The sequence below is a fragment of the Cylas formicarius genome, unplaced genomic scaffold, assembly GCF_029955315.1.
Source record: "Cylas formicarius isolate icCylForm1 unplaced genomic scaffold, icCylForm1.1 PGA_scaffold_6__28_contigs__length_40554024, whole genome shotgun sequence".
NCBI classification, from domain to species: domain Eukaryota; kingdom Metazoa; phylum Arthropoda; class Insecta; order Coleoptera; family Brentidae; genus Cylas; species Cylas formicarius.
In genome coordinates, this window is record NW_026844347.1 from 15,959,490 (window position 1) to 16,031,578 (window position 72,089).

General features: G+C 34.1%; 3 protein-coding genes across 6 annotated transcripts in view; 1 reads left to right on the forward strand and 2 right to left on the reverse strand.

Moving 5' to 3' along the window:
* The first annotated feature begins 12,075 nt into the window (after positions 1-12,075).
* Positions 12,076-25,921, forward strand: LOC132703227 (general transcription factor II-I repeat domain-containing protein 2-like). 3 transcript variants are annotated; one of them, XM_060672355.1, is made up of 4 exons: positions 12,076-12,791; positions 15,539-15,740; positions 15,798-16,319; positions 16,471-25,921. In XM_060672355.1, the coding sequence occupies exon 4, from the start codon at positions 22,455-22,457 to the stop codon at positions 23,520-23,522; it is 1,068 nt and encodes a 355-aa protein (XP_060528338.1). In that variant the 5' UTR covers positions 12,076-12,791; positions 15,539-15,740; positions 15,798-16,319; positions 16,471-22,454; the 3' UTR covers positions 23,523-25,921. The 3 variants fall into 3 exon arrangements, with proteins under 3 accessions (XP_060528338.1, XP_060528336.1, XP_060528337.1); XM_060672354.1 differs by having other exon boundaries at positions 12,080-12,791; positions 15,798-17,234; positions 19,299-25,921; XM_060672353.1 differs by having other exon boundaries at positions 15,798-25,921.
* Positions 25,922-26,941: 1,020 nt separating this feature from the next.
* Positions 26,942-51,442, reverse strand: LOC132702841 (UDP-glycosyltransferase UGT5-like). Of its 2 annotated transcripts, none has more exons than XM_060671660.1 (4): positions 46,623-51,442; positions 38,795-39,607; positions 36,888-37,107; positions 26,942-27,550 (listed from the first exon to the last, which is right to left on the reverse strand). In XM_060671660.1, the coding sequence occupies exons 1-4, from the start codon at positions 46,858-46,860 to the stop codon at positions 27,283-27,285; spliced, it is 1,539 nt and encodes a 512-aa protein (XP_060527643.1). In that variant the 5' UTR covers positions 46,861-51,442; the 3' UTR covers positions 26,942-27,282. The 2 variants fall into 2 exon arrangements, with proteins under 2 accessions (XP_060527643.1, XP_060527644.1); XM_060671661.1 differs by lacking the exon at positions 46,623-51,442 and adding an exon at positions 42,760-46,027.
* A 4,566-nt stretch (positions 51,443-56,008) lies between these two features.
* Positions 56,009-72,089, reverse strand: part of LOC132702842 (UDP-glycosyltransferase UGT5-like) — a 36,496-nt gene continuing 20,415 nt past the window's right edge. The window contains exons 2-4 of the mRNA XM_060671663.1: positions 65,369-66,181; positions 62,410-62,629; positions 56,009-56,780 (exon numbers count right to left, since the gene is read on the reverse strand). Coding sequence (XP_060527646.1) covers positions 56,513-56,780; positions 62,410-62,629; positions 65,369-66,181 — 1,301 coding nt within the window. The 3' untranslated portion in view covers positions 56,009-56,512. The remainder of the gene's footprint in view (positions 56,781-62,409; positions 62,630-65,368; positions 66,182-72,089) is intronic.

Here is a 72,089-nt window from a genome sequence, read left to right on the forward strand (position 1 = left end):
ACACTTGTCGCCTGTCGGACGAAAGCTAGAGCGATAATCAAGGTCAGTCCTTTCCAGTACCTATCACTTAGCCGAGATATTTTGCCTGCGCACGTAATTCAAAAAATATGAATCTTAGACATTTGTCTCTCGTTCTGAATTGCAATCGCATTAAGTGGATTTACACGATGTCATTAGCTTTGTAGGCAAAAGTTTGAGGGTCTCGAATATAAAATCATAATAAAAAAAAACTCGTAAACTTCCTATAATAAAGACACGTAATTTCAATTAATCACCGACACAAAAACAAACCTCGAGCAAAAACCTCTTCGTATTAGAATATCTATTTCACGCCGGCACGATGTCAGATGTAGGTGATAACGACTTACATGATTCAGAATTTGATTTAAACCGTTTAAAGCACAGCAGAGCCCAAATCAAGGGAGAATTAACTCGCTTTAAAACTTTTTTAGCAAAAAGTAATATCGATCAACATATCGAACAATTACAATTAAGATTTGAATCAATAAAACCCACTTTACAAAAATTTAAATCAATTCAAACTCAATTTGAAGAATTATTATTAAGCGATTTTCCGGATAATTATGACGAAAATGACGGCATAATCGATCGCGAAGAATTTGAAACCCGCTATTTCGACGCCATAGCTAAAGCCAAAAAAATATTAGATCAACATCATTTCCAAGAAGTTCTAGGGGAATCACACATTCTGATGCCTTCGTCCCCCTCACCGGAGACGGATCCGTGGACGGCTTCGAGTCGAGACTCGTCTGACGCGAGGTTGTCAAATGTCGCAAAATTACCGCAAATAACTTTACCCGAATTCAGTGGTTCGTACAGCGATTGGCAAAGGTTTCGCGACATGTTTCGGGCCATCGTTCATAATAACAGCACCCTAACGAACGTACATAGATTTTATTATTTAGAAGCCTCCCTTAAAGGCGAGCCAAAAAATATAGTTGGTTCTTTAACTCCAACAGACTCAAATTATGAAACGGCATGGGCCCTTTTAGAAAGACGGTATGAAAATAAGAAGATTATAATAAATTCGCACTTGAAAGAAATGATGGATTTAACTGCATTAAATAAAGAATCTCACACGGCTTTAAGATATTTTTCCAATACCTTCTTTAAAAATTACAGGTCTTTAGAATCGTTAGGGGAAAATGTAGGTCAATGGAACACTATTTTAATATATATTTTAGTATCCAAGCTCGATTTAAATACTAAACGTGAATTGGAAATTTTTTGCAAATCCATAACCTCTCCCAAAATTCATGATTTTAACGAATTCCTATCACAAAGATGTCAAATGCTAGAAACTTTAGATAGGTACAAAGGCATGTACAACTATTAAAAAACCTTACGAATCGCGATCGTTTGTTTCTTCTGGAGCCAACTATATCCGAAAATGCAATTATTGCAAAAATGAACACCCTTTATACTTATGCGAAAAATTCAAACAATTGTCAGTCTCGGATCGATTCGATATGGTAAAGAAAATGAATTTATGTTCAAATTGTTTAAGGTATGGGCATAAAAATTCAGAATGTCGATCTTCTGCATGTAAAATTTGTCAACGAAAACATTCAACTTTATTACATCGATCAAAAGAAAATTCAAAGGACAACTTGCGCGACATTTCAGAAAATTCTAAAGAAAAAACGACTTGCAATGTTAGCATTGACAATTCGAATACTTGTCAAAATACCACCAATTCTTATATTTTACTGTCTACGGCAGTCGTACAATTGTACGACAAGGATAAAAATATCATAACTTGTAGAGCATTACTCGATTCAGCCTCGCAATCAAATTTTGTAACATCTTCTATGGTCAAAAAATTAAATTTGCAAACTTCAAAAATTAATATGCCTGTTATAGGAATAAATCAAGTAAAAACAAATATATCTGAGCGCATTGAAATAAAATTTTCTTCCCAACACACCGGCTATAAGAATAAATTAAACTTTCTTGTTTTGCCGATAATAGCGGAACTGTCTCCACAAAACTACATTGACATAACAAAACTTAACATTCCTTCCGAATTACCATTAGCAGACCCTGAATTTAATGTTCCCGCAGAGATCGATTTGCTAATAGGTTGTGAAGTCTTTTTTGAGTTACTTTGCAAAACTCGGCAAAAATTTACCGATTTTACAAAAAACATTACTCGGTTGGATTGTAACTGGTCAAATACCTTGCGGCAAGGGAAAAAGCGGAAAATCAGATGTCATGTTATCCAAGTGTTATTTCATACGAGAATCACTTCACGAAAATTTAGAGAGATTTTGGTCTATTGAAGAAATTAATTCAAGTACTCGCGCTAAAATGTCATCAGAAGAAATCGAATGCGAAAATCATTTTAAGCAAAATACTACACGCGATCAATCAGGCAGATTTATCGTAAAACTTCCCCTAAAACCCATTTTCATCAAGTTGGGTGAATCTGAACAAACCGCCATTAGCCGGTTGTATAGTATTGAACGACGATTAGCCAAAAATCCCGAACTCGAAAAATCATATCGAGAATTTATGCAGGAATATCATAATCTAGGTCACATGACCGAAATACCGCGCGATTATCCTTCAAAAACACCAATCTATTATATTCCTCACCATAGTGTTGAAAAACCCCATAGTACAACAACTAAAGTAAGAGTAGTCTTCGACGCTGCATCCAAATCTTCAACGAATTTATCGCTAAATAATGTATTAAAAACCGGACCTACTATTCAAAATGATTTGTTTACAATATTAACTCGTTTTAGAAAACATAATTATGTCTTTATAGTCGACTTGACTAAAATGTACCGTCAAATCCTAATAGATAAAGATGAAAGAAATTTATAACGCATCGTATGGCGCAATTCTCCCGAGCAAGCAATAAAACATTTTCAGCTAAATACTGTCACGTATGGCACGGCGCCGGCTTCATTTCTTTCAACGCGTTGTTTATTTGAAATTTCTTTGAATATTGCCGAAAAATGGCCCGATGAAAGTGAAATAAAAAGCTCAGACTTTAACGTTGACGACATTCTCACTGGAGCCTCAACAATCGATTCGCTTATTCAATTAAGAAAAAATATTTCGGAAATTTTATCTCAATACGGATTTGAATTAAGAAAATTTCAGTCAAATGATAATAAATTTCTCAACGAAATAAATGATTCGAATCACTGAAAGAGTAAACATTGCATTTCGGACGATTCATGCGTTAAAACTCTGGGGGTTTCTTGGATACCACATCTTGACAAATTCCAATACAAGTCTCAAGATTTATTAACACACAATGACAATGTTACGAAAAGGTCAATACTTTCATTTATAGCAAAAATTTTTGATCCGCTCGGTATATTAGGTCCTTTATCAATTCGAGCTTAATTAATAATACAAAAACTTTGGCAATTAACGATTGACTGGGATGAAAGCATACCAAGTCAGCTCTTCTCCGAATGGTCAGACTTAAAAGAGGAAGTATCACAAGTAGGTTTAATGCGTATACCACGCCACGTAATTGTAAAACAGCCGAAATTAATAGAACTTCACGGATTTTCGGACGCAAGCGTCCGCGCCTATGCGTGTTGCATTTATGTACGTTCAGTAAACATCGATGACACAATCGAGAGTCATTTATTATGTGCCAAATCACGCGTCAGTCCTCTAAAATCTTTATCATTACCGCGTTTAGAATTACTTGGTGCAGCATTACTCGCCAAATTAACAAAAAAATGTGTCGAAGCTTTGAAACTTAATTTCGACCCATTATTTTTGTGGACAGACTCGATGATTGTGTTGTCTTGGATAGCCAAGAAACCTAAATGTTGGAAAAACAGTTGACAAAAAAGGAAAATTGGAATCATATTCCTTCAGAACATTATCCAGCCGATATAATTTCTCGCGGAGCTAATATTAAATTTTTAATAAATTCAAAATTATTGTTAAATGGACCACACTTCTTTACGAAAATCGACGATTGCCCTAAGAATTCAAATAAGTTTATTCCCATTGAGAATATACCGGAATCAAAGGCTAACTCTAAGATAATTTTAACCACATCAATCAGTCAAGACTTGAAATTATTTAACAAATACTCAAACCTAAACAAATTAATTCGCATCACCGCCTATTGTCTAAGATTTATAAAGAACCTGAAGGTGTCTAGAATTTTAAGACAATTTAGTCAATTGAGTTCCGATGAAATTAAACAGAGTGAAATTGCCCTATTAAAATTAGTTCAAATGAAAGGTTTTTCCCAAGAAATTCATGACTTAAAGTAGAAAAAACGAGTTTCATCGAAAAGTAAATTAAAATGTTTATCGCCATTTATCGACCAGAATGGTCTAATAAGACTCGGTGGTACTCAAAATTTAACTACGATGTAAAATATCCTATAATCCTCCCTCCAAAACATGACTTTACACGTCTTTTAATCGATCGTGAACATAAGCGTACATTACACTTTGGTGTACAAGGCACTCTAGCTCACATACGACAACAGTTTTGGCCGCTTAACGGTAAACAAGTCGTGAAATCTTAGGTGCGTAAGTGCATTACGTGTTTTAAAACAAATCCGCCTATAATAAATCCAAAAATGGGTGAATTACCTAAATTTCGTGTTGAGCCGACTCGTCCATTTCTATCTGTCGCTGTAGATTATGCAGGGCCTTTCGAATTAAAATATGGAAAAACTCGATCCAATAAAATTATTACGGGTTATGTTTGCATATTTGTTTGCTTGGCAATCAAAGCCGTACATATTGAGCTTATCACTGATCTGACTAGTGACTAAGTTTATTGAAATGATTTGTCTCGAGAAGAGGTTTTTGCTCACACATTTACAGTGACAATGCAACAAATTTTGTTGGATCTAATAACAAGCTTATTTCGATTAAAAAAATTATAGATTCAACAGATATTCAAAATTATGTCTTACATTCTAATATAAAATGGCACTTCATGCCAGCAAAATCTCCACATTTTGGTAGTATTCACGAAGCGGCTGTGAAATCGTGTAAACGTCACTTAAAGCGCGTTTTAAACGACATTCGCTTAAATTATGAGGAATTTTATACTTTGACTACCCAAATCGAGGCTATATTAAACTCCAGACCTCTTTTACCAATGTCATCCGATCCAAATGACCTCGACGTGATCACACCAGCACATTTCTTAATTGGGCAGCAGCTAACAGCTATTCCCGAAGAATATCTTCTAAATGACAAGGTCAATTGATGGGGCAACACTACCGGTCACGTTGGAGAATGGAGTATATCCATCAATTGCAGCAAAGAAGCAAATGGTATTTCAACGATAATCGAAAAGCATATGTGGGCGATCTTGTCCTACTAAAAGAAGACAACGTTCCCTCCCTTTGCTGGCCTCTCGGAAGGATAGTGGATCTACATCCAGGGAAGGACAATATTGTGCGTGTGATCAGTGTAAAAACCCAAAACGGTGTGTTTAAAAGGGCACTGACGAAGGTAGCATTGCTACCCGTGAATTGAAATGTGATAAACATATCGCGTTAATTCTTCATGTTAGAAATATTCCTTGCTTGTATAATATTTTGAAAACAAAGCCTAGCCTTTCAAGGGGGCGAATTATGTTCAGTTTTTATGTACTTTATGAATGTGAGCTAATAGTGGCAACGCCGCACGACACCACGAAAAAGGGAAGAGTGAAAAACCGCGTGGATAGTGGCGAATAAACTGTTAGAGAATTAGGTCGCAAAACGGAGGGATTGACCACATGTAATTTTTATTTAAATTGGTAGTGTAGAAGTCTATCTCTGTTCCTTTTGAAAATCAGTAAAAGCATGAGAAGTTCGCGTGAGTGTTATATCAACAACCAAGCAAGTGATAAAATCCCAACAGGGGGTTTGATTTGAATGTCCGATAAAATTGTAATTTTTTGTTCTTCCGGTTTAAACAAAATTTTATCCAAGGTTAAGTCGTCTAGATTTGACAATGCGTCGTTATCATGTAATAAAAAGTCGCCTATCATTTCATCCGCGTCTCCTAAGTTGTTAAATATCGAGTCAGTTTCAATAGCGTTCATATCTATCTATTGGATATCGTGATAAAGCGTCCCGTGCTTGATTGTTTTTACCTTTTTTGTATTTAATTTCGTACTCATACTCAAGTTTAAGTCTCCATCTAACGAGTCGTGGCTGGTTGGCTCTTTTAATGACATTAGCCACTGTATAAATCCGTATAAATAATGAATTTTTGTCCGAATAAATATGGTCTATAATATTTATAGCTCCAAACCATTACTAGTAGTTCCTTTTCAATTGTTGAGTAGTTTATCTCTGCCGGGTTCAGCGTTCTTGATGCGTAGCATATTGGGTGTCTGTCGTGGGATAGAATTCCTAACCTAACTAAACCTAAGAATGATTTAATGTCTCGTTGGGTTTTCGTTAAAGGATATTTTTTAATCGCTTCAATATTCTTTTGATTTGGTTTTATTTTTGGTTAATTTTTGGAATATTAATCTCAGATTTTGAATATGTTCTGTTAGTCCTGTACTTATACCGATTACGTCATCTATAAAGGCCATTCATATTTTATTTTGGACGTCTTTCAAAATTTCATCTATGACACGTTGGAAGGTTGATGGTGCGTTCTTAAGTCCGAATGGCATTCTTGTGTATTCAAAATGTCCGTTTTCTACGCTAAAAGCTGTCTTTTCGATAGAGTCCTTTTTTATTTTAATCTGATGAAAGCCGTTTTCAAGGTCCAGTGTAGAAAACTACTGTGCGCGTCCCAATTTATCTAGAATATCCGTCATGATCGGGATTGGATATCTATCAGAAATAGTTTTTAATTAATCTTCCGATAGTCTACGACTATTTTCCATTTTTGGTTTCCAGATGAGTCTAATTTCTTCTTGATTTTCTTATTATTTTATTTTATTTTATTATTTTCTTATTATTCCTTTTCCGAGCATATCATCTATTTGTCGTCTTACTTTTTCTTTGTGGACGAATGGATATATATATGAATTCGTATGCACTGGTATTTCATTCGTTGTCCTAATCTCGTGCTAGATTTTCGAGGTAGAGTGTTAAACTTATTGCCTGGATTATAGAAAATATCCGAGAGTTCTTGACACAATTTTGTGATTAGAGCTTTTTCTTCCGAGTATATGTGTTGGGTACGGATTACTCCTTTTATGTCCTTATTTTGAGATTTCGTACGTATTTTTACATTGTCAGACGTATTGGTCAGCCTTAAATCGATCAACTGGTAAAGGTTGTGTTAACGTAACTGAAATTGTCTCGTCCGTGGGAGTTTGAATTTCAATTAGAGCGAAATTATTTTTGCGTATGAAATAGCAGATGGTATTTCTAGATTTTGTAGTTTTTGATTTCTTTTAAAGATGTTTCATGGGGATTTACAGTTAGAGTGAAGTTTGCGTTTGATTGTTTTCTATATTTGAATGGAATTTCGAAATCGATATTCAGATTCATATTAATTAAATCAGTTAAGCCTACATCAAAAAAGTCATAAAAATCAAATAAGATAAACTCTATTCGATAATCGATGTTAAATTCAGAAAATGCTTATATGCTAGCTTGAAATCTAGTATTTTGACAACCTACTGCTGTCTTTATTTCATTATATTTATGATAAATGCAATTTGGAAAATATTTTTCAGCGATAGTTGGACGTAATATCGAGCGTGAACTACCTGTGTCTATTAGTAGTTAAATATTTGGTTTACGTATTTGAATATATGGTAAGCGTTGTTGTTTTTAGTCATTTGGATTTTGTGTTTCGACGTTTTGGTCGATATGCGATGTATTTTCATACTCATTTTGTTCATAATTTTACTCAAATTCGTCGTAATCATTATACTCATTTTGATTAACAAAATAATCAAGTTTTTATTGCATTCTTGCTTAAACAATTCTTCCGCTATAAAATTCGGGGGCTGATTGTTGTTAGTAAAATAATTTTGTTTTATCGGTCGTCTTGTGAATGGATTATTTGCTTGTCTCGATATACTTGACATTGGTGTCGGTTCAGGAAGTTGGTTGGGTTATATTTGATTGGGTTTGAAGACATTCCGTGGGGGTGCGAAAACTTCCCGATTTGTTGGAAATCATCTTTGAGGTATCTGCCTCGGTTGAATATTTATTGGTTGAGATGGAAATTGTGGTTTTTTTAATTGATTTTGATATTGGTTTCAATTTTAAAATTTATTAAAATTGTTTGGCATGAAATTTGTGTTGGGATTTATTCTAGGCTGAAATCTGTTTAGATTCGGCTGATTTTGGAATTGTTGAAATGGTAGAAAATGTTGTTTCTTGTTGAATTGTTGAAAATTTGGTGTTTCGAATTGTTTTGCATTGTTTTGTTGGAAGTTGTGTATTTGGAATTGTTTTGAATTACTTTGTTGAAAATTGGGCATTTGAAATTGTTTTGTTGTATTGCTTAGATTCCCGTAGAGGTTTCCGAAATTTTCCAATTCAGAAACATAAGCAATGGCTTCCTCTAAAGAATCTGGTTGTTTTAAATGCATGTTGTTTTTGAGCGTCCCGGTGCATCCTGCTATGAATATATTAGGCGCGATTTTGTTGTAATAATTTACATGGAAAAGTTTTTCATTTTGATCTAAATCTTCTGAATTACTAATTCGCTGTATTACACTACTCTTTGTAGCATACCGTATACATATTATGTTATTTTGTTATTATTTGTTTCTTATTTAAGTTTAAGTTCTCTAAAGTGCGCGAGTGGCGGTAAATATAAAGCGGTGCGAATCACGAAGGGACGGCCGTGGGGATGCGAGGGGAAGTACTGGACGACGGCGAAGTTAAGGTGGACTGAGGTAAGCAGTGGGTAGCAGGAAGGCAAGAGAAGCGGTTGCGCTGCAGTGTTGACGACGTCCGATCAATTGACGTAAGGTGGAAGTCCACCTTACGTTCGAATATTTCTGGGTCCTGAGAACATCGTCGCCGAACAACCGTTGGGTGGTGGCAGCCTGCTACCGCCTCAAGATCCTTCAAGGGAACGTCGACCGCTCCCACGTAAGTCCGTTCCACTCGGAGTGGTGAATACCGCAGACTTGTGTGCGTTTCGGTTCGAACCTTGTTTATTATCAATGTACTTTCGGCACATATTGTTTATTGTTCATTTAACAATCGCCTCCCATTCACTTAGAGTGGTAATTATTGGTTTATTCTATCAATAAATATCTTCAATCAAGCGACCAAGAACCTCATTTCCCTTGTTATAATTGTAACGAAACATTACATCTTGAAAAGTTGAAGCCTACCACCGAAATCAACTAAATGTTCGTTTTTGAACGGTCTTCTTCTAGTTATTTCCTGAATTAGACAATTTAAATTTCTCCTATCTGCAAAGCATTGAATGAGCGCATCTTTTATGCTTAACGAATCCGTCAATTCAGATCGGTTGCCTACCATTAACTCTGCTTTCTCTACTAGGTTGTCTATGACACAATCGAAGATATGGCTATGTAGTTCCGGATCTCCTAGACTAACGTAGGAATTTATTAATCGTTCGCACTTAGCAATAAACTTATTTAGCGTGGCGCTATTTCCGTCGAAAGGTTTTATATTATCTAGGTTCTGCACTACTCATACTACCTGAGCCTCCTTGTTGGGTAATTGTTTTGACTCCTCTTTGTGTTTTGTTCCCTAATTTTAAAATTGAATTGAATTCCTTTTCGAGATTTTCGATTTCAGAATCGCTCATTTACGATTTGATTTAATTTTTTTTCTCTTTTTCGTAACCTAATCGCGTGCAATGCGAGCCCTAAACTATCCCTTCAAGTGACCGTATACAGAGGTATCGGAGGGGCAAAACGAAATGGCACTTACGGTTTCGTATTTCTCCGTCTCCTTTCCGGCTCAATTTGCCAACTCGTCACATGCTGGTTGTACCTTGGTAGACCGTCGTTCTGCTTCCCTTGCTGCTGATTTTGTGTGCTGAAGAATTTGAGAATCCACGTAGCGAGTGTCCAAAAGTTTCGAACTTTCCACAATTGGCGATTTCACAGAAATTTCCAGAAGATTCTGGTTAATTGTTCACCACTTAGAAAATCCTACCGACTGCGTCACTTAAATGTTCAGAATTCGGGAGAGCGTTTTTAAAAACATTTATTACCCAGAAAGCGAAATAAAGTTTTATTTGGACTAGCCGATAGGGTCTGCAGTTTCGGGCATATAACTTATTTGATAGTTTTTCTGTAGGATAAATCAACGGTTTTTTATATATAACTTCATAATCGGGAGAAACTATATAGTTAGTTTCAACATGTCGTTAATGTACAAAACAAAGAGAATTGGAATGTTTAGTTAATATGCACAATATTAACCACCTCTTAGGAGGAATGTTAAATTCAGGACGTAGCAGAGTGATTCCGAATAGAATTTTTGGAATGATGTAGCATAATGACCGATTTTATTTTTGGAATAAACTATATGAGATTTAATGGCCATATTCAAAGCCGTTGGACATGAAACTATCTGCTTAAAAATATGTTTAAATTTTCTTGATTCTAGATTTTCTAGATCATCGAAGTAAAAAGATCATTTTAAGATTATTGTAAATAAATTAAAACTAATCGCAGAACCAGAACATATTCTACTTTTATGTATATGTATAAAAGTTGGGTTAATCTCTCTACATTTCGGACTTTTATCTATAGTTTTGCCATAATATAGAGAAAGGTCACAATCGGTGTAAATTAAATTTAGTCTAATTAGGAAATTTTTTGAGAAATAAGTCAGAATTGATGAAAAACAAGTCGCATTGTGAAACAAGTGAGAAAGTTTGACTTAAGTAAGAATTTTTTGAACATAAGTCAGAATTTCTGAAAAACAAGTTAGATAATTCATTCAATCTCTACACTCTAGGTATTAGAAACCAAAATATTGTGAATGAAAAAATCGGAAAACATGCCTTACACTTTTTAAATGCAAAATGGTCAAAAATTTTATTTTTTTATAAATATTATAAATAAATAAAAAATTATCTATAAACATATTAGTAATTGCCATGTCAGAAAACCTAAAACTTTTAATTTTTATTATTATACTATAAAAATTTTCTCCATTAAGAAAAAGAATTTCCAGAAATTAAAACTCCGAACGCCCTTTAACTTCTTTATATTATTTTTCTTATGGATGTTTTAATTTTCTAGATAATGATCATCACAAATTTTTAAATTCGATACCTTGATTCTAAATTGAATTTTTGTTGAATGTTTATTTACTACTTTATAATTAATAATTAAAATTTTGCAAACTACGATTTTAGAATTATAAGGCACTAGTTGTACACATTTTTTTATAAAAAAAATAGATGTGGAGGTTTATACAGGTTTAAAAAGAGATGCATGAAAGAGTCATTAAAAATATAGGTTTTAGGTCAATTAGGAAGATTTTTGAGAAATAAGTCAGAATTTCTGAAAAACAAGTCAAAATTTTAGAGAATCAAAACAGAATTTCTGACTTATTTTTTGAAATACAACTAAGTACAAAATATTTTCTAACCTTCGTAAACATGTAGCCTGGTTTCAATTTCCTCGTCTTACTTTTACAAGATATCCATGGACAGAAAATAACTAAGAAAAAGAAACAATAATAATACCCAATTTTAGTTTTTCAGTATAAAAAGACACATTTTTAAAAAAGCCAGTTTTTCCCCAAAAAATTACCATAAATAGAATATATATTTATGTCAAACACTTTTTGTATTTCACTTTTTTGCCTCAGTGTCGTTCTTACTGAGATGAGGTATAGCAGCATCTTAAATGTCTCCAAATCCGGCGGCATTTGTATGAGGCATGATGAGGTAATAATAAGATTTTGGAAGCTAGTTTAGAGATGGCACATTCTTTATGAAATACCCTGTATAACCTGATGCTTCGATGTCCTTTACGAAGAGACTTATGACAGAAATTAAACTAAAACCTATATTTTATTTTTGATGGTGGTGGTGGACTGAAATACCACGACTCAGTACGTAGATCAAAATTGGTCATTTTATCTGAAATTTTCTAAAAATATATAATAATTAGCCTAAAAATAAGTTGTGATTCCTCAAATTCTATAAAAAACGTCATTGTTTTTTTTTCATCTGAGTGTAAAATATTAGTTTGATTTATTTAACAAGCCAAGCTAGCCTTTATTGTTGTTACGTGTTTATCAGTGTTCTCAAACAGATACACATTTGTATAACATAAGTAAATAACTCAGCAAGATTAGCGCGGTTGGCCAAAAACAAATTTTAACGATTGAATCCTCGCAATTGACTGAATTACCAGAAAATTAAATACTCTATGTGTAAGCAAAGTTTCATCATGCGATCGAATTTCCCACTTTAACCTCACTTTCAATCCACTTTTTTTTTTAATAAAACTGTGGGAAAATGAAAAGTTGAAAATATTTAATAAACGCTCTCGCCAAGTAAATAGCAGTGCGGACTTGTGACATGTTAACATTATAATAACATTGGCGATAATTAAATAATGACAGCTATCCGCCAAAATTATTCTCGGAAAGTTTTTAGTGGCAAATTAGATATGCGTTTAGTTAAATTCCTCTTGGTGTTTCATTTCGTGTTTGGAGTGAAGTGTCATCGGCTATTGGTCCTCTTTGCCGACACGGAGTCACGATATTTTAGGGATAGCGTTGGCAAAAGGGCTTGCCGAACATGGGTTCGATGTCACCTACGTGGGACTTTTTAGAGATAAAACTCCTCCGACGAACTATCGAAAAATCGTACTCAACGGATTTTTGGAAGAGTATCAACGTAAGTATACCATACATTTCATACCGTACCATAAAGCAATTATGGGCAAACTCCGACTGTTGGAAGATTTGCTTTGAGATATAGGGTAGCAGAGTTTTCAAAAATAAAATATATTTTTTCAATATGTTTAATACCGCTTTAGAAATTCTAATGAAATTTGACATACGTGTACTATGTATCAAAAGGCATTATTTAGTGTACCACAATTTTTTTAAACTACACCATTTCTCTTAAAATAAAAATTCCTACTTCTGCAATCATTTTAAAAGAAACTTGATTTTTTCAATCCAATGTACGGTTTTCCGAACGACGCATAAAGAAAAATCAAGAGATCAAATCTGTTCATAATTGAATATAAATGTCTATTTTTTTAAAGGAAATCAGTGTCGTGCGTAATCAAATAATATTTTGGTTAATTAGGTCCATTGCATTGGATAAATCGAAAACTTTTTTCTGAACAATAATATTGCTATCTGAAACAAACTAGTATCTTTCAGAAAAAAATTAGAAGACTGTTCCCTTTACTTTTGCATTTCTAGTGAAATTGCATTCTCACAACAAGATAAATAATAAATGATTCTTATTTTTAAAAAAGTACTACCTACTATTAATATTTTTTACAAAATCGTCTGTCAATTAAGTTAATAACGATCTTTTTGAAAAAAAGTAGAACATAGAAACTAGATAAGTTGTTCAATGTGTACTTTATCTTGAAATAAGGAAATAATAATGAAAATAATTCTATGCATGCGCCCCCTTAATTATGTGCATTCAATTAGAAAACAAACTGTATATTACACTACGTACTCATAATCACGGAATTAATTTAGCGAGCAACGCGACTGGCGGTGCAACCAAGCATCGTTGCTTATCAGTTGTTCTACTCAAGATGATCCTAGATCCTATAACATAGGAAATCCCATGTAAATTTGTAGGTGCCCAAATATTGGCTCCCCTGTACATTTTATAGCAAAGTTGTAATATAACTAACTTCAGTTATTGAATTAAATACAATGGCAAAATTAGAAAATTTTTAAAGTTAAGGTAATAAAACATCCGTAAAATTCATTTTGACGAAAACACGATATTTTTATTTGTGTTTGTTGTACTTTATTAAACGCGCTTTAATTAAAGCTTAGTTTGCATTCTTTAATTGAAGAAAAAGTAACCATAGTAGTTTTATGCAGGGAACAGTGTTATAACAGTGTCTAAAATATTTTCACTTTATTTTCCTGCTAAAACTGTACCTCGGATTACAACAATGAAATTCGGGTCCAAATAAATAACTGCAAATATTCAGCTGAAAATGTCGATAATAAAGCAGACGAAAGCAAGAATAGAGGTTTTTATTAGTACGAGGATTCTTGGACAAGCTGTAACCAAACATCAAACAACAGTGTTGCGCACATTAAAAAACCATAAATGTTTTTCTTATTAATACGAAAAGCACCAAGAGCTCCGGGAAGGCGATGAACAGAGAAGAGTAGCATTTTGTTTTGAAATGATGGAAAAAGCAAATAACGATAGGGATTTTTAAAAAAATACTTGTTTCACTGATGGATTCACACCCAAGAACGAACCAAATGTTTAAAACTATCGCAATTGGAGCTAAATCAATGAATATTGTTTTGTTCATACTCTAAGTCAATATCCTCAAAAAATAAATGTTATGCTATTCGCGAAGTTCAGATTTGGTACTAGATGGATGGTTGTAACGCCCATAATTCTCGTATGGTTAGGGAGTATTCTATTCTAGAATTGATCTCAGGACTACAGACTTTTGCATTGTTCGATTGGTTGACTCGAGAATATCAATGTGTTTGAGAGAAGTGTTCAGTTTCTTTAGATTGAAGCCCATACATGACAAAACAACCGGAATGATGTTGACTTCTTTTAGATTCCACAGCTTTTTTAATTCTCTCCTTAGGTCAGCATATTTGTTCAGTTTTTCATTGTTAGAGTTATGTCAATTTCCGGCATGTTGTGTCTTACTGTTACGTCTATCATGATAGTTCTATCCCAATAGATCTTAACAGCCTAATTTTCTATAACTGGAGATGGTTTATACAAGTAGTATGGCTAGTTGTTTTCAAGTTCAAACTTCAATTTTTGAGTGTTTCTAAGTAAAGCATTGTAGCAACTTTGTTGTGCCGTTCTAGATATTTATTTCTCGCCAGGTTTTCACAGCTCGATAATGTATGTTCTACGGTTTTTTGTTTTTTGTTGCACTTTCTGCACCTATCTGTTGGTATTTCTTCTTTAAGGATATACTTTTGACAGTTTCTTGTTTTAATAATCTAATCTTGAATACCAATCATAAACGCTTCAGTTTTTGGAAAAAGTGTTTCAGTCTTTAAACATTCCACGGATTTACTTTGATCTACTGTATCTTTCTGTAAGTCGTTAACAAATCTACCATGCAGTTCTTTTGAACCTCAGTTTTGAACTCTGTCTTAAATGGCTTAAAATTTTCCACCCAAGTTTAGAGGTGTCTATTCTGTTTCTGCTCTCACCAGAGTTTGATGAAGTTCACGGAAATGTTGACTTTTAAGCACCATCGAGAGTGTTTATCATGGGGTACCTATTCTTGCATTGCCAGCAATGGGAGATCAAAAATTAAACGCAGCGCATGCGGAAACCTTTGGGTTGGGGAGGAAGCTGTAGAAATTACCGAGGGGAGTTTTAAGGATGCTTTGAATGACGTTCTTGACAATCCCAAGTAATTCAGTATTCTTGCATCTTAACAGGCACGTCCGTCCTCCAAATGAACTTCCCAAAGACTTGAAGGAATTTATGGATAATGCCTACCGGATTCCACTCTCAAAACAATTTCAAAAGTTTTGGGATCCAGACAGAAAAAAATCCTTTGGAAGTGGCCACTCGATACTTTGCCAGAGCAGCCGAAGAACGTTCATGTATCAAACTGGTTTCCTCAACAAGATATTCTGGGTACTTGCAACTGGCACATGCGTTAACGCATTTTACATACCTTCGCTTGATTTTTAGCTCATCCGAATTTGAAACTCTTTATCATGAAATGTGGACTTTTAAGCACCATCGAGAGTGTTTATCATGGGGTGCCTATTCTTGCATTGCCAGCAATGGGAGATCAAAAATTAAACGCAGCGCATGCGGAAACCCTTGGGTTGGGGAGGAAGCTGTAGAAATTACCGAGGGGAGTTTTAAGGACGCTTTGAATGACGTTCTTGACAATCCCAAGTAATTCAGTATTCTTGCATATTAACAGGCACGTCCGCAATGCTGGAATGAAATTTTGTATGTAAATTTGTTTTTTTTTGTTGTTAGATATCGAGATATCGGTCAAGTGTTCTTCATGATCGTCCGATGAACATCAGTCAACTGGCAGCTTATTGGGTGGAGTATGTGATTAAGCACAAGGGTGCGCCACATCTTCGTGTTGCTGGTGCCCGGATGCCTGACTTTTAATTTTCACGCTGTTTTCCGTATCTTTTGCAATCACTAAAATTGTTGGAAGAATATTGAGGAGGAAAATCAAACTTAAAAAGAGTTAGCTATAATATATATAAATTATAAATTTTAACATGCTAGTGGTTAGTCAATAAAAAAAAAGAATAAAGCAACATTTTAAGATTGTGAATTTTTCTTATCAACAAATAAACGTATTGATTTATATTCCTGATTTTAACATTTATTCTAGGAAATCTTCAACAAAAGCCTCTAAAATGTTGCCGGTGGAATAAGAGTTAATGAATTGAATTGAATAATCACATCATCATCAAAGTTATGATGAGAGAATATGGTCCGACACTCAATGTTAAAAAGACCAGGTATATGATTGTTACCAAAACCGAAGCGCTCAATGAACACATGTGGAAGGTGAAGCCGCTGCGTCCTTTATGAAGATCAAAAAGCTGCTCTGTAGCCGCGATCTGAGCCTGAACGTAGGAACACGGATGCGCTAATGCTTTATTTCCCCAGTCCTTTTATAAGGTGTAGAAACTTGGACTCTCAACGCATACTGCGAGCGAAGACTAGAAGCTTTCTAGCTGTGGGTCTACCAAAGGATGTTGAGAATACCGTCGGCAGAGCATGTGACCAATGTGGAGGTTCTGAGAAGAATGGAGAAAGATGTAGAAATCCTGCAGGAAATGAAAACGAAAAACTTGCAATATCTCCGCCACATCATAAAAGGTCCTCAATATGATATCCTGCAACCCACAATCCATAGAAACATGTTAGGAAAAAGATCTGTTGGAAGGAGAAGAATATTTTGGCTCAGAAATCTGAGAAAATATTTTAATGTCTCGTCATCTGATTTATTTAAGGCCGTAGCTTTTTAAAGTAAGAATAGCGATTACGATAGTCAACCTGCGAAATGGAGACGGTACATGAAGAAGAAGAAACACGAGAGTTGGGAACCAATTATTTTTGGGCCGGATGGCGATGTGGCGATCCATTAAGGTATCCATTAAGACATGTGTGTAGGTTTCCGTAAACAGAATTACCAAATGTTTAAAATAAAAATGGCAAATTCTCAATATCTTAAGTTTCTTTTAACAAAGTGAAATGCTTCCAATTTTTTAAACAAAAATGTAGGTAATTCAAACTAAATATTCATCCCTTCATTTTAAAATTTTAGATATAGGAAATTGAATTGAGCATATACCGGTTCGTTTTAAACATATATAATTCCTCTATTTAAATGAGCATAATTTTATAATGAATTTTTGCTAGTTTTTAATTAATTAGATATTTACTTAAAAATATTCATATATTTCTTTCAATCAAGCATTCCATCCAAGAAGTTATACCAATTTTATATTGAAATGGTAATTTTACCATAAAAATGGAGATATTTTTTAATATAATTTCATAATTTTGTTTAGACCATTCTACAAATTGAAACTGATATTCTGGGAGATAGGAAAATATATGCAAAAAATATAAATAGTTTTACGACTTATCTTTATCGACCTATAGAATAAAGGTAGTTAAGAAATATATAAAAATGGGCTTTTTCAGAGGTATTACATTAATAATTACGACAAAAATAAATTTCTACCAAGTTTAACTTTTTTTTGTCCAGCTTAAGAAGTGCATGAACATGTTAATTGCTGCTACCTAAAATTAAAAACTATACTTAACCTAAACAAAATTATAGCACATATTTTTTTCCTACCCTACCCTAGAATACAATAATAGCATAAACAAAAGTACTTCAACACTTATGATATTTCTTGGTCTGTATTTAGTTTTGTAAAAAAAGAAGGATCCAAAAACCACACTCGAAATTTTGGTACTGTATCCAATAACCCGCATATATTATTACGTATAAATAATTTTCATTATTATTGATCACCTCCCTGGCTTTCAGCCTGCACGAGAACTTGCCACTAGCCGGTGCATATTTCATCAAATTTGGATGTTCACCAGAACATTGTTAAACAGATAGCTACATTCAGATGTATTTGGAAAAAATCTCTACTGCGTATAATGTACTTAAAAGATATAGGTAGTAAATGTAGTAGTAATAGTGTTCTAGATATATACCTTTCAAAACTTTTATAACGGACTCTGGAGTTTCCAATTTGATTGTTTTACAACCCTTACACCTTACACCGGTAAAAACGGAAACTGCACTGAAAGTTCGTATGAACATTCGTTACATTTCGTTGTGTACCCCCATATGCGATCAACTCAAACCAAACAGTACTGAACTATTATATACTATAATGGAAAGTATATTTTAAAAGAATTTTCAAATTGACGATTTTAAACTTATTGCATCAACGATATCATAATTTTGAGACATTTATTTTGTAAACTTACTTAGAATACGGCACCCTTAAAACAAAAGTAGTACATTTTGAAAATAGATATATTGTTTCTCCCACTAAAATTATATATCACCATTTTAAGGAGTCAACACTTTCTAAATAAAAAGATGATGCAATCCCAGAAGGAGAATTGGCAATTTAGAAATAAAAATTTGAAACATATTAAAAAACAAAATTATTTGTTACAATGAAAAATATATCTTGAAAATATCATATTCATTTTTCAAGCATATTGAAATTCTGAATTTGTCTATGCATAAATTTATTTGCGATGACATGTGTCAATTCGTTACTTGAAAATTATGTTCCAGTTAAGCATTTTTCAATTAAGATGAGGAGGTCTGACTCCAGAATAGGGAGTCTATTAATGAGGAACTCTACGTCAAAACTAACAAGGATATGCTTTGCATCTAAAGTAATGGCTTATAATTGTTCAATGAAAGTATTAGCTTTCCCTGTAAAGGGTTTTAATATACAAGATAGAAGATGGTTGAAACGCTTTTTAGATTTTGTTTCGCTACTTCATGCTTATGATATCAGGCGGGTTCACAAGTCCTGCTCGTAATATCGAAGTAACTGATTTGGCACGAAAAAATAATGTTCGCTTACTCTCAGTACCGCAGCACTCTAACCATAAAATCCAGCTTTTGGACAAACTGTTTATCGTTCATTCGAAATCTACTTTCAGGTCCTTCAATTGCTCCCGCTTTTATAACAGCAGAAAATGTTAGTTGTCCAATACCGCGTTTAAATAAAACAACAAGCAACATGGGAAGAAAAGCTAGCAAGGCTGCTCTATTGACGACTTCCCCATACAAACTTTAATTAACTTATCATTTAAGGGAAAAAAATAAATAAATCCCAAGACAAATAAAAGAGTACAAGAAATTTTAGGAATAAAGTCACCTAAGAAGAGAAAACAACTCACTGATGTAACAGATGAAAATCTGATCCTATAGCCCAAGAAAATTCAGCATGTTTTTATCGTGGTGGCTTGTTTTCGAAGGATGCTTGTGGTGAATTATTAGTATAAATTTTTATATGCGAGTTTTGTAGTAGCCGTTGAGTTTTGATGTATTTGATTATTATGACTACACTAGTTTTTATAGAAACAGAATGTAAGAATGTAAAAATCATTTTAGTTCATATTAAATACTAGTGGTCCGTATTATAAGACCTTTTTTAAAATTTTAAATGTTTTAATATTTTTCAGAAGCTTAGTTTTTGTTCATTTCGTTTTTTAAAAGAAAAACTATTAGTAATACACTGTCGCATGTGTGCTTGACTGACTGGAATAAAAAACTAACTCTTGGACATTTTTTCTTTAATTTTATTTAAAAAAATCTTTACAGTAGTCCACATTTAGAAAACCGAATCTACAAAAACATCAAAGAAATAACGGGAGAAAATAATAAAAAAACAGCAACTAAAGGATGGGGGTGGAACACTTGGAATATAGACTGAATATAAAACGGCTTAAATGCATATGCAGAAGAGGGACCAGTACTATTAAGGGAAGAAATCGAATATGCATATAAAAACATCAAAAATGGTATAGTATGGACAGTGGACCCGATTATATCCCAGTAGAACCGCTTATGCTTATGGCCGATGAATCTATTGCGTCACTTCTAGAACTCTTTAATACCTATCCACAACTACCAAAGAAATGGCTTTAAGTCCATAGTTATAGCAATTCCGAAGAAAGAAAATGCAAACGACTGCAATAGCTCTGATGTGTAAAGTTGTTTTTAGATAATCCATAACAGTATCCACAAGCATTGACTCGGCTTAAACATTTTGACTTCGAAATGACATTTGATATGATAAAGATTTTAGGGTTTAAGAATAGAGATAGAAATATTAGAATAATCAGACAGTTAAAGTTGAGAATGAGTTTACAGAGGAGATCAGGCGCCAGAGTATTCCAAAGGAGGCCAATTGCTAGGGAAAAGAGGGGTCACACGCACACATCCATCATGGCATTTAAAAATTATCAAGGCCAAGTGATACTCAATGATTGAACAATGACTGAATAGTGGAAAGAGTACTTCAACGAACTTCTGAATGTAAAGCAGAAGGAATCATACTAAGAAGAAATATATTCTACAGTGAACCTGGCACTAAAAGGACCCTAATTGAGGGTTTTAATTAAACTAAAGAACTGTAAGGCACCTGGTTTGGACAACACTGTCACAGAATTCCTAAAATATGGAATAGACACACTCCATTGTCAGACTCAGTAGTAGAAGAAGTGTAGGTCGACGAAAGATATTTTGGCTGCGGTATTTGAGTGAGTGGTACCACTGCAGGTCCAGTGTATTATTCACAAAAGTAGCCAAGAGAATGAGGCTAGGCATGACGATATCTAACCTCTGCTAGGAGTGGTTTCAGAAGAAGGAAAAAAAGGAAGGCAAATTATTTTGTAGCAATATTTTTTAACTCTTTGTAAAATGTTTCTCTATTTATAAGCATGCTCGCACTACAGTTTGTGGAATTTCTAAATTTTACAGTATCTGGTTACATCGGAAGTATATCTTTTCAAGTAAATAGGCTTCTCCTTCAATCATACAGGTAATCCAAACTTAAAAATATATATTTTTCCTAAACAACTAACCCACACATGGCCAACATACGGCCCGCGGGCCACATCCGGCCCGCGTAATGAATTTATTCGGCCCGCGAGTAATTTTTCAATATTTACGTTTGCCTGACACTTACATAGTATTAATCAAGTAAATTAAAAATATTTCTGGTTTTTCATATGAATTAACATTTTCGTGCTTATTTGTTATCTGTAAACACACTACAAACTCTATAATCTATGTATTTGAAGTTGAACAGTACGCCAGTTCATTCGATGCTTTCCGTAAGTAGCAAACTTGTTAATAATAACTTGGTCGCTTGGAAGTTCGTGCTTGCCTGGCAGACACTTGGTGTAACCCTGGCAGACGCGTGCGCGGCCCGGGGTAAGCCTTATTTCTACTAGAAATAAGGTCCACCGAACCTGCGCGTCCCCCCACTAGGGTTATAAATATCTTAAAATATCTCTAGTAGCCGGTTGTTTTCAGGCTTTAGTGCTCGCTACCACCCAGTGCAGTTTACATCATCGGCTCTGCGTTATTTGTATTATATTATATATATTAACTTTTTAATTTATTTATTAATTAATAAGGTATGTTACATAATTTCTGTTTATAAAAAAAATTTTATATTAAGAAATATTTTCATCCCTAGGATGGCTTCTAAAAAACGAAAGGTTGATACAGAGTGTCGAAATTTTAATGATGATTGGAAATGGAAATATTTTTTTACGGTAGTTAAAGAGAAAGCTGTGCGTCTCATTTATAACTCTAGTGTGGCAGTTTTTAAAGAATACAATTTAAAAAGACATTTTGAAACGAAACATGAGAATTATGCAAACCATTTAAACGAAGAAGACCGAAAAAAACAACAAAATATATTTGTAAAACAAAATCGCTTGCAAGATTCGGTGACGGAAGCAAGTTTTTTAATAGCCAAACGTATTGCTGAATGCGGAAAACCTTTTTCTGAAGGAGAATTTTTAAAGAAATGCATGTTGGATGTTTGTAACGTGTTATGTCCAGAACTTAAAAATAAATTCGAAAATATAAGCCTATCTAGGTAAACTATTGCCAGAAGAGTAGAAGATTTAAATGTGGATATAACTAACCAATTATTATATAATATAGAGTCAGCCAATTTTTATGCAATAGCTCTTCACGAAAGTTGCGATGTAAAAGATACTGCACAATTGTTAATTTTTATCAGAGCTATAAATGATGATTTCAAAATCTTGGAAGAAGTTTTAGAAATTGTTCCAATGAAAGATACAACAGGCGAAGATCTGTTCCAGGAAATTGAAAAGTGTTTTTTAAAGTACCATATTGACTGGAAAAAATTGGTGAATGTTACAACAGACGGAGCACCAAACATGACAGGAAAAAATATTGGAGTAATTAAACGCATTGAAGATAAAATTTTCGAAATCGATCCCGATCATAAAATTAGACCAATACACTGCATTATTCATCAACATGTCCTATGTAAAAATGTTTTAAAAATCGATCATGTTACCAAAATAGTTGTAAAATTAGTAAATTTCTTAAGAGCCAAAGGATTAAATCATAGGCAATTCATTGATTTCCTTGAAGAACTTAATACCACATATTCCGATGTAATATACTACAATAAAATCCGTTGGTTGAGCTTGGGAAAAGTATTAAAGCGTGTGTGGGAGCTTCAAGAGGAAATACGAATTTTTTTAGTGCTCAAAGAAAATGAGGAGTTTCCTGAATTAACGGATCCAGATTGGCTTGGTGATTTTGCTTTCTCTCTAGACATCCTCACATATTTAAACGAATTCAACACAAGTTTACAAGGAAAAAAAATATTTGCTTATGATTTAATGTGGAAATTAAAAGCTTTTAAAATGAAACTTCTACTTTTTTCCACAAATCTTGCTGAAAGCAAATTTGATCATTTCCCATCCTTAAAGACCATTTCCGCAATAATTTTAAAAGAAAAAGCTCAAATGTATACTGAAAATATTCTGGCATTACGACTTGATTTTGAAAACAGATTCGAATGTTTTAACAGAATAGATAAAATATTGTCGATTGTTAGAAATCCATTTACTGCAAATATTGAAGAAGCTTCTCCAGATATTCAATTAGAATTAATTGCATTACAGTGTGATCAATTATTGCATGATAAATATCGAGAAGAGGAAGATAATTTGTGTAATTTTTATAAGCAATTGGATAGTAAAAAATACGTAAATCTAAAAAATCTTGCCAAAAAATATTTAATAATATTTAGTTCAACTTATATTTGTGAACAGACATTTTCTTTAATGAATCACAATAAAAGTCCTACAAGATCGAGATAAAATGATTTACATTTGGAGGCTGTATTAAGATTAGCCACCACAGAAATTAAACCTGACATTAAAAAGATTATAAACGAGGCAAACCGCCTCAATATTTCTCATTAATTATTATAGTATATTTGTTATTATTAAAATGTTTATTTTGTATTATTCTATATAGATATTTGCTGTAAGTTACCTATGATTTATATGTATTCATACATAGAAGCGTATATATATATATATATATATATATATATATATATATATATATATATATATATATATATATATATATATATATATATATATATATAAAGCGAAGGACAGTAACGGGGCTACTGGTAACACACAAACAAACTGTTAATTATTGGGACCACCCCAACTTCGATGGATCGCGGTAAAGGGAGCAATAAAAGATGTTGAAGCTCAAAGCAAAGTGGCAATTTATTGTAATATCTAGCTTTCGCCCATGGATACAGGCTTCATCAGGACACTAAGTCATATAGAGAACAAAAAAAAACACTTCATCAGAGTTAACAATCTAACCAAAAAATAGTTAAAAAACTTACACAACACGCCTCTTTCAACCTCTACATATAGAGAGATGACATTGGTATATAAAATAAAGTGTTTCGCCCGTTATAACTATCAACATAACACTCGATGGATGAGATTTATGGAAAAAATTTACAATTGTAAAAAATATTAACCTCCACCACAACGTTACAAAACAATCCCACTAACATAAAACGTTAAGGTCAATAAAATATCCGGATTGATAAAATATTAAAAGATGAAAAAAAAACAGCCGATTTGTTACAAATGACACTCCGTATTGTCGAGAAGGAAAACTAAATGTGCGGGAACTTATTAACAATTCGCAATAACCTAAAAAAGCCACAACCAAAAATCAGTCAATGATACCAACTGTACAGTCAACCATAACACATGTAAAACACCAAACAAGGGAGGGAATTTTAAACAGAATTCTTTCAAATATGCACCCATTGTACACTATTTATATAACTATGTTTACATTATTGAAGTTAACGTTAAGGGTAATTAGAAACAATCCTTTAGGACGGGGAGAAAGAAACAAAGAAAGGAAACTGTTTTTAAACATTAATAGCTATCTTTAACCCTAAACTTATTGAAGCTACTAAAAGACTTATAAAGAATTTGACTGATAAATTTAGCTAAGGGTTGCGTCGACGCACCTACACATGAAACAATAGGGCGTAAAGGGTAACCATCTTTATGTATCTTCGGCAACCCATAATATTTGGGGCAGACACCATTGTAGGTTTTGAAGTTACGAGCCGTGGTATCATCAATATAGCCAAGGTTGTTAATTTTCTTGATAATATTATTGCTTTGCGTTTCTATTGAATGTGTAGGGTCCCTTATTACAGGTAGGTAAGTGTTAGCATCATTTAATAATAAGAGAGATTTTTCTATGTAATCTTCTTTAGTCATAGCCACCGTGACATTACCCTTATCAGATTTAGTGATAACCAAGTTAGGATTAGCTTTTAAAAATCGTTTCGTACGACGCTCTATATCATATGTAGGTGGGGCGACACTAGCAACAACACTAGAATTAATGTAATTAGTGATGAGATTAGTGGCCCTCGTTCGCAGGAGGTGTCGTTTTTGTTCATCTGAGTTCTGGATAATGATTTCTACCTCAGAGAGTAGTTTAAAAATATCTATATGTTGAGGTGACACAGGAAGGCTAAATTTAGGACCAAGCGAAAGAAAACCCCTAACATCATCAGGAATCTCAATATTGGACACATTCTTGAACTAATTAGAATTGTCAGTGGTATATAAATCACTACTATTAGCTTTTCTTGATTTTAACTTTCGAAGGTTAGACTTTTTTATCTTGTTTAATTTACATTGGTCATACTTCACAGAAGTTAAAAAAACGGCTAACACTTCATAAAAGTGATTGTAAGTTAAAACCAAATATTATTAGTTTAAGTGCTCATGTCAATGATACCGGACATAGTGTCATGTACGATGAAGCGGTAGTATTAAAGAGTGAAAAGAACCTCTTCAAACGTAAGTTTTTAGAGATGTATTATATTAACTGTTGTAGTAATAGCCTCAACAGAAAGAAGGATGTTGAGGGTCTTAGTAGCATCTACACCTATCTTCTTAATCAGAGTCGTACTGCGAAGCATAAGCTACCAGAGTTTTTTGATACGGTCAGGTTGTAGTGGGTTGCTAAATTTGTTGCTATTAATGTTTAAAAACAGTTTCCTTTCTTTGTTTCTTTCTCCCCGTCCTAAAGGATTGTTTCTAATTACCCTTAACGTTAACTTCAATAATGTAAACATAGTTATATAAATAGTGTACAATGGGTGCATATTTGAAAGAATTCTGTTTAAAATTCCCTCCCTTGTTTGGTGTTTTACATATGTTATGGTGGGCTGTACAGTTGGTATCATTGACTGGTTTTTGGTTGTGGCCTTTTTAGGTTATTGCGAACTGTTAATAAGTTCCCGCACATTTAGTTTTCCTTCTCGACAATACGGAGTGTCATTTGTAACAAATCGGCTGTTTTTTTTTTCATCTTTTAATATTTTATCAATCCGGATATTTTATTGACCTTAACGTTTTATGTTAGTGGGATTGTTTTGTAACGTTGTGGTGGAGGTGAATATTTTTTACAATTGTAAATTTTTTCCATAAATTTCATCCATCGAGTGTTATGTTGATAGTTATAACGGGCGAAACACTTTATTTTATATACCAATGTCATCTCTCTATATGTAGAGGTTGAAAGACGCGTGTTGTGTAAGTTTTTCACTATTTTTTGGTTAGATTGTTAACTCTGATGAAATGTTTTTTTTGTTCTCTATATGACTTAGTGTCCTGATGAAGCCTGTATCCATGGGCGAAAGCTAGATCCCAATAATTAACAGTTTGTTTGTATATATATATATATATATATATATATATATATATATATATATATATATATATATATATATATATATATATATATATATATATATATATATATATATATATATATATATATATATATATATATATATATATATATATATATATATATATATATATATATATATATATATATACTTCTATGTATTTGTTATATCATTTATAGTCTCATAATGAAAATTTGTTCATTTTTTGTTTAAAATTTTTGTACTTTTTATTATAATGTTAATTTTATAATTATTATATATTATATATAGGTATTTGTTACATTATTTATATTTTTATAATATAATTTTTTTCATTTTTTGATTAAAATTTTTGTATTTATTGCGCCTGGCCCGCGAAAAAAATTTTTTCAATCCGGCCCGTGACAAAAAACTGTTAGCCATGCCTGAACTAACCTAACACCTTAGCCAATTAGCTCGTTGACACACACGAGGTACACGAAAAAAACCAATGTATAATATTAAAACAAAAACAATTTAATGTGATGTTGAACACAACCATATAGAAGTTAGAAACTATAAATTGACTTAAAATCTCAATTGCATGCTTTGTTCAAATTGCGACCCTAAATTTACGAAGTTGTTAAAGTTCTTTGGAATAAAGGGCTACTAGTACTGCAAATACCTTCTTCTAAAATTTAGATATTAAAAAAAAATCTTACAAGCTACTTGAGTTTTTCCGTTGTTCAATGTTTTTACACGCCATTAAATTCATTTCGCGCCTTTGCATGACCTAATATTAAACCTACGTATATCACAAAACAAGCCTGTAAGATATTCGCTATATTCCGAAGCAACTAATTTTGCTTTTCTTTTAATTTTGGAGCCCTACAGTACTTCACAATTCTGTAAACTGAGTAGAAAAGCGCGAATAACGTGGCAAATATTGCTGCGAGAACGTCGAGCATCAAATACTTGTACAACGGCAACTTAACTCCAGCAACTTGCAGATGTGGTGCCCCCTTGTGTCTTATAACATAGTCGACCCAGTATGCGGCTAAATTCATCGGTTTAACTGGACGGTCGTGCATTAGCTGGGACCTATATTTCGCATTCTGTAAGTACCTGCAAAGAAACGTTAATAAGTCAGGTCAGGTTCATTTAAAGTAAAAATAATAGTTTTTTACTGCAGAATTTGTCCACAGGTCATCTTAAATCTTTATTCTTTGGTAATGATTCACTAGAAAGCAAGGAACGATGTGACAAAGGCATATTGGAAGATTGGGAATCGTGCGCAGTGGATTCGCAGGAAGTGTATGCGATTTATGAGAATATTGGTGGAATGGTTAACTCAGAAGAAGAAGAAGAAGATTAAGACCCGTGCACCAACAACCGAGAATAATGCTGTAGCCCAAAGTGTTGAAGAAAACCCAGGTTAGGTTTGTAAATTCTTCTTCGTGGTTTTTTGAAACTGGGCATTCCACAAACGTCATTACATCGTATTTTGCATAAAGACTTATAGAGACATGTAAAGTTCAAGCCGGTCGGCCATCAACAACGTCGTGTTTTTGCTGATTCGGATGAGGCCCTATTCCGCCTCGAGACTTCTTCCTTTGGGGCCACGTGAAAGATAACGTCTACGTCAATAGCCCAACCTTCAAATATTCTTGAAGCTATGGAATTTGTTGATGGAAAACATCATGAAAAAGATACGGTTATAGTTTTCCAAATCAAATCAAAATAACACCTCTTATTGAGAAACCCAATATATATTTAGAAATTGAACTGAACATTTGATAAAGACACGGTGTTGTCGAAACAATTGTCATGTCATAATATATAATTTCGTGAAAATCTTTTAGTTCTTATTTATTTTTATATTATTTAGACTAGACTTGGTTCGACACCCATGACACTATAAAAGAAAGGTGTCAAAATTCTGCATCCTGCATACCTGCACCTAGAGGGAATGTGATTTGAGGGAAGTTTGGGTGCGTTGAGAGCTTTCAGAAAAAAGCATTAAGTATGGCTCATTAGACTATCTTCAGGACATGACAAGTGAACTTTTTAAAAATTGCTTAAAAAATTCTCTACTTCCAAATATCCCACCAGCGTAATAGCTTATAACAATGCTGCAGAACATTATTATAAGCAAAGCAACGGTCAGCAGCAAAAAAGAGGTATTGCAAGAGTTCCTTAGTCAGCATGACCTTTATTTTGAAGTTATTTATATAAAAAACCAAGTAATTGAAAAACGAGGTCATAAAAAAATCCGGTAATATGCCCCCATCGTACATATACTATTCTATATCATATATGTATAAATGAAATAAGCTGAATTAAAAAACAAAGTTCGACGCAATAACATAATCCCAAAGACGTCCGACCAAGAAATTGATGTTATTAAAACTCAATGTGAGTTAATACCAGAGAGCAATTGTAAAGCAGGTGTTATTAATCATGCACTTTAAGTGGACAATATTTATAGAAAAACTTGGGTCAACTTAAAACCATTAATTATATTCTCGGATGATAGTGAATGATTTGAACTACTCTGACGACTAATTTTATTTAATATGTGTTTGTTATGGATAAAATCATAATTATACAGTGCACAATTCAACAGAATGTAATCGAATATTTTGTTTTTAAATTTCCTTTCGTTTCCTTTTTCGATTTTCTGAACATTCTGAACATTCTCGGTAATAAATCTCAAACAAACAACAAACAAAAGTTAGCTCAAACTCAATATCATTAAAATGTTTAAAAATATGAGAAAAATTCAAGAGACGAAAAACTAGTAATTACAGTTGTTTTATCTCAGAGATTTTTATCAATAAATTTTGTAAAGTTGACCCCCACCCCCCGAGTTCCATGGTTTGATTTTTATTTAGTTAGTTCAAATCAGCCCTTTGTCACTAGAAACAACTCTGTATCTTGATAACAATTTCCGGACCTTTTTTTATCAGAACTTTTTTCATAAATGATTCTCAGAAAGCACCGCTCTTTAAATATTTCCGTGCCTTTTTTAACCACCTTGTATAGGGTAATGGTTAGAAAAAATACAGTCGGAATATATAAAAGCACCTAAAAGTTATTTTTAAAATTACGTGCAAGGTTGATTGATCACACATATAAAAATATTTCTGAAATAGCCTATAACCATTTTTTGCTTTATAATAGATATTGCGATAAAAATTATCTTCGAATACATAAATAAATTCGAAATCATGACTAAATAGGAAAATATTGTACTGTCATGACAATATATGTAAAAGTGTTTAGTAAATAATGAAAAATTAATTTCAAATTAACTGATAATAAGAATGAATGTAACTCAAATTTGATTTTGTTTCCAAAAATTTTATTGAGAACTACGCATTAGAACATTTATAACGATTACATTATTAAAATTAATATTTTAAATAAAAAGCGTTCTTTTAAAGGAGACAGATTGGTATGGGCTCCTATTCAAAGATACCTTTATTTTTTTGGAACAACCGAAATCGCTTGTGATATGCAGAGTGCTTCATTAAAAAAAATCTGCTTGGAGTATTTTTCAAAGAAACTTTTTATAAAACTTCTGGATTCCTCCTACGTCGGTTTTTGTTGACTCGAACTAGCTAACGTTTCGCCAATCATCCTGCTGGCTTCTTCAGAGTTTGACTGAAACTGGCTCGCATTTTAGTCTGTACCTGCTTTTATATTGTTTGAGAGGGAGCTAAATTAGGGGCATAAATACGGTCTCGGATGACTGATGCCCATATTGGTGACAGGTAGAGACCTGAGTCGCGGTTAAGATTATTAGGTTGTTTATAGATTTCTATAGACTCTCGGATAAAAAGTATATTTTGAAATGGAAATACCATTTTGACAAAATATTTACCGTTTTAGGTTGTTTTCTGTTGTCGTTAGTGGACAAATGTTTAGCAAACAAGGCCATCCTTATTTTTTAGGAGGAATCGATTCACAAAATAAAATATAAATTTAGTTTTGCAATTTGATTCCATAAAAAACATTAGGACCATTTAGAAAGCAAAATTTATTGAATTTAACTTTTATACGAAAATCAAATGACTTCCGAGGAACATCTTGTGTGTGACACTCCTTAGAGGGATATTTTTATATTCGCATACTCACCTACAGGGGTTAAAGAAAGACACCGAGAAAAACGTTTAATACAAAAGTTGTAGTTGGATACGCAAATATAAAAAATAACCCTGTACATTGAAGGCAACGAAATTTTCAATAAATCAACATTTTCACCAAACTTGGTGCTAGTTAAACCATACGAGATTGTCATCAGTTTATTCTTTAGGGGCTTCCCTGGTCATCGAGGTGCAAATTACATTACTTGGAAATGCTACCGATCACTGTTTGCGAATAATTTGAGATCCACTTAACTCTGTTAATAACACGCCCATGTCAAGGTTGCTTGTATAGAAGCAAATTGCGAGGTTTAAAGTCCGATTTAGATAAAACGTTTAGGTTACCTACACCGTAAACTCAAAATACATATAGCAATCTGTTTTATATAATTATGGCCGAACTAAATAACTCAAAGGATATATTACGGTATATCATCTATGTTTTTTACCAGATTTAATGAATTGTATAATTATATAATAATTAATACAACAAATATCAAAGCACATAAAGTTGAGCTTAATTTTATGAAGAATCCATATCCAAAATGAAAAACAGTGTGCTCCACTAAATTTTTTAAGGTTTTTGTGGCATTATGCACAATTTCAAATGATTTTAAAGTATACGGGGAGACAAAAAGACGTGCAATATATATTTTTTAAAAGAAACTATTTTTAAATTATGATTTGAATTCGCTTTGAAATGTTTTAACTTTTTTCATTAATAATAATAGATACGTAATAGCTTTTCCAATATTTTTTTGTAAAAAAATATTAGTGCCAAAAAATTACGATAGATTTTTTTATATAAGCGTCAAACAAAAACCTACAACTTGTTATATACCTATTTTTAATAGTTTGCGATTTAGTTTATCTTATCCAATATTTACAAATAACATTGTCAAATGTTTACCTGACAAATGACTAAATAAATTCATGTCGTGTTTATGTGAATCTCCTACAACACCAGAAGATACGGAAAAAAGGATTCGGTAAGGAGAATAACATCGTTTATGATAAGAAACGTTCAAGAAAATATACGCAAAAGGTTAAACAGTTGTCGATATGTTTGAATATCTATTGCAAATTAAGTAAATTTGTAGTAATAGGTATTTGATTATTATTTACTTTTTCTGTGAATTTATAATTTGGCTGTTATTTTCAACAAAATTACTAATAAATGTCTGTTGCTTTATCTACGGGTCCAACAAAATTCTCTCTCCTGCTCCTCTTTTAATGTTAACAGAGACCTGTTGATTAATAATTTTATCATAGCCAACTAATACAGTAATACTCTTAGACAGAAAGAAGAGTGAATATTGGAAAAGTTAAAATAAATCGCAAAGCATTAACAATAGGTATATGACATTCATAATATCAATTTTTGCAAGGTTTTTCCGAAAAGGTAATAATATATATGGTGTGCCATTTAAGAAAACCGAAATATTAAAATTTACAATGATCCAAATATATTCGTTTATTTTGAACACCATGTAGTATCTATTTCAAATTCCATCTTTTAAGGAGACTTCGAGTTAAAGTTAATATCAAATATGATTAACGTTCGAAAATAATGGCGATATCGTTTTTTTTGTGTGAAAAGTTTCATAAAAAAGGTTCAGTTTAAAAGCGGCCTTTGTTAAACTTCTTGCTTCTTAGATAATAAAGAACAAAAAAATAAAGATTTCTTCTTTGGCTTTGTTTAAATGGCAACACATTTTCGGAACCGTTGTAGTGACAGCGACTAGCTTAGTTGTTGAATTTCAATTTCAAGTTTCAATTTTCCGCAATTTTAAAAAAGGCATTTCTTTTAAAACGGTCAAAGCTAAATGGAATAACTTTATATGCTTAATTTTCAAAATATATTGTCACTAAAATAGTATATTCAACAAGTTTGATGTTCTTGTGAGCAAATGCTCGATAAAAATAAATAAGAACTAAAAGTTCAGATTTTCACGAAATTATATATTATGACATGACAATTGTTTCGACAACACCGTGTCTTTATCAAATGTAATATTTACAAACTACCTGCTACTATATATACCGAAAAATGATAATAAAACCTTAATTAATGTTGGTTCGAGAATTTAAGTTCCATAAAGGAGAGGTATTTAAATCTAATTGATCGTTAAGCAATACATTTGAATGTCTCATTTTGTTAATCTCCATGGCTTCCAATAAATTCAATTTTCTACTTTTTGTGGCTGTATGTAATATATCAAATATTATCAAATATATCAAAATTTATTGGAAACCATTGAGATTAACAAAATGAGACGTTTAAATGTATTGCTTAACGATCAATTAGATTTAAATACCTCTCCTTTATTTAACTTAAATTCTCGCAACAACATTAATTAAGGTTTTATAGTCATTTTTCGGTATATATAGTAACAGGTAGTTTGTAAATATTACATTTGATAAAGACATGGTGTTGTCGAAACAATTGTCATGTCATAATAAATAATTACGTTAAAATCTGAACTTTTAGTTCTTATTTATTTTGATAAATGGATTTTCATCAAGTAAAAGCCATCTCAGTTCAAATGCTCAATAAACGAGTGAATGAAGGAGTCTTGGTTGAAATAAACGCGTGGGTTTATTATAATAAATATGCAAATATTCCAAAAAAAAAGAGGCCTTGAAACTAATAAAATGATTTTTACAAAAGATGAAGCTGCACAGTTGTGCAGACAACTATTTTTTTCTTCGACTTTTCAATTTTTTTATAATATAGGTGAATTTTTTAATATATAAGTAGTATGGTGCTACTTAAGATTTGTAGTAATTTTTACAAATATTTTTGTACTCAGTTGTCTTCTCTCTGGGTAAAATAAAATAAATCGCCCATCTTCAAAGAGAGTTGGTTTCAAAAAACTATAATGATTCAATTAAACTCGGAAGTCGATATCTCAAAAATTATTATTTATTATTACGTAAAAAAAAATTTTGAATGTTTTTTTTTTGTAAAGAATAATATAGATATGAATCAACACCGATTTCACAAGAATCGTTCAGTACTTACAAACCTTATTCCTTTAATCCATAATATTTAATCTTTCTATGCACAATGGCTTTGAGACCTGTGCTGTGTACACCCGTGTACATTGATTTTTCTAAGCCTTTTGACAAAGTTCATCGCGACGCAGTGTTGCAAAGTTACCTAACCGACAGAACTCAGTTTCTGGTTGTGAAAGCTGAAAAGTGAAAGTGAAAAGAAATCCATTCCCAATCGGATCTCCAGATTTTCGACGGGTTTACTATGTGCTGTAAAAATCACAGACTTTTTAAAATGTCCATAAATGCCAAATAATATATTATTCAACAAAGAAGAGGAAAACTGACTTAGAATTAGACAATAGAAAACTTAACATTTGAAACACATGTAGAAACTATTGTAAACAAGGACTTGAAAAATTTTGCTTTTCAATTAAGTAACAAGTAAGTAAGTAAGTAAGTAAGTAAGCTTTTAGCAACCACAAATCAGTCATTTTAATTTATAATAGGGTCATCAGATCAATCTTGGAAGACTGCGATTAGATAGAGAGTGTTTAAAAAAAGCTTTTTTGAAACTGTAATTTCATATATAATAGAGACAGACACTATTTTTCGTATGAAAATAACCTACAGACTTATAACCTAAGGTCGCTTGAAATACAGAAATTGTTCCGATGTAATTATTCTTTACAAATTTGTCAACAATCTTATTGATTCGCCTCTCTAACTTTTCTATAGAAAGAATCAGAGCTTTTTCCGAACAACGAAGATACGGACTTATTCAACTTAAGCCTAAATTTGTTTAGAAGAGACAAAATTACTATCTATTAGCTTAGGAAATATCTAGATAAGTTTCTTTTTTATTCCTGACCATGTAATCTTGTGTTTAATGTGCGCTATCCTGTAATTGAGCAGCCTCGCCTACCAGTTGGTTATACTTTGGGTTTGTAAATGCATAAATAACTACATGGCGTAGTTTTTTCACGGAATATATGAAACAATAAAGTTGACGATGATTTCGCCCAAAACGAAACGTTGCACTTAAAATCTCTATCTTGTAAAGCTCAAAAAGTGGCAAAAAGAAAGTGACCCTTATTGTTTATGTCCCTTTAAATAACACCAGAAAAAAATGAAAACAAAATAGGAAAATTTCGTTTTTTTTTGGCGTATCTTCGGAAGTGATGCGAATTTTTTAGTTTTTCTTTTTTTATATTTTAAGCACTTTGTACCTCTTATGGTTTCCAATATCCCCATAATAGATATCCTTACCTTGAACATGCCGTTTTATATCGGGCGATGTATTGGCGAACGAAAGATAGGAAATCCCAGGTAAATTGTAATATAATATTTTGAAGAGGAAGGTATAGTTAACACATGTGCCAAGTTTGAATAGATTTTAATAAGCCAATCTTCAGTTATTGAATTAAACATGATGGCAAAATTGCAAAAGGTCAATACAACGAACAACAGCGAAAGATATGAACATTTGGTTCATCATTGTTTTTTTTCAGGATCAAACTCATACTCAGTTCTTAAATCCTCCTTGTCCCTTAAAGTCTTCTTGGAATGAATTTTATTTAAAGGAAGGTTTAAGCAACAAGGAAGCTTCAAGGACTGACTATAAATTTGACAGCCAAGTCTTTTATTAAAAATAATTAATAATTATAATAAAAATACAGCTATAAAACATTGCTAAAATTTTCAAACAACCCTCCACTAACAGATAAACAATTCCAAATACTGACACATTCTAAAGAAAGAGCGTTTTGTGACTTGGTCAGATTTTCAAATTTAACATTTTATTGATAACACTTTTTAAGTGAGCCCACATAAAGAAGTCGTTGGGTGAGAGGTTAGATGATCTGGGGGCCAAAGGATTTGGCACCTTGGGCCAATAATATTCCGGGTAAAAGTATTTCCAAATACTTTCTAACCATATTATTATGGGCGGGGCAACCATCCATTTGGTACCACATCTCCTAATCTTCGCGAACAACTTTTTCTAGTGGGGAATTAATTTGAGGTTGTAGTTTATAAAATATGGCCCAATAATATGGTGTTCGCAAATTCCCACCATAACGTTTATTTTTTGAGGATATTGGCTTCGAGAGTGAACAAAACAATATTCATTGTCTTGGCTCCAATAGTGACAATTTTGAATATTTAGTTCGTTGTTGAGTGTGAGTGTACATTCATCAGTAAAATAAATATAAAAAAAACTATCATTATTTACTTTTTCTATTTTTATTAATTATATGTCTTCATCGCCTTCCCGGAGCTCTTGGTGTTTTCCTCCAAATGCATTAAAATGCTCAAATCTCTATTATCTCTATTTTTATTCTGATCTATTATCTACATTTTTAGCTAACATTTGCAGTTATTTATTATGGTGCCTTTGGAGCCGAATTGGGTAGTGAAACGTTTAACTGTTGAAATATAAGGTATAAGTTTAACAGGAAAATAAACTAAAATCATTTCAGACACTACTCGAAGACTGCTGACTGCATAGTACGGCTTAATTATGGTCACTTCTTCAATTGAATAACCCATATTTAGCTTTAATATTGTTACTGTCACGCATTCTCGTGCAGTCATTGTCAAAATGTATTTTACTAGTATTTGATTTATTACCTATACTATAAAAATTTTATAATTTTGCTAACATATTTAATTCAATAACTGAAGATTGGTTTTTCAAAGAAACTTCCACAGGCTACTGTAATACTTTTTACAAAACTTCTGGATTTCTCCAGGAGGAATCCAGAAGTTTTGTAAAAAGTAACTGAAGATTGGCTTATAAAAATTTATTCAAACGCTGCACATTTGTTAATCATACCCGCCCATTCAAAAAGTTATATTACAATTTACCTGGGATTTCCTATGGGAGCCAATATTTGGGCGCCTAAAAATTTACATGGAATTTGGTTAGTTTTGGTTAGTTAGTAATTTCAAGTGTGCAAAAAGTAAATGGCGCATTTTCGAGTAATGTATCTTCTCTTTTTGCGTTCAGATAGATCTTCTTAATCTAATATACAATTGAATCAAAAAAAATTTATGGGATTTTCTACTCTCTATTTAATGTTGGATTGCATGCGCAAACAGATAGCATAATGTGATTATCAACCCGACCGATTATTTATTTACAAACTTATCAAGACGACCCACAATTTTTTTTAAATGTCAGTTAACGCGATCGCCCGCCATTTTCTAGACCTGTTATCAAAATACGCACTGATCTTGAATTCCGCGATTTATTTTATCAACTCGAAAATTTCGCCAAGATGGAAAATCAAAAAGAAAAAAAATAGAAAACTTACTTTGGATTATCCAGTATTTCGTCAATAGCTTGTTCCAAATTATTTTCGTTTATCTTAGAGAAATCGATAAATTTTCCCACTCCGAGAGTGGTTGCCCGCGCAGCATTCAATTGTTGGTCGCCAAAAATGGGAAAACCAAGAATGGGTACTCCATGGTAAACTGTCTCCGTGGTGCTCAGTAGTCCACAATGTGTGATGAATAGTTTAATATTCGGATGGGCTGAAACAAACTCAGTTTCACGAATTGCATACTTAAATTTGAGATTCCTTGTTACTTTCGGTATATGCATGTCAGGTGAGGTTTCCTTACCATGATCAGTATGGGGAAAACATTGGGAGAAAAAGAGGTTGATGAAATTTGTTGGGTTTATATGAGGCCCGTTATTATGATGACTCATTTTTAGAAGTTTTGAGACTGGAGAGACTGGCAATAACAGCTACGAGAACCTTGTAGAACGTTCCCAGTGTAGCAATTGTTAAACAAAACTTTATGAGCAGCTTAGCTCAAGTGTTTGCCAATACTATGGTTAAAACTGTCGATAAAATTAGGAGAGGTGAGTATTGTTGTTTTACTTTCATTGTACTTGTGATGCAACAAAGATCTCCAAAGTACCTTACCTTTATAGTTTACATTTCTTTCAATGGAACCACCTTAAATTTTTAGAGCATGAAACTCCGCTTAAACACTTTAAAAGAATTGAAGTAGCACCTCTTGTCAAAGTAGATGTAGTAAGCCAACTAGCGCCCAATTCAATGTAGCTCATATTAGTATTAAAAAATTAATATATTTTAACAGTGAAGTTTCTTGTTTGTTACTGCCACAAACTGAATCTAACAAAAGAAACGTTACTTTTATATAGAAATGTCTATGCAAAGAATGTATTAACCTGAAAAAATATATGGGGTACAATTTCTTTGTTCAGAATATGAGAATAACACGGCGGAAAAAGTGTTGAAAATTCATCTTAATGCGCAGAATGTATTCATCAAATTTCACAAAAATAGGTATTTAGCACAGCTTCTTAGAGAGCGTAAGCCAAAGATTTTTTAGTGAAAACTTTATCACCTTTAAAGTTATGGTATACGAAGTATGTTCAAAAAGTAAGGTCCATTTTGCAATTGAGCGGGCTATGTACATTCGATCTTCAATATTTTTTGTTATGTTGGTACACATGTCCCTAACATATCTTCCTAGCTTCAGCCAGTTTGTAGCTTTATAATTTTTTTCTTTTTTGGTAGACAGACGCGTTAGACGTGTTTTATGTGCTCGAATATTCGCTGCTGTTAAAAAAAATAGAACAAAGGATTTTGCATAAAAATCTACTTTGAGCAAAAAAATGTGTATAACTGTTACAAGATGGGCGAGAAGACGGCGATGACGAACTTTGCTCTGGACGCCCCTGCATGTCAATAACTGATGAAAGCGTTGAAGAAGTGAAAACAAATGGCGTTGAAAAATCGTCGAATCACCATCAGAGACGTAACTGAAGACGTCAGCAATTCTATTTCTATATTCACGGGATATGGCCCCCTACTACTTTTTCCTGTTTTCAAAACTCAGAAAACCCATGAAAGGAAGGAGGTTCGGGATGATTGAGGAGATAAAGAAAAAAATCGCTGGAAGAACTCAAAGTTATACCAGAAAATGCTTACCAGAAGTGTTTCGCGGATTGGAAAAAACGTTGGCCCAAGTTTATTATATCTAAGGGGGATTACTTTGATGGGGACAACATTAATTTTGATAAAGAAATAAATACATTTTGATAAAACTTAAAACTCACCTTAGTTTTTGAACACACCTTGTATATTGCTATGATATTTGTTATGAAGATGAGCTCAAAAATTATCGCCTTCAGAATTGACGCACAAATACGAAACACCCTGCTAGCTTAAAACTACCTACTCACCTAATACATCCTGCTGAGGAAACCACTTGGACAGCTTGAAGTTTGGAGGCTTATTAGGTAATGAATCTTGGTCCCATTTCCATAAAATGTTTTCCTTTCTGGATCCCAAAACTTTCAAAATTGTATCCCTCGTTATATTGGGCATCTGAGATGGAATTACATTAGAGCCCAAACTGAAATAGATGGCACCGTCTTTCGAATTATCCAGGAAGAGTTGCAAATCTTTCGGTAACTTTTTGGATGGAGTAACGTGGTACCCTCCGATGGGAACCATATTCGGAACTATCGGAACCGGTCCATTAATACTTTCGTGAGAGTTCAGGAAGATTAAGGAGACATTATATATGACGTCGTTGAGATCTGGGCCATCGGGATAATATTTCTTCAATATATTATTTTGACTCGGATAAACTAGTAAATGCGTATTCAATTGGCTAAATATTCCAAACAAAAAATTATACAACCGTTCGGTGAAGCTCATTTCGTTATCGAAATTTAAAAACAAGTTTGGCACGTAAGCTGGCGGTTCCGGATTTCCAACCAAACCGTTTATCCAAAAATTGGGTCCTAGGCTGCTTGCAATTATTAGAGGTGCCTTGAAGTGATAAGCGAAAATCTTCAGGGCATCATTTACAAACTGTTCCACTACGACTGCGTCAAAACGTTCTTGGGATTTAAGCAGATTTTGCACTTTGTGATGTGCGAAGAATTCTTCGGTAATTTCCTGGCACATGCTGTTCAAAAACAAGCTTTGAAGTATTGGTGGGGTATCTCCAAATTCAAATAAACTGAAATTCCTCTCAATTCGCTTCCCTGAAACGAAGAAGAAACAGAAACTTACAAAACATGGAAGTAATATTTTTGCATTTTTTAAAGAAACTTCCCCGGGCTGCTGTTATTCTCGGATTCATAATTGTGTTCGGCAACTGCTGATAAGTTTATTTGTCGGGGTTTTAAGGCTATTTTGTGTTGTTTGTCGAGTATGCACGCAATGCTGTAAATTCCTGATATCTCAAACTCAAACTCTTTGACGGATCGAAGATGTTGAGACATTTTCTGGTGAATCTCACGTTATATCTCTCAAGAACTTATGATATGTGGTCAGTGCTGTTTTGAATGAAAGGAAAAGTGTGGGGTTGCTTTCAGATAGATGCAGATCTAACTGGTTTACATAGTAACTGTTTCCTCCCTTCATCCCAAAAACTAGGATGCTTTCTTTCTTCACTAACAACTAACTCTCCTTAGCGGACTCCAATACATTCTTAATTCATCCTTCTTGCAGCTATTGTTTATCATAAACTTATTGTCAGGTAAGTGTTTATTCTATTTCTCCTCATGAGTCAGTATACTGTTTGCACCACTCAAAGCTCAACACATTTCGCATACGTGTAATGTCTTCATGTTTCAGAATATAGTCATAATTTTGCAGATTTATCGCTTATCTAATAATACGTCTATTAATTTCTCGTTTACTCAACGCCAACTTAACAGAGCTGCAATCTGTCACGATCTCAAGACGAATGCCTTGTAAATAGATGCGAATCTCTCTAAATAATTCACTCAACTTCAAAACTATGCCATTTTGACTCTGCCGCCGTAGTCCTTTTGTTGTAATATAAAACAGACTTGAAAAGTGAATTTTTATGCAACAGGATCTGAACTGGAAGCATCGCAATGAAGCTCTGCTTCTAATTTGGGGGAGTAAATTGCCATAGGGAGCTGAGTGGAGCATATGCTTTAGAAAAGATGGATAGGTCTCTCCCACTAAATTTTAATTTCTTAGCTTTTTTTATTAGGTTATATAGTCGCTTTGCATGAACCGAAAATTACTCTTTCAAACACCTAAAATAGGACGCTAGTTCTAAAAATCTTGGACTTGTGTTCTGTCAGCCTAAAAAAATTACTAAATACGCCAGTTCACCAATCGCCGCTAATATATTTATGGAAGCTTTTGAGAAGAAAGCTCTCGATGTTCCTCACCTCAAACCAAAATCATGGAAGTGCTACGTTGATGACACTTTTGTTATTTAGTCACACCGAGATTTTCTTAGGCATTTAAACTCTGTACACCCTAACATACGTCTTACATTTGAATTAGAAACTAATAATAATCTCGCCTTCTTAGATAGTCTTATCACAGAAAACCCATGTACAAAAACCGATACCTTAAAGGTCAGGATTAAAAATCATCGGCTATCTTTTGCTTACCGAGTCGTAAAACTATTTCAACCCGAGTCACTGAACTGACAATTTAATAACCTTACACATTAAGTGTTCCATCACTAAATACATTTCACCAAAACCTTCCAAAGAAAATGAGTCGGTAGCAACCCCACACTTGTCATTGTGGTTCTTCCTTATATTCAAAATATCACTGATCACATATCAAAAGTCCTTAAGAAATATATTGTTAAAATTTAAATTTCTAAAACCTCTCATTGATTCGTCATTGACAAATTTCTGGTTGAGATACCAAGAGTTTACAGGATGCGACAAAGAATTTATTGGAGAAAGAGGTCCAAAAATAACAACTAGGCTAAAAGAACATGATATAGCAATAACACTATGACAAATACACTCATCAGCACTTACCGAACACAATTATAAAACCGCAGATCAAATTTTATTCGATCTAGCTAAAATTCTAATCTCCAAACAACTAAACAATTTTAACTGTCACTCTAGTCTTAACGTTTCACCCATATGGGAATCAGTCACCCGAGGCAATTTTCATGCACCCTCCCTTAGTATATAAACAGGTACAGAGTATAGAGTACAATACATGCCTGTTTTAGTTCTGAAGAAGGCAACAGGATGACAACAATAATTGATCGTCCGTCCTGTATCTTTAAAACAAGTAACATTTTGCTACTTTGTATTCGCATTATACCTATCTAGGATCGACTGTCAAATTACAAAATCTCACTGTTTCGACATTCCAACGCCGAGACTTGCCGAAACGAGACCGAGCGTCGAGAAAGAAACTGAAGTGATAAAATGACACTTTCCGCACGCTGGATCGGTGTATAGGTATTTTATTTTATAGAAGGGAGTAGAAATAGTATATTATGCAATAAGCGCGGTAAACGGCATTTTGACTCACGAGTTTATTTGACAGGAGCGGAGCACAGCGGAGCGAGTTTGTAATAAACGAGTGAGTTAAACAGTTTACCGAACGTGTTGCATACTATACTGTTTCTACGCCAGTTAGTTTTTGGGTACATTTTTGCAAAACAACACAAATACATTCATTGACATGACCGATAGAATTGACAAACGTCAAAATACAAAGCGTGGGAAATATTTTTGAAAATATCCGATTGCTCCCAAATCCGTCCGGTAAAATTCCGAAAATGTCCGAAGTGGCTCGGATTCGTGGGAAACGAAACTGACGTGGTAAAGTGGCGCTTTCCGCACGCTAGACGGGTGTAGACAAAATTTATTTACCTACCTTATTTGATAAGTTGTAAGGCAACGCCCCCTACCGTTTAGTGTCAAACGCATATGGTTTTTCACCTGGAAGGTAACGCTCGCAAACAAGGCGTAACCAGATCAGATCTAACCTGTCTCCGCTAGGCTAGAGGGCAAGTAGAGCAAAAAATGGTTCACACAAAAAAATCCGAAATGAGTTGAAGATTAGGAATCCCTTTTTTAACACCGATTCCTTGTACCAAATTTGGTAAAATTAGCTTTTCAAAAAATAATCCAGCAATTTCTTGGCTTAGTCGTACACCTTCGATAATAGGAAAATGAACTTGCAGATGCAGATATTTCTGTCAAATTACGTCTTTTTAGTTTTTCAAATAACTTCCAATCACAGTGGAGTACCTTGCCTACGTTGTTATTGTTCAGGACTTCAATCTATATTGCACCGAAACGATTTATTTTTAGTAATAATTTCAAACTGATTCTTAATGTGCTGCCACTTAACTAGGGGTCGATAAGCAAAACGTAATACCTCTTACCCTCCCACTTTTCTAGGATTCCATCCAAGACGATTTGCCCAAAGTTTTCAGGGGACTGTTTTTCTTCAAACGGGCTTACGAGAGTCACATTGAATCCGTGGTTTGCCAAACCCTTTGCCAAACTATTCCCCAGTATGTAGTGGCTTTTTCCCGGCATGGGATAAATGATCAAAACGTTCGCACCGTATCCGCATGCCACAAAAAACAGCACAAAAATAATGATAAGTCCGTTATTCATTTCCGAGTATTATCAGAAAATGCACACGTTATCACACGCGCTGAGCTGACGACGTCGACGAAATGTTTAATGGATGTTTGATTCGTTTCTTTAAGTAATTACAGCGGCCAATGTATCTGCCAGGGACTGCTCAGGAAATTCTCCGTTACGCTTCGCGCGTGTTGTGTGTCCCAACAAAAACGACACAAACCAAATGGTAAATACAAAAGTTGTAAAGATAAACTATTTTAAAGTATACAGGGTCGGTCAAAACAGCGTGACGAATAAGACATACAATTTCAAATTTAAACTTAATAGTTTTTCCAATATTTTAATTATTCTGGGAAAATAGTAATTTTTCGAAGATAACGGAATTTGAATTAGATGCTACAGGGTGTTCAAAATAAACGAATCTGTTTGGATCAGTCTAAATGAAAAAATCTTTCTTAAATGACACACCACATATAGGGTTTTTCATTAAGGGTGGGTCGATGTTGGAATGGAATAAAACAAGCTGTGAGTGAGATATTAACAAAAATTTTATTTTATTTGAGAGGCCTATGAATTACATTGTTTATGAAATTAAACATCATTTAAATGTCCGCCGTGGCTTCTCACGGTAGGCCAAATTTCAATGACTCTTGCACATAATTGTGATTGAATTTGAGCGATTGATTGGGTTATGTTGGCTTTAAGGGCTTCTATAGATTGCGGCTAACTGGCATAGACCTGCTACTGTAGAAAACCCCACAAATCTAGCGGAGTCAAATCGCACGATCTTGGTCTCTAATTTACGTACCCGCGAAATGTTTACGAAGAAGCTCCATCGTGGCGTCTGCTGTATGGCAGGTGGCGCCATCTAAGTAATTGGTTATTATTGTTCTGGTGACCGCCATTGGCGGTAATATCCTCGCCAACGTCGTTTACAAAAAAATAGGGACCAATAACACCGCCACCCCAAAATCCGCACCAAACTCTTTGTGGATGCATTGCTACCTGGTGAACCTCGTGTGGCTTGGTACCGTTCCATATACGGGAATTATGTTTGTGACCAAAGTTTGGATTCTGTTCTAAACATTCCAAAACTAGAATTTTGTATGGGTGCAGGTCTAAGTCCCGACATAAAGTTCGCCATGTTCAAGTCTGGGAAAGACCAAGTTCGAATACTCATTTTACAAATTTTAATCATTTGGACGTGCTGTTCAATCATAATCGTGTAACAACTTAAACGAATGCCGCCATAAGAACATGGTAGCTATTAACCGCCTACTTCGACCCGTCCCAATTGAAAAACCATTTATATTATTATTTTTTCTGAGAGTTCTTACAAAAACCTGCATTTATATACCATAGTATACCATATAGCTATTTTTATTGCTTTGCGATTTATTTTAACTTTTCCATTATTTACCCTTCTGTTTGTCTAATACTAAATGCTTTAATATTAGTTGGTCAACAGGGGTCTGTTAAGATGAAAAAACGAACGGGAGAAAGAACCTTGTGCGAGCTGAAAATAAAGCAATAGACAGTTATCAGCAATTTCGATGATAATAACTGCCAAATTTATAAGTTTACAGAAAAACTAAATTATATTAAATACCTATTACCACAAATTAACTTATCTTATTTTTAATTATTATTATGGCGCAATAAATGTTCAAAAATATCCCCTTTTTCTTCTGGATACACATGTTTAGTCTTTTTCGTATATTTTCTTGGACGTTCATTAGTATAAATGGAGTCATTCTCTTGCATACTATTTTTAATTATTTAAAAATTTCCTTCTCGATTGTAATGCGGAGGATCTCCATCTTGCTGAAACCACATTGTTGGATCTTAATGTTATCAAATTCTTGTTTTTGCTTTCTTGTTTTGGTCTTACACTTCTGGTACTCAGAATGGTTTAACAGTTGAATAAGAATGCATGTTATGATCAACTGCACCATTATTGCGAAAAGTTGCTTCATCGAAAAACATTATTTTAGAAAAAAAATTTGGATCGGCCTCTATTGCTTCATTTATAACCTGCAGAAGTTTATCCTTTGTTCAAAATTACGATCTACAAGTTCTTGGTGTAGTTCGATATAGAAGAGATGATATTTGTGTTTTCTAGTGGTGCGATTAAAGGTATATTAGGATGTATCGCACAAGCTAACTGCTTGACGGCTACCGACGCCGACTTGGGGATTATCTTTAACTTCAAGTAAAATTTTCAATTATTTTTAGTCATTTGTAGCATTTCGGTTTACGACTTTCCGTTTTCACGTAATGTTAACAAAAAGCGACGGATTTTATTTTTTGGTAGACGAATAAAAAGTTTATCTGGCGTTTTACGGGTTGAACTCAAACACGATGGCATGATTTGTAATACAGTTTTTCTGTTGCTTCTATTATTATCATATAAAGCACACTAAGCACAAATAGAAACTGACGTGGATTAAATACGCGCACTCCTTTACACGAGCCAAAAATAAACGAATACAAATAATATAATTCTTGGCCTATAGACGGAGGACAATCGAAAAGCAGCGGTATGACGTCAGGATCAACCCGCGCGGTTAGTGTCGTTTTAGGGAATAGCCGGGTGTCACAACTTGAATTACTCATTGCAATTTAGATATTGAGTTTTGATATTTGGTATGCGTCAGTTCTAAACATAAGCAAAAGCATTAATGGAATAAAAAAAATCAAGTTTCCTATTTAAATACCATTGCATATATCTTTCACGTCATCTTCGAATGACGCTAATATCAAATAATGGCGCTATCGTAATTTTTTTAGGAAAATTAAAGTCTTTGAAAAACTATTATGTTTATTAGTGTATTATTATTAATAAAATTGAAAAAAGTTTAAAAATTTTAATTCAAATTCAAAACAAATTTTAAAAATAGGGTGTTCCATTTAAAAAAATCAAAACTCTTTTTCTACTTCCTTCTATGAAATACATAATTATACACCGATGTAGTGTCCTTTTATCATGTCAGTTTCTTTTCCCACGGAGCCCCTTCGGATATTTTCATATCCGGGATATTACAGCGTGGGTTTGGGAGCATCGGATGTTTTCGGAGATTTTACCGCACGGCTTGAATTTTGACGTTTGTCAATTCTGACGGCCATGTCAGGCAACTCCCCCTAGCGTCTACGGTAAAGCACATATTGTTTATCACCTGCAAGGTAACGTTCGTAAATGAGGCCTAACTCGTTCCATTCCAACAACGCAACTCGAAGTTATTAATATTTAAATAAAAATAGATCTAACTTTTCCTCGCCTAGTTATTTTAGCAAATAGTAATAGCCCACACAAAAAAAATCTGAAATGAGATGAACATGAAGAATCCCTTTTTAAAAACCAATCCCTTGGGCCAAATTTGGTAAAAGCCGCATTTAAAAAAAATAATTTACAGCAATTTCTCGACTTAGCGCTACACCCTCGATAATGGAATAATTAACTTGTAGATACAGATATTTCTGTCCAAATATGTTTTTTGAGTTTTTCAAATAACTTCCTATCACTTGTTGTTTACCTTGTCTACCTTGTTATTGTTCAGGACTACATATCTATATTGCGCCGAAACAATTTCAAACTGATTCTTAATGTGTCGTTACATAACTAGGGTATCGATGACCACAACATAACACCTCTTACCCTCCAACTTCTCTAGAACTCCATCCAAGACGATTTGACTAAAGTTCTCCGGAGGGTGTTTTTCTTCAAACGGGCTCACAAGAGTCACGTTGAATCCGTGGTTCGCCAAACCCTTTGCCAAACTATTCCCCAGTATGTAGTGGCTTTTTCCCGGCATGGGATAAATGATCAAAACGTTCGCACCGTATCCGCATGCCACAAAAAACAGCACAAAAATAATGATAAGTCCGTTATTCATTTCCGAGTATTATCAGAAAATACAATAAAGTTTTCGCACGCGCTGAGCTGACGATATCGACGAAATGTCTGACGGATGCTCGATGCGTTTCTTTAAATAATTGCAGCGGTTAATGTATCTGCCAGGGACGGCTCAGAGAATTCCACGTTACGTTTCGCGAGTCTTACAAGTGTGTCTCAACGAAAACCGCACAAAGCAAATGGTAAATACAAAAGTTGTAAAGATTGATAGGCTGCACAATTTATAATTATTACAAATTATACAGGGTGGCTCAAAAAAACGGGACGAATGAAACATACAATTTTAAATTTTGTTTTGAATTCGTTTCGAAATGCTCTAATTTAATCGTTTCTGTTTTGACATTTTCAAAAAAATATTTTTGAACATATATCACTCATATTTGACATCAGCGTTTTTCGAAGATGACGTAAAAGATATATGCAACGGAATTTGAATTAGATGCTATAGGGTGGTCACATCAATTTAAATTGAATAATCTCGATTTTCCTAAACGACACACAAGATCTTTCAAAAACCTACAATTTTTATTAGGTATATCACATACCTATTAATACTTTGCGATTTATTTTAACTATTCCAATACTTACGCTTCTTTCTGTCTAAGACTATTGCTATGATATTAGTTGACTATGACAAAACTATTAGCCAAGACACATACACAATGAATACACCTCTACAGATCCATTTCTGTAATGATTATTTAAAAATTCTCTTCTCGATGGTAATGAGGATGAGGTCATCTTGCTCAAACCACATTTGTTATGAACTTCTTGTTTTTGGTTTTTTGTTTTGGTTTTGCACTTCGCATTTCAAGAATGGATTAACTGTTGGATAATAACGCATGTTATGACGAGTAACTGCACCAAAGTAGACATTATTTTAGACAAAAATACTGTGCGCCGCTATTGTTTCATTTATAACGGTACAGAAACCTACCGTTTGTTCAAAATCACTGGACAAGGAAGAACGTAAATTTAGTTAGCGGACTGTAGTGAAATTAAATTACGTGTTTATCCCTAGAAAAAGGAGAAAATCTCCACAGGTTGTAAAAGTAAACGAACACACAACTGGTCAAAACTGGCGATTATGGGCACTTAGCGGTGGTTTCTGGTCTCGTAGCCGCGTGGTACCCCCGCACGAACCGAAGGCAGGGTAATCTTGCACTACTGCGAGTGTTTTAGCACTTATGGAAACTTGTAAAACTCTAGTTTTTTTTAAAGAGGAAACATGTCCATCAGCGTCACTACTTAAAAGAGCAGCTTGGCTTGCGCGGGAAGAAGTGTCGCGATTTAGTAACTAAACTAAGTTACGAAAGCAAAATAGTAATAATAAAATATTTTTGCGCGAACAATCACGGTCTACAAATTCTTCGTGTGGTTCCATATGGAATGGATGACATTTCTGTTTTCTAGTGGTGCGTTTAACGGTATGTTAGTATGAAGTAAAATTTTCAATTATGTTTTGTCATTGTCATTTCACTTTCCGTTTATCTTATTACTACTTGCATCAAACCGTTCCATTAAACACTGAAGAGTATTATAAATAAATATATTACATCAATTAATTCAGCTATAGGAAAACGTATACAATAAATTTTATGAAGTTATTTACTCAGTTGCCAGGTAAAAATTTGACAATGTCATTTTGTCATGGCCAACTAATCTCATAGCAATAGCATTAGACAAAAATCAGGGTAAATGACGGAAAAGTTAAAATAAATCGCAATCGCAAGGTATTAAAAATTTGCATATTCCGTACTCAATAAAGATTTTTGAAAATAATAGTATATATGGTGTGCCATTTAAGAAAATCGAGATTTTATAATTCAAAATGATCCAAGTACATTCGATTATTTTGTACACCCTCTGGCATCTAATTCAGATTTCATCATGTTCATGACGCCATCTTGAAATAACTTGAAAATCAAATTTGTGTGATCTACTTTTAAAATAAAAATTTAAATATTTTTTTTGTGAATGTGAAAACTAGTATTTTCTTAGAAAAATTAAAATGTTGGAAAAACTATTGGGTTTAGGTGTGTATTATTATAAATAAAAAAGTTTTTAAAAATATTGTGTTCCATTTAAAAAATATATATGTTTTATTCATCTCGCTTTTTTGGGCCACCCTGACTTTAAAATAATTTTAAATTGTGCATCCTAACAATCTTTACTACTTTTATATTTGTCACATTCTCCTAACTTTTGAAACGAACGACTCTATCGTTGACTCAGCCTGTACAGTGTGAACCACTTTAGAACCGTAGAGCCTAGTAAAATCCTTATTTAGGGTTCAATTTTCATTTTTTTTTGTTGCACTAAAAGCTTGTTTTGTTTTTTGCTTCAGCCTAGATTCAAAGAAAGAAGTTTTTTTGGAAGAATAAATTGTCAATCAAACCTTATTCAGGAGTACTTAGAACCCAACTATAGCAATTGCTATCATGTTTAAATGCAGGGTGTTTGTACATTCTTGCAAAATCTTTGTTTACGGTCGAGAAGGCACTAAAACCTTATGTTGGTTATTACATCAACCTGAAGTCATGGACAACTGGGACTATTTTCTAAAGCTGAATATCGGATTAGGGATTTCTGTAAGAATAAAATGTCAACTTAGTGAGTGTGAAACTTAAATATACTAATTTCTATGAAGTTTGAATACAGGGTGATATATCGCGGATGCCTTGCTTATACTCTCATTATGTTCAAGAAACATTGGTGGTTTTCTCGAAAACTTAGAGAATATTTTAAACATTACTAATGATTGACGGTGATTCAAATATGTTTTTGCTTATATATTTTTCGTCGGTCGCGGGGGGGGGAGGGGGCTGATGTTGAGCTAAAGGAGAAACATGAATATTGTCTTTGATAACTGATTAATTAAAGGTTCAGTTGCTCATATATTTCTTTAGGTCGTAAAATTGTAGTTTTATCTAATAATCGGTTTCATGATTGTGTTCGGTAACGGCTGATAAGTTTATTTGTCGCAGTCCTAAGAGTCTTTTATATTCTTTGCACCTAGTTGATATTTTTCGTCCGTCTCTGAGGGATTATTGGACAACTGGTAAATATAGTTTCGACGTTATATTTCTTAAGAACTTTGTGGTCAGTCATGTTTTGAATGTAAGGAAGGACAACAGTGGAAAGTGTGGTGTTGCCTGGGGGACTCATTCTCATGGGAAGGTTGGTGTGAAATGTATTTTGTTATGTAAATTGTAAGGGAGACGAGCGGATGTAAGGTGTTTTAATGATGAGTTCAGTGACTAGGGATGAGATAGTTTTACGCCCCAGTAGTTGATATGATTTTTAGGCCGGATGATAATCTCTGACCATGAGGCCAGATAACAAAAGTATCATCAACGTAGCATTTAAATAATTTTTCATAAATATATTTGCAATGCGTGATGATAATAGAGAACCCATAGCGGTTCCCGACGTTTCTTCATAAATTTTACTGTTACAAAAAAAATATATTCCAGACAAGAATTTTTCAATTAAAATGAAAAAAATTGGTTTCGGATTCTCGGATTTTAATATACCTTAAATAATTGTCTGAGTTTCAGGAATAGAAAAAAGGCATTCTACTTCGAAACTAACCAGAATATCATCTGAATCTATTATAATGGTTTTTCATTGTTAATTGGTTGTTTAGATGTTAATGAAATGAAAGGAATTCAGTACGAAACTATCAGTTGATCCTGTAAAGTGTTTTAATGTAGAAGCTAAATATTTTGCTATAGACATCCTTATAGACATTATTATAGACATCCAATAGTGCTGACAATAGGTCGAAGGGGTAATCCTGGTTTGTGAATCTTGGGGAGTTCGTATACACGGAGAATTTTAGAGTCATGTGGGTGAGATATTTCCATAATCCATAATCCAGAAGATTTGTAAATAGTGTTACAGAAACTTGAGAAAATTGGAACATTAAGAACGTTAAAGCTCGTTTATGCTTATCAACTTTTTATAACAGACAATTTTAAAACTATAGTTTAGTCAATATTAACATGGCCTACGCTTCTTAAAACTATCAGTTCTTATTATAGATAGCAAATAAAGGAAAGTATGTATTATATATCATTGATAAAATATGACTTAATTACATCGACTATGTCCATTTCGGTTACCAAAACATTAAAAAACGAAGACCAGTTTACTCTTATAGAAATAGTTTTATCAGTGCGTTTATTTATAAATTCGAATAGGTCAAAATTTTAATTGGGCAATAAATTATTTTCAGATAGGAATATGGCACTTGATTTGAAAGTAACAACACGTTTTAGCAAACAATTCACTCCAATTTGTATTAAAAAAACCTTTAATTAGATAGATTAGATAACAAAATATTTGTCCTAGGTGTAGGGAGAGGAAATGTAGGGCTAAATCTGATTTCAATTTTGGGAACGTAAAATTTTACTTAGCTTAAAACCACTCAAAATTCAGCGTACCATACAGCCGATACAAAATTTTTAAAGAATTAATGTCCCTCCTAACCTCCAGAGATAATTCCCCGAACCTGCGTAACAGTATCTGATGGTCAAATCCTCTATGAAGATAAGTAGATATGCTACCTGCGTTCAAGAATAAATTTTCTCATTTTAACATGTAAATTCCCATAAGAAAATTTAAGGTTCATATTAGCGGAAATTGGTCCGCTCAAGGTCATTCGATCCATACCCTCTTAGCACCAACCAACCTACCGTCTCCCTCATTTGCAAATCGGTCGTCTGTTTGCTGTTAAAAGTAGACACGTACTATAGGTACTGGTTAGTTGCGAAAATTAAAAACCATATTAACAGGAGTCAAACTGTTTATTGACAGTGGAAAATATAATAAAAGTAGTTGGAGGTAATAAGCGAAAAATATTAAGGACTTCCGGTCATTTTTATTCTAAATATTCCCAAAATATAATGAAAAAGATCAAAATATTTCATGCATTTTTTAAAATAAAAACTTAACGAGGCTGCCAGACGTGAATTGAGTCCGTAAGTGCACCTCATTCGATTTTTAGGAAAAACGAAATTTCAAAACAAAACCAATAAAACACATTTACAATCAAGCGGAGACAGTTTCTTCTTCCATAATGAATAGTGTCCCCACGGCAACGTTTCTACTGATGACTTTGATATGTGACGTTTATCATCGTAAGGACTTAACCCGATCTTCTTTTGGGATACTGTGTGCAACTCCAGTTTGCTCGCTTTTATTAAATTCTGCGATATGCTTTTTTCAGAAAAAATTTGCAAACAATCGACGAAATCTTCAAAAGTTATCTTAGTTTTGATGACGGATTTTTTAACTCCTTTGATCCTCTTCGTAACACCCAAGTTTTTAAATTCACGTTCAAATGCTTCGCGATCTGTTTTTGCGGTCATCAATTGTTGTTTTGCGGTCTTTTCTTCCTCGGGTGTTTTATAGAACTTTGTGGCGTACATTTTAGCTCTCAGTCCGATAAAATGAGACATAATTCGTCCATTATTCTCATCCTTCATCAGACCCAAAACCTTTTTATTGACTCTGGGTATATCGTACGGATTATCCTCCGCATAGTCGGAAGTATCAAAATACTGGTAACAATCCTTTTTTAGAATCTTGTACGGGTCTATGGTTAATATCTCGTATACAAGAGAATGTAGTTGTAGTGAAAGTCATAAATTGTTGTCTTGGCTATCTCCATAATTGACATCCCAACGTAGATAGGTTTGTTAAAATATATTTCAGATTTGTTTAATTCAATAAGAACGAGGTTAATTCAATAAGAACGAGGCTAATTATAGTTGCACTTTTAAACTCGGGTCGGGCAATCAGAGCTTCCGCACCGTAGCGACCTTCCCAGTTTTTCACAAGCTTAACGTTGGAATGGTTTCGTATGTTTTCCATTGCTTTTCCAAACACAGCATTGATCATCAATTTAAACAAGTTCTTTTCAAACTAGTTTTTGGCAGCCTGACGTAGTGCAATGTTTAGGTCGATATAGGCTTTTAACCAAGGCGACTGGCTGAACGAGATGACTCGATGTACCTTTCTTAACTTAGCTCCCAATTGTAGCGCCTGTTTCAGATTACGATAGTGAATGACATACTCCTGCTTGTCGTATAAGGTGGTCAGTAATTTTTGATTTTCGGATTCTGGAGGGCAGCGATGTTCGGGACATGGAGGTAAATCTGCAAATTTGTCGTACAACTCCTCGGGTATTTCCAAATCGACCTCCAAGATGTAGCCGACGTCCGACTCGTTGGATATATTTAAAATGTCAAGATTTTCGATTTGCTGTTCATCCAACCAATTAAAACCTCCGTACGATAGGTATTGAGACTTTGCCCACCCTTATTGGTTATTGACGTCGAAATACATCAAGTATTTATCAACTTTAGAGGGATCGTAGCTGTGCATATATTTGTTGTTGACTTCCGCATATCGTTTGGAGCACTGACTAAGGCCTCCTCGCATTCCCTTCTCGATAAACAAAATCATGTCGACGTCAGTGAGTAGATCTAGTTTTTGCTTCAATTTATACAACATGCAGCTCCACGCGTATCCCGGCAGTGTTTACGCATGTGCAGGATCAAGTCCATAGTTCTTATGTGACGTTGCTCGAAACCTCTCAAAAACGTCTGCCAAGAGCAGGATGTCCGTCTTCATATAAAGTTCAGAATAATCCTGCAAATTTCGACATCCAAGTTTCTCCCAGACTTCCTGAGCACGTTTGTAATCTTTTTTGGTCAACGGTTTGTCATCCAATATGTTATAAAATGCCAAAATAGGAGGCAAAACAGTTTCTTTCAACGTATTCCATCCATTCATGTAATCGTAGGGGAAAACGCCTTTTTGTCTCAATATATTGGCTTGCTCCTCCGACAATTCACTAAATTCGAGCTCCAGTATCGGATATTCCGTTAAATAAGCCGCCACCTTGTCCAGGCCACTCGACATCGAAAACTGTCGATGAATCGAAATTTCACCAAGTTGTCATTTAGGTGCCACGTAAAGGAAATATACTTTTCCTTGTTTACAGGTAGCAAGTCGATCGACCCATCACATTTGGCTAGAGCTTTTATTATTATATTTCCGTCATACGACGAAAGATTATGAAATACTACGGGAACGGTGTGGCCATCCCTAAATTTTTTGTCCAGCTGTTAGTTCATCCATTAATATATCACACAAGAATACCGTCTCAATGTTCTCAGCTAATTGCTCCATCTCATTGCAGAACCATTCCGCACAATCCTCTCCCGTGTACGACCGATAATATGAAAGGGAGTCGTCATATGAACATTTAAAATAATAGCCCAGAGAGTCCGGAACATGGCGCTGATACCTCTCGGTGTCGGACGCTGATTTATCACATTCGGGAACCAAAAAACATTCCGTGTCGGCATAAACAATAAAAGCACATTTCATCAGAATTTTGCACATTAATACAGGCGTGCTTTCTTGCTATCGACTCCGGTAACTTCAGGTAACTTCCGGCGTGAAGTGGATTAAACTTGTTGATATTGACCATTAAATTTAGGATTTTCTTCAAAGCCCATCCGGAATCTTTTCTTGGAACTCCTCTAATTGGGTTTTAATTGGCAAGACAATGTTTCCCTCAAACCATTGTTCTAAATTAGTGTCTTTGTAGATTGCTGCGTTCAAAGTTGTAAAGTATTTAATTTCCGTCTGGATTTGATCAGTCTTTTGAATTTGAAATTCTCCCCCGAAGACAGCGTTTATTTTAACGGCCTGGTCCGTTTTCAGCGCGTTGTTGACACGTCGTCGAAACAAATATATTTGCGTGTGCTATCAGTAATTTTGTTGGGTGTTAATTTTTTTTGCCAAATTACGTCATGTGAAAGTCGACACGCTTTAAAATTGCATACGGCAGACTGCACGTCCGAGGCGGTTGTGTGTCAAGTCGTTCCCGTCTGAGCACGTGTACCTTGAGACTCCCACCTGCATGGCTCTCTGGTGTCAACATACGTTCATCGTGTTTATGCAAATAGGCGTTTGTGCCTTTCGATTTTTTAAATCAATTTTTAATTTTTAATTTAACCATGGAAGGGAGAACATGTGAATAAATACATTTAATGTGTATTGTATACTATATTCAGTGCAATGTCAAGTGCGATATCTATTTCCCTATGACTCTACAACTGATAAGTTTTATGATTTTAATTTACCCTAATACAGTGCGAGTCTTTTTTTGTTTTGTTTTTGTGGGTTTCAGTTTTCGTTAATTTTTTCAGTGATTTGTGAATAACAAAAAACAATGATCACTTTTTTTGGTCAGTTCCTACCTGTTTTTATAATATAATAATTCACTTTTTTACGTTGCATAATAATACTTTACTTACGTCACTTACTGAAAGTTGTGTTTAAAAAATGTGTTTTATAGGCAACGCGACATATATATATATATACATTTTTGTTTCTTGTTTGTTCTAGAAAAAACACGGTTTGTCCGTTTGACAATAATCCGCGTTTTTACTTGTAAAAATAATCAAATTAAATTGAAGTATATAGTGTTTTTAATGTCTTGTAAATGACAAGAAGTAGAAATGTGAATGTTGGTATGTGTGTGTAACTTTCACACACATTATGTTGGCGCATCCAGCAGGGTGGGTGGTCGACAGAGGGAGACGGTGAGGAGTGTATTTCCTATATAGATTTCTTGAAAGAACGGGAACAAGAACGTCATCAACAGGAACATCGTTATAGCTGACAAAGTGGACGCAAAAAGAAGAAGAAGAAGACCCTCCTCGATAAATATATGTTATTGTATATAGTTTTCTTTAATTAAACTTGGACACACCGGGTGTACCTGATTATTAAGACACTATGTATAAGTCACTCCACTTGTTTACCGTCGATCCTATACTTCCGAAAACGCGAAAAAAAGGTGAGTCACGTGACTACACATCTGTTGAGTGGTTGTGAAATGGGGTGTGAGGGTTGATGGTGGGGGTGGGGGTGGGGGAAGGGGGGTGACGGTTTTGGGGGGGGGTTGCGGGAGGGGTGGCGTTGAGGGAGATGGTATTGGTTGGTGCTAAGAGGGTATGGATCGAATGACCTTGAGCGGACCAATTTTCGCTAATATGAACCTTAAATTTTCTTATGGGAATTTACATGTAAAAATGAGAAAATTTATTCTTGAACGCAGGTAGCATATCTACTAAGATATATATTATCTTCCTAAAAAGGGGAGTATTTAATATGTACAGTATCAATATGAAATTGATGTATTGGACGCCACATCAATTCTATCTAATTTAGATCTCACGTAAGAATAGTACAGAATTCTAATAGTTGAGGTATGGTTCAAGTATCGGCAAGATTGTTTAAGAGAATGTTTATTTTAAAATATATTTTTTAGGTGGATGGAAGCTTTTTGTAGAGATTTGGTTATACGAACTGCAAGTTTCAAGTGCCGTTTACCACACTTGCGCATAGTAAGCCTCCAATGAATCATAATTTGAACGAATTAAATGAATGATTTTGTTTAGTTTCTATGACGGCGAGTATGCACCAAATTTGTTTGATGGCCTAAGATGAAGTATTCGCCTGCAGGTGTGGACTTGTCATTGGTATAATAAAGCAAATCGCTTTTATACACTGCTTAATATATTTCGGACACTTTCAAGTTATTACTAGTTCTGCTTTTCTTTTATCTTTGCCGCCCTCCAATACTTCAAAATTCTGTAAACTGAGTGGAAAAGCGTGAACAAGATAATAAATATGGCTGCGAGAATATCAAGCATCAAATATTTGTACAATGGTAACTTAACTCCCGCTACTTGCAGGTGTGGTGCCCCCTTGTACCTAATGACGTAGTCGACCCAGTATGCGGCTAAATCCATTGGTTTAACTGGACGGTCATGCATTAGCTGGGATCTGTATTTTGCATTCTGTAAGTATCTGAAAAGAAAAAATACGAAGTTTAATACTGTAAGTAAAGAAAGTAAAAATGCCTGACCTGAATGAACCTCACTCGCATGAACGTTATTCCTAAACTTATCGAAAAGGTAAAATAATATTCTTATAGATTTTTGGATATGTCCAAATAAATATTGTCTTACCAAAAATATATGAAATCCTTGGTATTGATCTATTAATATTTTCCAATATATATATATATATATATATATATATATATATATATATATATATATATATATATATATATATATATATATATATATATATATATATATATATATATTTATATATATATATATATATACAAGTTCTGCACTCTTAACAGTTGTAGATTTTAAGTTACAGGCCTATGGTGTTATGATATTGGCTGGCCTCATACTTAATAATTTATTAGAATTTAGAGAGTGTGATGTGTGAATGTCTAAAGGGTATATTGTAAGCAAACCTTGTGCATGAGTTTTGTAACTTCTGGATGTTTGGTTCCATCCGGAAAGTCAAAAAGTCCCCAGAAACCACGTCACAATAATCAAGCAGCGATAATATCAGAGTGTCACAAAGTTGAATCTTTATTGTCGATGCCAAATGTTCAATTTTTTTCTACTTCCATTTTGCCACGTCAGCTTCCTTTTTCACGGATCCGAACCAGTTCGGACATTTCCGGGATTTTACCGCACGGATTTGGAAGCAATCGGGTGTTTTCGGATTTTTTACCGCACGGCTTGAATTTTGAAGTTTCTCGATTCTGACAGCCATATCAGTGAATATATTAGTGTTGTTTCGCAAAAATGTACCCAATAAATAACGGTCGTAAAAAAGTATAGTATGCAACACGTTTGATAAACTTTTTAACTCATACCGTGAACTACACTTGTTGCATAATATAGTATTTCATAAACTAACACACAAAATATAGATTTAACTAAATATAAAACAATATATTTATAAAAATATATAACGAAACACATAGAATAGAAATAGGAACAGAACCTCGGTGGTGACAACTGGAGCATCAGAAAAGCATAGTATAATATACATGAAAAAAAAACTATATTTTCTTACGGCATAAAACTTTGTTTTTGTACATGAAATTTTTTCATATATTTTTTGAAAGTTCTACCATTTTGTAGTTTAATATAATTACTATCAGTAACGTTAACGAGTGACTTTTGAAAATTTGCAGTTTTATGCTGAGGCAATCTCAAATCAGTGATTTGTCTAGTATTATGATAATGTTCAAAAGAATAAAATAGCCCGGCCAAATCGAGCCGCTGGCTTCATATTTCATAATTTATGTGAAAGGGTATATTGTAAGCATGTATTTTCACAAAGTTGTATCTTTAGCGTTGATGGCTAGTGTCTAATTTTTTTAAATGCACACAGGCAATTTGAAGTCTTTTTTCGGACGTGCTTTTCAAACCCAAATCCGGTGTCAAAAATTATGCCCAATATTTTTGCTTCATTAACCAGTTTAACAGGTAAATTTTGAATTTTGATGTATAAATTGGTCTTGATGAGCTCCTCATTATTTCTGTTGTCAGCGAAAAGCAAAACTTGTGATTTTGCATAATTTAGTTTTAAATTGTGATTGAAAGCATAAATGTGTATTTTTTTTTAAATGTGAATTAAAATGATTTTGCGATATATGGAGAGAACCAATATGGATGGCACGAGTAGTTGAGAGCCGTATTGCTGCAATTCAGCTGACTGAATGCGTTTACCCATATCAGCGATATAAATTGAAAATAATAAGGGACCTAGAATAAAACCTTGAGGTACACCTGCAGCATTCTAATGTAAATATTACTTCTCAATTTTATTGGCCGTGTTAACCGCGACGGAATACATTCTATTGTTAAATTAATTCTCAAAAAGCTTGATCACACTAAATGAAAGTGCAAAATACTGAACCTTGACTAGCAATAAAGGAAGACTAATAGTATCAGACGCTTTGCTAAAGTCCAAGAGGAAGAGAAGTGTATTCAATTTTAAATGTCTACTAACTGTGCTATGTGCTCTAGCCTCGACGAAAGCCAGGTTGGTAACTGGAAATTATGCTGTTTGAGTTTGAATAGTGAATTTGATTTAATATATATTTTTCAACATCATTACAAAGCGCGGGAAGAATATTAATTGGCCTAATATCCATAATCTCTTTTCGATATGAAACTTTATAGACTTTTTGAAAATATTGCAGAACGTATTTTCCAGAAAACAGCTATTTACTAAATTTAACAGATGATCTACACAACATGGCAAGCATAACCTCCAATCCCGTATATAAATTCCATCCTCACTCATAGCATTAGACTTAATTTCGGTAACATACGTTATTTCGTCACCTTTGTCACAGAGTCGAAAATTAAACTCCGGCATTCTCGTATTGCACCCTTGGATAAAAATTGTCGCACAGTCTTTAAAATATCTATTAATTTGATTCGCGTTTAACAATACTTCTGACAATAATTTTGTTTTGTTTTTACTTAAGTTAAGGTGACTTACACTTTTGCACAAAATTTTTGCATTTTTATTTGAAAATTGATTAAAATAAGCTATTTTTTCTAGTATTAGATAGTGTTTTGTACAGTTTCTGAGTTGTCTATTATAAAGAAGTTCTATTTTTCGAGTATTTGTTACGCGCTTTGTCTCTCAGACGAAAAGCACCTTTAAGTTGTCCGTTACCCAAAGCTTTTTTGGTTTTATTAAGAAGGCTCAAAATATTACTAGAAAATTCTTTTCCTTTTCTATAATGTGCCAATTTATCCTGATTATCAAGATTTTCATGAAAACAAATCTTGTGTTTATTTAATCAAACCAAATATCTTTATTTGGTGTATGTCAAAGTCGCTTGATTGACCCCTTAAATTTGTTTTTTAAATGTTCACTGCATTAAAAACGTCCTTTCTGCTTTCTACTACTTTCAATTCAATAATTAACTAAACTGGTTAGCCTTCGACGATTAGTTTCGGTTAGTTAATAAGTTTCTTGATTAAATCTAATTGTTAATGAAAAATAAGTGAAAATAACAAATCAATTCAAAATAGGCGAGGATATCAAAATATAATAATGTCACCTATTGGGTAATTTTGTACGAAGACATTGTAGAAATTGTAAAAAATAAATTAAAAAAATTATTTCGATTTTCTATTTATAGAGAAAAAGGGGGTGATCAGTCAAACAGGTAACACAATACCGGTAATGCACGTGTGTGGTTCAGGAAATCAATATTTAAATTTTATTGTGAAATATTACATTATAATTGGTAAGCGAAGCCCCAAAAATTTTTCTGTATTCAGATTTCAATATAAGTTTTATAAATCTGTACGCTAGGCGAAATAGAACTTCCAACCTAATTATGAATGTACCGTTTCGGTTTGTTTATTATTTTTTCATTTCAGTTATGTCAGTTGCAGGTGGAGGCAATGCCACGCTCTTATCTCAAAGGAAATTTAAGAGTTCAGAGGTCCGAGAAAGGCTGTCTGTCGCTGATATTCGTAGCGGTAGAAAATCAGTTCGAGAAGTAACTCCAGCCTTCTCGACAGGACCATGATGAGAAGAATGAGCACAGGATATTTAAATTCAATTTCCTTGAAACACAAAATCTGCTGGGATCCCGAATAAGAAGCACAATTCGTACGGCTTTGCTTTGTCTTCTTATGATGTAAGGAAGCTTGCCTATATTTTTGTTGTCCAGCATTTGTGGCTTTCATGGAAAGGCATCCTAAATTGACTATATATACCGCTCAAGGATTTGTCATTGCTAAAGGAGCTAAAACGGTGCATTACAAGTGGTGGAAAAGGGGAAACGGTGTCAGTCATAACTTGTGTTCACACAGAAGGTACTTTTATTCCTCCAGACTTTGAAGATGGACTCCCACCTGGTCGTAGAGTTGTGGAGTCCGCTTATGTGACGGCGGAAATATTTTTCAAATTCTTCGTTCCACGGAAAGGGCCCAAGGTGTTGTTGCTTCTGGATGGGCATTCGTCCCACTGTTGTAATGTTGAACTGATAAATTGTGCTCTAGCAAAAGAAGTTATCCTGTTTTGCCTGCGTAATCATAGAACACGTTGGCTTCAACCATTTGACAGATCGTTCTATTAGGACCAAACCTGCCAGAATTAGATTCAGAATAATCCAGGTCGAAAGCTAAGCCTACTACAGTTTACTTCACTTTTAAATATTGCTTAGTGCATGGCTGCAACAATAGAATGGGGCTTCCCGTTTTAGAGCATTTGTAATCAAAACAGTACCAATTGTAGTAGAACCAAATCCAGAAGAAGATGCTTACAACTTGCAGGATCAACAATGCATTATTGCAGCTGACAGAAACAGAAACTTTTTTGAGCAAATTTTACAATCGCCTAGAATTAAACCAAAACCAAGTGGTTTCCGGAAACAGCAGGCAGAATACTAACCGCGCCAGAAACAATTGGCGCTGATCGCCTATAGAAGAAGGCAAAAATAATGAAGTTAAAACAAAAAGAGAAAGCTAAAAAGAGGAAAACTGCTGTAACTGTTCACTATGGCAACAAAAAATTGTAAATTTCAGGCACAATCTGAAGAAAGAAGTCATCCCATCAAACTAATATGGCAAGTCCATTTGATCCTACTCTGAAATAGCCATAAACACTAAGAAATTATGACTCTAAAGTGGAGGTATAAGAGTCAAAGTACTGTACAACCTGTGTAGGTTATTTTTGAAACAAAAAGGGTCCAAAATGTGAGTAGTATATAGTATATATTGTGTAGATGGTATGTATTGTGAACCGTACTGCTTTGATTTATTAGGAAAAATAAAATATTTATTGTGTGTATTGAATTTTTTGTAGATGCCATATTACCCACAGGGATGGATAATATGGCAATAGTACCTCACTGAACATTATACCCTGTAACATTATTGTAGCGATTTATTAGTTATTAGAATGTTATCCATTGAAATTTAAGTTGCTATATTTTTTTTACGTTTTACTCAATATTTATAATAAATGTTAAATTCATTAATAACAACTGGCCAAGTGTTTTTTTTTAAATAAGTAGCGTCCTCAAAAATGTGAAAATATGGTTAAACGGTGCCATATAAGAAAATTGCCGAGTGGAGTGAAATAAAATTTTATTAAAATAATTGAATAGCTGAATGGACAGTAAATTGTGCCACGGATAACTAGAAAGTAATAAAATGCATTTTTTCGAAAAAGTATGAAGTAAATCCAATTCGTTCAAAACAAACTGTCATAATCCCTTTTCTAAAATTTCAATGATTGATTTATTAAAATGCAACTGTAAATAACGAACAAATTAGATTTTCTTCTTTTGTATATCCAAGCGTATAGTTGGTTGCATTCTCCATATACTGTTTTCCGTGATTTATAAGATCCAAATAGTAAGTATATGTCACCGTAGAGAAACCAAAACCATTTGACCAACTTAGAAAAGGTACATAGGGTCTGATCCGCCATTTAAGTTTGTTTGTAGAAAAAATCACGTTACCAATATTTTTTCTCAGGTTCCCGGCTGGTTGACAGTAATTTGACTTTTGCGGGCAAATTACTTTTATACTGAGTTTTAATTCCTGCACACAATGGATATCAAACTGGTTTATCTACTTACCTAGGATTATCCAATATTTCGTTGATAGCTTCCTCCAAATTGTGTTCATTTATGTTTGAGAATGGAATAAATTTTCCTATTCCGAGAGTTGCTGCTCGGGCGGCATTCAACTTTTGATCTCCGAAGACGGGAAATCCGAGAATGGGTATTCCATAATACACAGTCTCCGTGGTACTCAATAGACCACAATGAGTGATAAATAGCTTAATATTTGGATGTGCTGTAGCAAACTCAAGTCAATAAATATATATTTTATCGACCAAACCCGATTTCTGGCCAAACTAGTTTGTCCTAGACCACACATATTTATAACAGTCTACTCTAGTAGTTTTTTTGTGAGCAAGCAAGGAGCAAAAACTAACCAAAGCTAATCAAACCTGTCATCATATTTGTTGACATTATTTGCTGTTGTTCTAGTTTCGTAAGTTTTTTATAAACTGATTTAGTCTAGGACAAACAAGTTAGCAGTGAACACGTAAAGTAAACGGCTAAAATATGGAACAAGTTCATCTAAAAATCAGGCATTGGATTTCAAGAAAAATGCTAGCCCATGCCATCCATCATAATCAGGGTGCAGGATTTTTGAAAAAATTGGAACACAAAAATGGAACCCCATTTCTTTCAATCCATTTTCGAATTCTGTCATAAATTTTGGTCTTAATTTTGAAACGCAACGAAAAGTTCTTAAATTGATACAAATACATTTCTGTCACTAAGGAAAGTGAATACCACTAAAGGTAAACCCAGAGAACTGAAATGAAAATTTTTATGGATATAGAGACAACGCTATTTCAAGAAATGTTTGTAATTTGTTTAGCGCAAAAGATCATTTACAGTCAGGTCGTCCAAAAACTAATGAAAACACAAGATTAAATACATTATTAGAAGTTGAGGATCATCCTCAGCGTGCATCGTCTGAAACAGCTTCAAATGAAGATGTTACCCAGCGAACAGCTTTGCGTTTATGATCATTACAAGATTACTTTCCTACAGGAGCTGAATGAAGATGATCTCCAGGTTTGTGAAATTATGATGGGAATATGGTACGATAAATAATGGATAAGAGAAAATCACATACACAACATCCACAAAAAATAAATGTTCGGAGAGCGATTTTCAATAACAAATTTATTGCATATTATTTCTTCAAAATGACTTATTTATTACTTTCGCAGTTTCTTTCCCAAATACAAATTAGACTGCTATGGCAAATGAGTAAATTTGCTTTAAACAGGACGGTGCTCCGCCCCAGGTGCCTGAATATTTAAATAAGGTATTTTCAGATCAGTGGATTGATAAAAGATTAATAGAATGTGCCACAAGATCTCCAGTTACCTCCTCTGGATTTTTTTCTCTGGGAATATTTAATATTATAATTATCACAAAATTTAGATGATTTAAAATTTAGTAGATACTAAGGAAATTTATCATATTGTCAAGAAGTCCAGGGTGGGCATTTGCAACAGCTAATAAATTAATTTCTATTAGATGCCTTGTTTCTATAAATTATCTCTCAATTTTAGTCACTGCGGACCATGTATTGAGTCTTTCTGGACATTTTGCACTAAATAAACTACAAAATTCTTTTTGAGTAACTGTTTCGTCTCCATATCCCATATATATGAAAATTTTAATTGTCTCTCTTAGATGAGCGAAGTTCACTTTCTTTACTGACATAAATGTAATTATAACAATTTAAGAACTTAAGAAATTTGTTTTATATTTTAGCTGTTTGAGAATCGATAAAAGGGCTCTAAGTACCATTTGCAATCAGCTTTGCTTCCATTGCCAAATTCAAGAACAGAAGTTCAATTTGTGGATTGCTTGCCAAATAAAAATTAGACTTTTTTTAGGTGTGTGAATGTAAAGTTTTTTGGAAATTCATTTTTCATAGCCTCACAATGAAGAAATATTTATAGTCTGTACGATTTGCGATGACACTGTCGGTCATAAAACCAACAGAGAGGGCGCGGCAGTATTTTATCTGATTACATTCGTATACAAAACAGAGTCGCATTTTTGAAAAACTTATATCGAAATTTAAAAGGCCGTTTTCAATTATTATGGGTAATGCACGATATCAGTCTACACTCAGTGAAAGTGTACCAAATGCATCGACAAGAAAAAGAGAAATTATCAATGGTCTAAATTGTAAGTGTTAAAATTGTCAAATATTACAAAACAATCTTGCCGTAGGCTACAGACGAAATAATTGTTGAAATGGGTTTTAAGATTGACTCCATATCATTGTAAATATAGAATTGATGTAAGTGCAAAATATTTTTTAATAAAAATATTGTAAGTGCCTTACTTACACGATAATACTGCAGCAGTATCTGTTCAGAAAGTTACCAAAGAAAATTGAATCAGTTGTGTGATCTTTCATCGTAAATACAAACTAAATATGGTTTACATGGATATTTACTCTTGGCAAATTATATTTTATGCGGTATTTTATATTTTTTTATTTTACGATTATTTTGGTATTGTTTTAATTTTTATTGCATTGACAAGAGTTTTCGGACAATACTTTACTTAAAAAATTATAATAATTTTTTCAATTATTTCAATTATACTAGTTACTAGTTACTAGTTGAGTTAAGTTAATAAATGCCAAGTACAACTGATTCTGTCTCTCTTACTTGCAAGTAATATAATCGAGATCGTTACTGACGGCTGTCTTGCATTGATGAGATAGAAATTTAGGGTGGAACAACATCTGCTGAAGTATAAGTGGAAGCAAATCGATCAATCGATTTTATTCTGTTTGGCTTTTTATTGCCGACTATGCTATCGCAAATATAGAACAGCTTCTCAGATAGTATAAACCAAAGATTTTTTCGTGAAAATTTTACCTTAACAGTTAAGGCTGTTTTGTTGTTATGATTTTTTTTTCTTAAAATGAGCCCTTCAGCATTGACGCACAACTAAGAAACACCCTGTTACCTTACCTACCCACCTAATATATCTTGCTGAGGAAACCACTTGGACAGCTTGAAGTTTGGAGGCCGATTGGGTAACGAATCTTGATCCCATTTCCATAAAATGTTTTCCTTCCTGGATCCCAAAACCTTCAAAATTGCATCTCTCGTAGCGTTAGGCATTTGAGATGGAATTAAATTGGAACCCAAACTAAAATATATCGCCCCTTCTTTTGAATTATCCAAAAAATCTTGTAAATCTTTCGGTAGATTTTTAGGTGGGGCAACGTGATACCCTCCGATTTGAACCATATTTGGAACTATCGGTACAGGTTCATGAATGCTTTCGTGCGAATTCAGAAAGATCAGGGACACATTATAGATGATTTCACTGAGGTTTGGACCATCAGGGTAGTATTTCTTCAGTATCTTGCTTTGGGTGGGATAAATCAGAAAATGGTTGTTCAATTGGCAAAATATTCCAATAAAAAAATTGTAGAGGCGTTGAGAGAAGTTCATTTCGCTATTAAAATTAGAAAGCAAATTCGGCACGTAAGCGGGTGGTTCGGGATTTGCCACCAAACCGTTTATCCAGAAATTTGGACCTAAGCTGCTCATAATTATTAAGGGCGCTTTAAAGTGATGAGCGAAAATGGTCAAGGCATCGTTTTCAAATAGTTCTACTACGACGGCGTCAAAACGTTCTTGAGATTTGAGCAGGATTTGCACTTTTGGATGTGCGAAAAAGTATTCCGTAATTTCTTCGCACATGCCCTTCACATATAGTATCTGTCCGACCGGCGAAGTGTCGCCGTAAGCGAAGAAATTGAAATTTTCCTTAATTTGATCCTCTGAAATAAAGAAAAAACTTATTTTAATAATAGCAATATTGAAGTAAAACGGGAAGCTTATTACACCATACTATTTGCCACTTTACTTAGCGCTGCTTTGCACTTTGCATATCGTTTTCGCCAATACCGTTTGTTCATTAAGCCAAATGAAAAGTGCAAAAAATATTTGAAAGGAATTGCAATTTTTGGTGATATTTTTTTCACAACGACCACGGAAAAGGTTAGAGTAAATTTTTGATTTACGAGATGATTAATAATTTCTTTAAGAAGCATTTCGGCTTACAAAATTCCAAGTGAAATATGTGCTAAACAGTATCGGTGGAAAATTGTCTAGCATCATAAGAAATCATGCTATGCAATACGGCAATTGCTTTATAACGTTTGGGTTTTGTGTGCCCATCATTCAAAACGCACCTTAACTTTTCGAAAAAACTCGTCATTTAAAAAATATATATGTATCGTACCTAATAATTTACTAAACAATAACGCTCCCAAATTGACAATAAAGCCAAATTTACAGAAAAAAAAATAGGTGGCCATGAAACAAAAGCATTATTTTGTCGCACTGTCTTGACGTATTTGTTAAATATTAGAGTTTTAATTACAATCTACTTTAATAACTAATTATTGGAGTAGCAAAAAAGGCAGTTTTTAAACTAAATATTTTTAAATATTTTTTTTATTCTGTAATAATAAGGCTTAGAGATATGTAAGATATTCAATTGAAAGCCATCCGTTTGACAACATTGATATTCACAAGAATATCTCTGATTTCTCTAACTAAATTGAGCAATAATGTATTTGAGCTGTTCATTATTGCCGCCATAACGATTTCACAATATTTAAGGGTTCGTCATCAAACTGATCGAAAACATTATTTAATATGAACTCTCAATAACTAAGTAATATATAATAATAATAATAACTATTATTATTATTATTATTAGTATTATTATTATTATTATTATTATTATTATTATTATTATTATTATTATTTTATACGCATTTTATCAAATAGACTTCAAGAGTTTTTCGATACGAACTCGATACTACCCTTAGGGCAAAAAAGCTGCTGCAGAGAATCTAAAGGTTGCAAAGACCAGATATTACTGTCAAAGTATATCCTGGAAGAATGTAAACAAAGGAAACGCAATCTGACTCTAGCGTGGGTGGGCCACAGAAAAACTTATGATAGGATAATGGATTTTGAAAAGCTTAGAGTGTATCGGAGTCCATCCCATATTAGTGGCAACACGCAGGATCATGATGAAGAACCGGAACACAAACGTCTACTTAAACACCTCCCTTGAAGCTATAATGATACCTAACACACGTATACATAGGCGAATATTTCAAGGAGATTCCTTATCACCGCTCTTATTTTATATATCACTTATACCACTTTCCATTGAGCTTAACGAACTGAATAAGGGCTTTGTTATGAAGGGCATAAAAATAGATATATATGGACGATCTGGAAAAAACGAAGCAGAGCTAGAGGATCAACTCACGATAGTCAAGAAATTTAGCGACAACATTCGCATTGAATTTGTTATAGAGAAGTGTGTCAAGGCGGTATTCAAGAAGGGAAAATTACAAACTAAAGATAACTGCAGAGAGAGTCAGTTTAATTTTTATCAGCTAGAAGGGGAAGAAAACTATAAATATTTAGGCGTAGAGGAAGGAGAGACAACAAAACAGGAAAAAATAAAGAACCAACTGATCAAGGAATACCGAAACGCAGATTTTAAAAACACAATTGAGCGGCAAAAATAAACTCAGTGCCATAGGACAGTTCGCATTACCCGTGCTTCAATTTAGTTTTGAAAACTAGAAAACTTCTTTATATGTATGGAATGCAACACCCAAGAGCCGATATACACAGATTATATGTATCGAGGAAGCAAGGGGGCCGATGCCTGTTGCAAATAAAAGCGGCATTCAAGTGGGCTATACTCAACTTAGAAGAATATCTAATCAGAAGAACAACAGACAAATATGTAAATCTACTAAGAGTATATAACGAAGAACTGCCTAAGATAAAATCGATAACTAAAGTAGCTGCATCCTTCAGAATATCATTAGGGCTGCCAAGAAACCAGGATGATACGGAAGAAAAACCGAAAAGAAAAATAAAAGAAAAATTATCGAGTGAACTGAAAACAGAGTGGAAGAATAAACGAACGCGTAGACAGTATGCACGACAAATTGAAAATCAAAAAATAAATCCCAGATACACATACGGTGGGCTAGCGAAAGGAAATCTTAAGGGTCAGACAAAAAGCCTAATAATCGCGGCACAAGATCAAGCTCGATATTACTCAAAAAATATCCTAAAGAACGCTATAGACTCAAAGTGTCGGTTATGAAATAACTACGATAAAACAGTGAATCATATCCTCTCTGGCTGTCCTATACTAGCAAAAAATGAGTATATAAAGGGACATGAAAACACCATATTAACACCACCAGAAATTGGTATGATCACAGAGCTGAGCGGGTCACAATCAAGGAAGATTCTACAATTCTGTGGAATCAACAAATTCAAACAGATAGGCAAATAACAGCAAACAAACCGGATATTGCTTTTAAAGATAGCCGTAACAACTTATGTACGATAGTTGACGTTGCAATTCCAGTCGATAACAATGTTGTGGCGAAAGAAGCCGAAAAATGACTTAAATACAGGAAACTAGCCATCGAAACAGGTAGAATGTGGAATATTAAGGCCCAAACTATCCCCCCCGTAATTGGCGCAACTGGAACAATCACAAAGAATTTTGAAAGATACCTTCAACAATCGACGGAAAACATAATATCATACAGCTTCAGGCCACGGCAAAATAATAATAATAATAATAATAATAATAATAATAATAATAATAATAATAGACTTTAGACTTTAGACTTTATTGGCCATTAAATACATTACAAGAACAACAAATGGCAAGTCACAATATCAAACACATTCTAATAACATTCATAGAGAGCAACATAATTATCAGATAGACAAACACCAAACATTGAAACAAAAATTAGGTAAAAAAAAATAAGTAAATAAATAAATAAATTCCCAATTAGTATTATGGAGACACTCGTGACGCAACACGGATGTACTCATCTGCAGTATAGAATGCGTTCTCCAATAGAAATTGTTTTATTATATTACAAAATTTAGTGAACGGCAGATCCTTGACAACGGTAATTAATGTACAATTTATTTAACTCGGATGTGCGGAGCCTAGAATGGCCCTGGACAATTAATTCAGATCCCCTGGTGTAGTGATTGTGGCGATCACAGTGCTTAGGCATATCGTTCTTTAGCTCATGTATGAGAGTGACTGTATAGTAAATAAATAGTGATGGTAAGGTCAAAATATTAAGCTTTCAGCGAGCAAGAGTTCAAGTTTTTATACAAATATAGAAAAATTGCCTCTAGAGCCAGAGCGATAAACATTGATTAAAATAAGATTAAGCACTGGTATCTCCACACCACAAAACTCTGCGTGAAGATCCAGACAATATTTACTCAGATTAAGACTGCTACAGGCAATATTATTTTTAACATATATAGCAGTTCCTCCTCTGGAGGAACTGAGACGACAATAATATCCAACTAATTTATAATTGTGAACCTTAATAATATTAATTAATAATAATAATAATAATAATAATAATAATAATAATAATAATAATAATAACAATAATAATAATAATAATAATAATTTATTGTCTGCTTTGCCTGCTTAACACGCGGGGCAAGCTGTTCGAGCTGCTACTCCGGCCTCGAATCCAAAAGGCAATACAGGATGCCGGTGGCCTACACGACAGGCAATACGGCTTCAGGAAGGGCCAATCGACTATAGACGCGATACGGAACGTGGTGAAAGCTTTCGACAGAGCGCCGACAAAGCCCCACAAAGACAGGCCAATAGTGCTCTTGGCAACACTCGACGTACGAAACGCCTTCAATTCGGCGAAGTGGAAGGACATCGTGGGGGAGCTAACAACTACCTTGAGGTTGCCTCCATACCTCCGCCGCATTATGAAGGACTACTATGCGGGACCGTACACTTACGTACCAAACGGAGACAGGCACAAGGACGAGACGGCTTACGGCTGGAATGGCGCAGGGTTCGATCTTGGGCCCGGACTTGTGGAATATTGATTACGACGGGATCCTGAGAATCCCGATGGCACCGGGAGTGCACCTAGTAACATACGCGGACGATGTCGTCATCGTGATAGTGGCACGGGACGGTCGTTGGGCGCAGCTCCGGCTGAATCGAGCTCTAGGACAGATTACAGACTGGTTACGGGGACGAGGGCTAGACCTAGCCATACAGAAGACCGAACTGACGTACCTGACACGAAAGCACATTGGCAGGAATGTGCAAATGACAGTAGGCGGGACCCAGATGGCGACCAGAAGCGAGGTCAGGTATCTCGGTGTTTACCTGGATACGAGGCTTACGTTCTGGTCGCACATCAGGCGCGCCGTAGACAAGGCAGCTTCAAAAACTGTAGCACTCAGTCGCCTCATGCCAAACACGAGAGGACCAAAGCAGAAGACGCGACAATTACTGATGACAGTAACCCACTCGATTCTCTTGTACGGAGCCGAGATATGGGGAGGCGCGATGGAAGTAAAGAAATACCGACAGGCCATGCTGTCGGTGCAAAGACGGGGGGCTCTTCGTATCGCGTGCGCGTATCGAACAGTCCCCGAATCGGCGGTGTTAGTTATCGCCGGTGTGATTCCCATAGACCTCTTAGCTTTTGAGCGAAAGAGTGTCTACGAGCGTAGTATGGAACTGGGCAGGGCAAGGGCGTCCAAAGAAGCACGCAACGTAACGATGGACGACTCGCAGACTCGATAGACTAACGGCACGGACTCCACTTGGACGAGGAGACTAATCAGAGACGTGCGACGGTGGTAGGAGAGGGACGGGAGTGAGGTGAATTTTTACCTCACTCAGTTCCTCTCCGGACATGGATACTTCCAGCATTACCTCGCATGGGTAATGTAACGAGCCCGTGCTGTAAGTACTGCGGAGAAACTAACAACGCGGAACATACGTTTTTCGACTGCTCACGATGGACGGTAGAAAGACAAAGACTCGCGACGTTAACTGGACCGATTACGCTAGACAACGTGATTGACCTGATGACGTCGACAACGGAAAACTGGGACCTTGTGGATAAGTTCATAAGGGACATACTATTAAGAAAGAAGGCAGACGGCTGCCTAGAAGACTAACGAGACAACACGTGACGTGTTGACTGATACTGCACGGAGAAATACAGGAACGACAGATACGAACGCCACGTGGCACAGACGCGCCCCCTAGCTGGAAGTAATGTGAACAACAGTTCCCAGCTAGGTGGTGAAGACGAAGAGTTTGCTGAGTTTAGCAGGTAAGAATCCGGCACTCCTGACGGGTGCGCATCCCCGTCGGGGTCTTCCCATTATGTGGGACAGTCAGCACGCTAGAGCTGGTGTTTGGCTGATGTAAGAGTCCCAGCGTTATCCCTCGGGAAAAGAAATAATTTATTGTCTAACATATACAAAAATCCATTTATAAGACAATTTCGGAAATGTTAAGCAAATTACAATTCAACTAAGCAAATAAAATTAAATTTAAAGACAAAGATATAGACAAGGCATAGAGCACATACTAGAATATCAAAATAGAAGAACATAGATATCTATGTAAAAATGCGAGACAAAGCATGGAGCACATACTAGTAACATATACATAACATTATAATTATAGTATTAATTTTGACTTGAGTAGCCTGGATAGCTGGTTAAAAGAGACGTTAAATATAGTAATGTTATCACAATGGTCGGCATGATATCAGGATTTTTTTTTAAAGAAATTGGTAGGGAGATGCGTGTGTGTGG

Bases quoted from the DNA above. Each gene is read 5' to 3' on its own strand.
- LOC132703227 (XM_060672353.1), top strand. From the start codon at position 22,455: ATGAAAGATACAACAGGCGAAGATCTGTTCCAGGAAATTGAAAAGTGT.
- LOC132702841 (XM_060671660.1), bottom strand. From the start codon at position 46,860: ATGAATAACGGACTTATCATTATTTTTGTGCTGTTTTTTGTGGCATGC. The intron at 39,608-46,622 runs GTAAGAGGTGTT...TCTTCGTTTCAG, and splicing joins AGTTCTAGAGAAGTTGGAGG to GGAAGCGAATTGAGAGGAAT. The intron at 27,551-36,887 runs GTAAGTTTTCTA...GTTTCTTTGCAG, and splicing joins GAAATACTGGATAATCCAAA to GTACTTACAGAATGCGAAAT.